Source organism: Trichoderma aggressivum, assembly GCF_033847375.1.
Source record: "Trichoderma aggressivum f. europaeum strain CBS 100526 chromosome Unknown scaffold_011, whole genome shotgun sequence".
In the NCBI taxonomy this organism is placed as follows: Eukaryota; Fungi; Ascomycota; class Sordariomycetes; order Hypocreales; family Hypocreaceae; genus Trichoderma; species Trichoderma aggressivum.
This window is the reverse complement of record NW_026946377.1, coordinates 761,164-828,648: the sequence shown is the minus strand read 5'-3', so window position 1 is coordinate 828,648 and position 67,485 is coordinate 761,164. Positions and strand designations below refer to the sequence as shown.

The 67,485-nt window shown below is 53.1% G+C and overlaps 18 protein-coding genes across 18 annotated transcripts in view; 10 read left to right on the top strand and 8 right to left on the bottom strand.

Moving 5' to 3' along the window:
- Positions 1 to 2,894, bottom strand: part of Triagg1_3867 (CAZyme family GT39) — a gene marked incomplete at both ends in the record, with an annotated part of 3,221 nt that extends 327 nt beyond the window's left edge. Inside the window, 5 exons of the mRNA XM_062898206.1 lie at positions 1 to 198; positions 321 to 1,787; positions 1,870 to 2,153; positions 2,256 to 2,545; positions 2,635 to 2,894. The exon at positions 1 to 198 is cut by the window's left edge and continues 327 nt beyond it. Coding sequence (XP_062757370.1) covers positions 1 to 198; positions 321 to 1,787; positions 1,870 to 2,153; positions 2,256 to 2,545; positions 2,635 to 2,894 — 2,499 coding nt within the window. The remainder of the gene's footprint in view (positions 199 to 320; positions 1,788 to 1,869; positions 2,154 to 2,255; positions 2,546 to 2,634) is intronic.
- A 1,411-nt stretch (positions 2,895 to 4,305) lies between these two features.
- Positions 4,306 to 6,235, top strand: Triagg1_3866 (uncharacterized protein; the record flags this gene model as incomplete). Its single annotated transcript, XM_062898205.1, has 2 exons — positions 4,306 to 5,860; positions 5,925 to 6,235. 2 exons carry the CDS (start codon positions 4,306 to 4,308, stop codon positions 6,233 to 6,235), a joined length of 1,866 nt encoding a protein of 621 aa, XP_062757369.1.
- A 1,384-nt stretch (positions 6,236 to 7,619) lies between these two features.
- On the top strand, positions 7,620 to 8,359 carry Triagg1_3865 (uncharacterized protein; the record flags this gene model as incomplete). The annotated part of the gene is made up of 3 exons (XM_062898204.1): positions 7,620 to 7,697; positions 7,937 to 8,258; positions 8,331 to 8,359. The coding sequence occupies 3 exons, from the start codon at positions 7,620 to 7,622 to the stop codon at positions 8,357 to 8,359; spliced, it is 429 nt and encodes a 142-aa protein (XP_062757368.1).
- A 2,463-nt stretch (positions 8,360 to 10,822) lies between these two features.
- On the top strand, positions 10,823 to 12,498 carry Triagg1_3864 (uncharacterized protein; the record flags this gene model as incomplete). The annotated part of the gene is made up of 2 exons (XM_062898203.1): positions 10,823 to 12,193; positions 12,256 to 12,498. 2 exons carry the CDS (start codon positions 10,823 to 10,825, stop codon positions 12,496 to 12,498), a joined length of 1,614 nt encoding a protein of 537 aa, XP_062757367.1.
- Positions 12,499 to 13,110: 612 nt separating this feature from the next.
- Triagg1_3863 (uncharacterized protein) lies at positions 13,111 to 14,489 on the bottom strand (the record flags this gene model as incomplete). Its single annotated transcript, XM_062898202.1, has 2 exons — positions 13,111 to 13,434; positions 13,503 to 14,489. 2 exons carry the CDS (start codon positions 14,487 to 14,489, stop codon positions 13,111 to 13,113), a joined length of 1,311 nt encoding a protein of 436 aa, XP_062757366.1.
- Positions 14,490 to 15,983: 1,494 nt separating this feature from the next.
- On the bottom strand, positions 15,984 to 17,138 carry Triagg1_3862 (uncharacterized protein; the record flags this gene model as incomplete). Its single annotated transcript, XM_062898201.1, has 4 exons — positions 15,984 to 16,525; positions 16,611 to 16,676; positions 16,813 to 17,035; positions 17,109 to 17,138. 4 exons carry the CDS (start codon positions 17,136 to 17,138, stop codon positions 15,984 to 15,986), a joined length of 861 nt encoding a protein of 286 aa, XP_062757365.1.
- A 385-nt stretch (positions 17,139 to 17,523) lies between these two features.
- Positions 17,524 to 20,479, top strand: Triagg1_3861 (uncharacterized protein; the record flags this gene model as incomplete). The annotated part of the gene is made up of 3 exons (XM_062898200.1): positions 17,524 to 18,697; positions 18,758 to 19,038; positions 19,091 to 20,479. 3 exons carry the CDS (start codon positions 17,524 to 17,526, stop codon positions 20,477 to 20,479), a joined length of 2,844 nt encoding a protein of 947 aa, XP_062757364.1.
- An 842-nt stretch (positions 20,480 to 21,321) lies between these two features.
- Triagg1_3860 (translation elongation factor EF-1 alpha) lies at positions 21,322 to 23,292 on the bottom strand (the record flags this gene model as incomplete). The annotated part of the gene is made up of 6 exons (XM_062898199.1): positions 21,322 to 22,430; positions 22,493 to 22,631; positions 22,915 to 22,977; positions 23,076 to 23,103; positions 23,168 to 23,169; positions 23,251 to 23,292. 6 exons carry the CDS (start codon positions 23,290 to 23,292, stop codon positions 21,322 to 21,324), a joined length of 1,383 nt encoding a protein of 460 aa, XP_062757363.1.
- A 4,258-nt stretch (positions 23,293 to 27,550) lies between these two features.
- On the bottom strand, positions 27,551 to 29,090 carry Triagg1_3859 (uncharacterized protein; the record flags this gene model as incomplete). Its single annotated transcript, XM_062898198.1, has 3 exons — positions 27,551 to 28,622; positions 28,721 to 28,959; positions 29,019 to 29,090. The coding sequence occupies 3 exons, from the start codon at positions 29,088 to 29,090 to the stop codon at positions 27,551 to 27,553; spliced, it is 1,383 nt and encodes a 460-aa protein (XP_062757362.1).
- A 5,828-nt stretch (positions 29,091 to 34,918) lies between these two features.
- Positions 34,919 to 35,635, top strand: Triagg1_3858 (uncharacterized protein; the record flags this gene model as incomplete). The annotated part of the gene is made up of 1 exon (XM_062898196.1): positions 34,919 to 35,635. The coding sequence occupies one exon, from the start codon at positions 34,919 to 34,921 to the stop codon at positions 35,633 to 35,635; it is 717 nt and encodes a 238-aa protein (XP_062757361.1).
- Positions 35,636 to 37,107: 1,472 nt separating this feature from the next.
- Positions 37,108 to 38,280, top strand: Triagg1_3857 (uncharacterized protein; the record flags this gene model as incomplete). Its single annotated transcript, XM_062898195.1, has 4 exons — positions 37,108 to 37,414; positions 37,475 to 37,569; positions 37,667 to 37,848; positions 37,902 to 38,280. The coding sequence occupies 4 exons, from the start codon at positions 37,108 to 37,110 to the stop codon at positions 38,278 to 38,280; spliced, it is 963 nt and encodes a 320-aa protein (XP_062757360.1).
- A 5,612-nt stretch (positions 38,281 to 43,892) lies between these two features.
- Triagg1_3856 (uncharacterized protein) lies at positions 43,893 to 44,657 on the top strand (the record flags this gene model as incomplete). Its single annotated transcript, XM_062898194.1, has 1 exon — positions 43,893 to 44,657. The coding sequence occupies one exon, from the start codon at positions 43,893 to 43,895 to the stop codon at positions 44,655 to 44,657; it is 765 nt and encodes a 254-aa protein (XP_062757359.1).
- Positions 44,658 to 47,451: 2,794 nt separating this feature from the next.
- Positions 47,452 to 48,501, top strand: Triagg1_3855 (uncharacterized protein; the record flags this gene model as incomplete). The annotated part of the gene is made up of 1 exon (XM_062898193.1): positions 47,452 to 48,501. One exon carries the CDS (start codon positions 47,452 to 47,454, stop codon positions 48,499 to 48,501), a length of 1,050 nt encoding a protein of 349 aa, XP_062757358.1.
- Positions 48,502 to 49,062: 561 nt separating this feature from the next.
- On the bottom strand, positions 49,063 to 50,259 carry Triagg1_3854 (uncharacterized protein; the record flags this gene model as incomplete). The annotated part of the gene is made up of 1 exon (XM_062898192.1): positions 49,063 to 50,259. One exon carries the CDS (start codon positions 50,257 to 50,259, stop codon positions 49,063 to 49,065), a length of 1,197 nt encoding a protein of 398 aa, XP_062757357.1.
- Positions 50,260 to 51,419: 1,160 nt separating this feature from the next.
- On the top strand, positions 51,420 to 53,224 carry Triagg1_3853 (uncharacterized protein; the record flags this gene model as incomplete). Its single annotated transcript, XM_062898191.1, has 2 exons — positions 51,420 to 52,798; positions 52,888 to 53,224. The coding sequence occupies 2 exons, from the start codon at positions 51,420 to 51,422 to the stop codon at positions 53,222 to 53,224; spliced, it is 1,716 nt and encodes a 571-aa protein (XP_062757356.1).
- An 893-nt stretch (positions 53,225 to 54,117) lies between these two features.
- On the top strand, positions 54,118 to 55,363 carry Triagg1_3852 (uncharacterized protein; the record flags this gene model as incomplete). The annotated part of the gene is made up of 2 exons (XM_062898190.1): positions 54,118 to 54,312; positions 54,431 to 55,363. 2 exons carry the CDS (start codon positions 54,118 to 54,120, stop codon positions 55,361 to 55,363), a joined length of 1,128 nt encoding a protein of 375 aa, XP_062757355.1.
- Positions 55,364 to 58,965: 3,602 nt separating this feature from the next.
- Positions 58,966 to 59,981, bottom strand: Triagg1_3851 (uncharacterized protein; the record flags this gene model as incomplete). Its single annotated transcript, XM_062898189.1, has 2 exons — positions 58,966 to 59,792; positions 59,909 to 59,981. 2 exons carry the CDS (start codon positions 59,979 to 59,981, stop codon positions 58,966 to 58,968), a joined length of 900 nt encoding a protein of 299 aa, XP_062757354.1.
- Positions 59,982 to 60,611: 630 nt separating this feature from the next.
- On the bottom strand, positions 60,612 to 61,673 carry Triagg1_3850 (CAZyme family CE3; the record flags this gene model as incomplete). Its single annotated transcript, XM_062898188.1, has 3 exons — positions 60,612 to 61,184; positions 61,249 to 61,313; positions 61,379 to 61,673. The coding sequence occupies 3 exons, from the start codon at positions 61,671 to 61,673 to the stop codon at positions 60,612 to 60,614; spliced, it is 933 nt and encodes a 310-aa protein (XP_062757353.1).
- Between the last annotated feature and the right edge of the window lie 5,812 nt (positions 61,674 to 67,485).

Sequence of the window (67,485 nt, the reverse complement as noted above, 5' to 3'; positions counted from 1 at the left end):
CTCGTCATTCAGCAGGTTTCCGTCCTGGTCCCGGTACTCAATCTTCTCCTCTTTGGAGAGAATCTTGGGCTCCGGGGGAACGGCTGCTTCGGAGATAACGGGCGGTGCCAGAGGCTTCTGGTCTTGGTTGACGTCGGCAACAGGCACTGAAGGAGCAGCGCTTGAGGGGGGAAGTGATGTCAAGGTATAGCCCTGGTACTAAACATCAAGAAACGTTAGTCATGGCTTTTCAGAATCGACCCTTTTTTTCAATCACTTGATTCATCCCCTTACCCACGCGTGGGGAGTCTATGTTTGGGGATTGTTTAGGAAAGACTTACATCATCAAGGAAACTGTTGCAGTCAAAGTCCCATTTGTCAAAGAGCTTGACGCGCATGCACTCCGCCTTGGTCCAAGGAGTGCCATAGGCCAACGGGGCGAACAGGGTGAACACTGCTGCGCTAAGGACGAGGAAGGACACAGTGGCGACGCGGTTAATGAGAGTGCCACGGTAACCAAGAGCGGCCGGGATTCTTGCCGTCACAAAGTCGAACATCTGGCAGAGCGCGATGATGGCGAAGTAGAGAGCCGGGAAATAGTGGTGCAAGAAAAGCTGGCGCTCCATCAGGAAGAAGGGGAAGTAATGCAGGGCCCAGCCCAGGACGGAGGTACCAATCTCATAATCGAAACGCTTGAATGTGCTGCTAGCGTAGTCATTGCATCCGCGCTGCCATCGGAGAATGGCAACACCCTTGAAGATGGCCCAAATCGCAACGACGGCCGTGCTAGACCACCAGATGAGAGGGTTGCCAAGGAGGTAGACTTGCATGTGGTGCTTGCCCCAGAAGTTGATGCCACGACGGAGGATAGGCCACGAGGGGGGTCGAGAGTCCCAGGCGTGAGAGTCGGTCAGGCCAGCGTTGGTCCTCCACATGACCTTGTGGAGCTCCCAGAATTTACCAAAGAAGCCAGGGTTGGCGTAGTTGACCTTTTCGACGTCGTCACCGAGGAGAGGGTGCTCGTTGTGCTCGACATACCAGACGCTGTTGGGCACGCTGCCTCCGCGAGCGCAAGTAACTTCCTGCTGCTCGGAAGCCCACTCGGGGAGCTTGACCTTGTGGGAGAACAAAGCACAGCCAGTCATGACGTGGACCAATCGGAACTTGGTCTCGATGGTTCGGAGGCGTTCCTTGGCCAGGGCTCCCTTGGACTGCTTCTTGACAATCTCAACGCGGAACAGATCGTTGGCATCGCCTTCAAAGCCTTCGTAGCCGTAGGCAGAGACCTCGTTTTGCCAGTCGGCTTCGGTGACCGGGGGTCGCACGTCGTGCGAGTGAAGGCGCCGGAAGGTAGGCTGGTGGTAGAGACGGAGGACAGAGCCATCAACAATGTGGTGCACCTCGGGCAGAGCGTCCCATGCCAGAGTTCCGTTGAGCGGTTGGCCATCAATACCCAGGGGCTGAGTCTGGTTCTCCAGGATCCAAACGTTGTTGTCGTCCTTGTGGGGATACAGAGTGATTTGCTGCTGCAAGCTACCGGTAGGGTACATGAGGGGGTGAGAGTGGAGGTAGCCACCCTGAGTATTGACATGGCGGATGGTAACTCGGCTTCCCATGACGACGTCGGCGGCAACGTCCTTCATACCCTTGCTGTTCAGCGTAGCCTGGAATTCAGAGCTCATGAATCCATCACCCTCGCCAGGGTTGGTCAGGCAAAGGAAGTGAATGGCGAACATGGCGAGATAGAAGGTAACGGGGATGATGATGAGGCAGAAAACTCTAGCCATGAAGTGCTTGAACCAGAGACGCTGCATTCAAAAAGCTGGGTTAGCGCCAATGCTCAATGGCAACGAGAGAAGAGGAGAATGGAATGGAATGTCTTTTACGTACAACAGAGACGTTGTTGCTATCGCCGAGGAGAATCCACAGCTGCAAAAGAGTCAAGGATCCCACCCAGGCAATGGTGAAAAGGCCAACCCATTTGATGCTGGAGGTAATGCCGAGACCAAGACCAGTCATGGCAAGCCAGAACCACCAGCTCAGTTGAAACGCCTTTTCCGGCCCCTGCTCATGTTGATTGGTGAAGCAGGTGAAGGACATGGCAGTGAAAGCCGTAGCAGCAACCAGGGGGGAATCCAGAAGAATCAGACGGGCCTGAGTAAGAAGACCGTTTTCTGCAGAAAGCTTGGTTAGAACCGGGCTTTACCCAACATCACAATATGGTTTCGCAGCAAAGCAGTGAAAGAGCATCTAAAACAAGGGCGGTGTGAATTTACCAAAAATGATGAAGCCAGCACCGAGCACGGCGGTCGTCGTTCGGCAGCCAACCGCCTTTAGCGTCAAGAACATGAAGGGGGCGAGGAAGATGCCGCAGATGGCAGGGAACAGACGCATGGCGACATAGGGAACGCCAGGCTCCAGATAATCTTTGCCAATATCCTTGAAATCGAAGTTGCCGTCGAAGCCCGCAAGCCATCCAGTGAGGGCAATGAGCATCTTGGCCAAGGGAGGGTGTACGTCCATGAAGAACCTGCCCTTGATGTACTTGGAAGCGAAACCACCGAAGCTGAAAGGGACGGAAACAGTTAGCACAGTGGCACGGATGGATACGGAGCTTGGAATATAGAACTGCATGGGAAAAGAGGCCACACTCACTGGACTTCATCAAATACGACGCTGGTGGGCAGGTAGATTTTGAAGAGGCGCACAATGGTGGCCAGGACAGTCACCCCGAGGGCCGCCACATAGTCGGGCCCAGGGAGCAGGAAGACATCGTTGTCGGCAACGCCGTCAGACTTGTACGATGTGCTCTTCTTGGGCTTGGGCTTGGTGGATGCGACTGGTGCAGCCAAGGGCTGCTTCTCTGCGACGAGGGGAGGTTGAGGGCTGCGGCCCCGCGCCGTCGCTTTCGCCATGGCGAAGAGTTTGGCGGGGATTGTTGGTTAAAAAAGCGTAGACGACGGAGTAGGAGTAATATGCGGTCGAATCGTGCGACTAGAGAATAGAGGACCGAGCTCTCGGGGGGTGGAAAATGTCCAGATCGGACCGGTAAATGAGTGTATCGAACGAAGGAGACGAGCCGTGGGGAAATTAATAAAGATGCCTCATGGAAGAAGGCGACAAAAGGAACAATGGACAAGAGACAAGCCCAATTCGGCCGGGCAAGAATAAGAAACGACAGCCGCGAGTCGAGAGTCGCAGCGCGCAAGCGGAGAGGAAGAGAAAATAAAGGGAGAAGGGGAGAAGAAGCCGGAAATGGTTGTCGTGATGGGCAAACCAAGCCAGTCAGGGGTGGGAGGAGGAGCTGCGCAACCGTTTTCTCAGCTTCGCGTCCGCTTCCAGCATTGTAGCTACAGTGGCCTTAACAGGGAGGACTTTCAGCCTTGGCGCCACTGTGCCGGTGCACAGCCATAGCAGGTACCGAGGGCAGGTACAGGTACGAGCTGCCGCGGCTGTGGCGCCATACAAAGCGCGAGTAGCCAGCTGGTAACTCGGGCGATGGCCTCGACTTGCAGAAAAGGCCCCGTTGTAGCCTCGTGTTGGAGAGGGCCCCCTTGCCTTTGGGATGTACTATTGGCTACTAGCACTAAAAGGATGATCCAATTAGCAATGGGCAATGCTACTCCAAAAGAAGCTTGGGAGTCAATCTTGTCCGATTTACCTTAGTATATGTGTAGTACCTAGAAACGATTCAAAAATTTTAGGTACTTGGAAACCTATAGCGCCTTTTCTACGAAGAGGTAAGGTACCTCTCCATACAGATTAAGCGAATATAGCACCTACACGTACTACCAAGTACAAGCAGTACCTGTACTACCAGTACGTGCAGCAGCTCAATCTCATTGCACGGCCCGCATCAATTCCGTTCGTCACAAAAGCCCTCGATGAAGACGGCTTCAGCCGCACTAAGATGAACTGGGAGCCAATTCGGTTCGTAGCGAGGTCGAGGCTCCCAGTAAGAGCGCTCAAGTTCGTTCTGGGCCAATTGACATGTGCTCCCCAGAAAGTGACTAGTGGTATCGGTACCTGAAACTTGGGCAAGGTGGCTGCAAATAGAATTGAATACACAGCAGATACATTAACCAGGCTGCCATATTTGCTGTCCAATTTTGCTTCTCGTGAAGGAAAAAGGTACCTAATGATAAAAACTACACGTTTAAAAGTCTCGACGTTGTTAAATTGGATGTCAGATCCCTTTATGCCATGATGTTATACGACAGGAAGCACAAGGTAGAGAGGTAAGTATCTTCCGAGCTTCTCGCAACCACGGAAGGGTCCAGGTCCAGGGTACTTGTACTCTGCACCCCACACGGAGTACATGCGACCATGGACGTGGCGCGACATCGACAACGGGTCGGATTAACATGGCTCCGGCTTCCGACTCAATTCGAATGCTGGAGTGCTTGGTGCAAGGCAACCGAGAAATTTCCAGCCAAGCTGCATCGCCATCGCATCGCCGTCCATCTCTTCGGGCCCTTCTCCTTCAACTCCTCCAAAAGGCAGAAGCAGAAGCAGCAGAAGCAGCAGAAGCAGAATCACATCTTCTTCCGGGATTATTCTTCATCGATCGCGGACATGGCTGCGGAAGTGGCGAATGGAAGTGCGTCAAACGCGCTTGACGACATCAAAGCTCCTGCCGGTGTGGTTCTGCCGCCACGCGAAATTCGAAACATCCTCGAAAAGACGGCTGGATATGTCGCGCGAAACGGCTCGGTATTCGAGGATCGCATCCGGGAAAAGGAACGGCAGAACCCCAAGTTCAGCTTTCTGAGCGTCGACGATGCCTACCACGCCTACTACCAGTGGCGGCTGAGCGAGATCAGATCTGGTCGCGGCACCGACATTGCGGCCGGTCGAGTGGGAGAAACCATCGCCCCGGTTCCCGAGAAGCCCAAGGGGCCGCCGAAGCCTCCCGACTTTCAGTTTTGCGCTCGAATGCCTCACATCAACCAGAAGGACTTGGACGTGATTCGGTTGACGGCGCTTTTCGTGGCCAAGAACGGACGGCAGTTCATGACGCAGCTGGCGCAGCGCGAGGCCGGCAACCCCCAGTTCCAATTCCTGATCCCCAACCACACGTTCCACAACTTTTTCCAGCACATTGTCGACCAGTACACGTTGCTTTTGCGGGCGAGCGGACTCGATGGTGAAGGCGGCAAGCTGCAGGAGGAGCGGACAGCAGAGCTGCAGCTAAACGTAAAGGACAAATTCCACGTCCTGAAGCGAGCAAAAGAGAGGGCGGAGTATGCCAAATATCAGGAGGCTGAGAGGAAGAAGAGGGAGGCCGAGGAAGAAGACGAAAAGGCCGAGTTTGCTCGAATCGATTGGGGTGACTTTGTCATCGTCGAGACCATTACATTCTCCGACGCCGACGAAAGTGCCAATCTGCCGCCTCCCACTACCCTGGGCGAGCTGCAATACGCTTCCTTGGAAGACAGAAACAAGGCATCCATCAGTGCCAACCTGCGAATCGAAGAGGCCATGCCAGGCGAAGAGGACGAGCTGCACAACGGAGCCGCAGAAGCAGCTCTTCCAGCCTCCTTTCCCCTCCCTGTGCATACAGGATACGCACCACAGCAGCAGCAGCAGCAGCCACAATTGCCGTCTCCTGTGCCCGTCTACGGCGCCGAGGTGCATCAGCCACAGCCATCCGCTCAGGAGGAAGAGGAGTTGCGGAGAATACAAGAGAGATCCGAAGCACAGGCTCGTGTGCAGGCGGCGCATTCAGAGGCGAGGGGTGGCCTTGGTCCTATGAAGATTCGGGAGAATTACGTGCCACGGGCAGCACAGAAGGCGGCAACCAAGCAAGGAACGCAGATGGCGCTGTGCCCCAACTGCAAGCAGCAGATTCCCCTCAACGAACTCGAAGCGCACATGCGAAGTAAGTTGCCAACCTCATGACGATGCTAAACTTTGAACACTGGCTAACCTTTTTCGCTACTCAGTCGAACTCCTGGATCCAAGCTGGAAGGAACAAAAGGCCAAGGCCGAGTCACGTTATGCTACGTCCAACATTGCTCATGTTGATGTGGCCAACAATCTGAAGCGACTTGCTAGCCAGAGGAGCGATGTCTTTGATCCTGCGACAGGAAACGCCCTCTCGGAGGATGAACAAGCCAGGCGAAAGAAGGCGGCCATCCAAAGCTTCGACGGACATTTAGAGGGGAAGAGCCAAGCTCATCTCAACCACCTCCAGAATGTCAATGTCGATGAGCAGATTCGCGCAATCCATCAGAAGTTTGCAACTAAGAAGTGATGGGCAACGAATATTGAGCTTTAGCTAGCAGGTATTATCCGTGAGAGGAGGATACCTTGAGAAGATTCAAGGCCTCAAACAGCTCTCGGCACTTCCAGCAACTCCACCCACCGGGGCATTGGCAATCATGCATCATCTAGATGAAGCCGATGCCCTTATTTTTATTATTTATTTTCAGAGTCTTTGGATATACATGGAAGTTGACTTGTTGTGGAGTTTGGGAGCTCAAGGTGAGGCGACCTTTTTTTTTTTTCCTTTGATGTTGTTATCAGGGGCTCATTTACCATTAGCGGTTTTATGATGAACGCTGTGAACAAGTTGCACAACATGAGATTGAATGAAGACGGCATGTGCCAAGGTAGCACGGACACTGCATGAAGCCCCAGATGGTGAAAAGGGCCGGTATTCGTTCTTTTAGTCCTGGCTCTACAACCAATCTGTCGAGGGGAGCCGTGGTACGATGGCATCAGCATTGCGTTTCGACAAGGGCTGCATCTGATAGCATAGCCTGGGTCATATTGCCGGGGCAGTGAATAATCGGAATGAGTACTCCGTAGAAGGGAATTAATGATATACGCCCCCTGTTATCGGGGGGCACATTGGGTTCAAGTTGGGGATACTATCGCCGCCTGTGATACTCTGATAATCCCATGCTATATCCATAGCACCAGTGACATGCTACGATAACAAGAGGCCTTTGCTTTGACTTGGACTTGGACTTGGACTTGGACTTGGATTTTTGGCCACATCGGAGACGCATTGATAAACAAACTCAAGGCTCATGTAGAGTTTGCGATACACTGATTTCCTGATGCAGCAAGCGGTTGACCCCAATCAATCATGCAGCGTCATCGTGACAAGCTCTGAATTAGAGTCGCTCGTCAAGTTGATGCTTCATCACATGGAAGGCAAATGAGAGACAATCTGCACGGCAAACATAGAACTGGTGGGGAAGCTCAGTTTCCCCCCCACGTGAACAGCAGCAACTGCAAACCCCACCTTGTTCAGCTTCCCGCGATTGTGCAAAGCAGGCATTATTTATCTCGTCACTCTCCACCTTTTGGCCCAAGGCTGGTCATCACACGATCGAGCGCATTTCCCGACTCGACTCCAACTCCAACTCCAAGCAGCTTTGCCAAGGTGCTGTGCGGCCCGGCGATACGGAGCAGCATCGCTTGTCGTTCCTCTTCTTCTCTTGCTCGGATCCAAATATCGAAGCTCGAGCTCGCTCTTGATCAACAGCGCGATCTCTCTCTCTCCATCTCTCGCGTGCGCGCGCAACACCTCGAGCCATAGCCATCGCCCTTGTACCACCGCCAAACTGTCGGACAATCAGGACGCCGCGCAGGCGGCCCGCAAGTCGCCGGATCTGCATCGGCCCATCATGCAGTCCATGCCGGACACGCGGCAGCAGAGCTTTGACGAGATCTACGGTCCGCCAGAGAACTTTCTCGAGATTGAGGTGAGGAAAATTGGACAGCAGTATAGCACAGCATTATAGCTGAATGGCACGGATTCGACACAACAAAAGGGGGGGCTGAGAAAGAAAAAAAAAAGACGGACAGGTTTCAGGGGTGGCAACAGGACAAGGGCAAGAGGACAGGCCTCTGTCTGGATGCATCATCACTGTCATCGTCATCATCATCGTCATCGTCATCATCACACGGCATTGCTAATGCTCCTCTGTGCTGCGACCAACAGGTGCGGAATCCTCGAACCCACGGCATGGGCCGGTCCATGTACACCGACTACGAGATCCTCTGCCGCACCAACATCCCCGCCTTCAAGCTGCGCCAGAGCAGCGTGCGCAGGCGGTACTCCGACTTTGAATACTTCCGCGACATCCTCGAGCGCGAGAGCGCCCGTGTGACGATCCCGCCGCTGCCCGGCAAGGTCTTCACCAACCGCTTCAGCGACGATGTCATCGAGAACCGACGAGCCGGCCTGGAGAAGTTCCTCAAGATTGTCGTGGGCCATCCGCTGCTGCAGACCGGTAGCAAGGTGCTGGCCGCGTTTGTTCAGGGTATGTCAAGCTGTTTGTTCTTGTTCGCTGAGAGTGCGTTGAGGCTGACTTGGGGACAATGAATATTTCTAGACCCCAACTGGGATCGCAACGCCTGGTGATGGCACTGCTGTTGTTTGGTTTGTTGTGGGACGCCTCTGAGAGAATATAGCAATGGGGCTACCACCCATAACTCCTGACGATGAGCGGAACCCGCAAGGTTCTCTCTATTACATACATCCACCATTTCAAGCGAATGACAGATTTAGTTGGTATGGCACATCCAAGAAGTCAGCAAGCATGTGAAACGGACCTATGTTACCATATTCCTTTTCCATGTGAGCTTGCTTTTCCCCGCCGTCCGTCATGTCATCTGTCGTGTCTGCCTCTTTTTCTTATCCTGCTGGATTTTCCTTCTTCTGTCTTTGCGATTTGACTCTCCTTATCAAACCCTTTGATGCACATCATCTTTGTCCGAGCTCGCTAGATATAGCCAGCATATGATTTGCATCACGAGAAATGATACAAACGACACGGCGTCTTCAGGCTAGCAGCGTTCAACGTACATAATGATCAATATGGAAACATGTAACCATTCCTTTTACACTGCTTGACTTTTTGAATATTGTCTATTTATGCTTTATTAATTTATTAATTCATTTCGTTCCCCTTTATTTTTTCTTCCTTCTTTACATGAAATTACCAGCCCGGTATAGGGTATAGGGTAGGTACTAGTCTTGTATGATTCTCGAGGCGATCAAACTGTTCCAGTGCTAACCGAGCATCATTCTCGATGGTTCGTTTCGCCGAGCCATTGATAAGAGTTGCCCTATCACATCCAGCACTGAAAAGAAAAAGAAGAAGAAAAGTCCCATTTGCCCATCTCAGGGCTGAACGGTGAACCCAGCCGGTCCCGATATTCGGTTCCGGCGGATTTGTGGATCTTGGTCCGAGACAGCGATTCTTGGTGTAGATCCACAACGATGTCATAATCTTGGCGCGGGTTTACTGAGTAGGAAAAAAACATTGGACCTGCGAAACCTGAAGATTTTTTTTTTTTTTTGTTTTTACGAAATAGTCAAGCCAATGACGGTTGTTTTATTCCATCATGAGCGGCAAAAACAAATACTGAAGATTTTTTAAAAATTCTAAACGTGGCTTTCTGTCTTGCTTGCTTGGAGTGATGTGGGTTGTGGGGTGGGTACGTCTGTTTTGAAATCAGTGTCTGCCAAGAATGAGGCTCGTTGAGCTGCATATTAGAGTCAAGTTTGAGTGATGTAAAGTCAGACATTGATGTTATTGAGTGTATAGACGATTCAGTGAATTCAACCTCTCACAATCTCGTTCCTAGTGCATCGTTACTGTAATTGGGCATCTTGACGAGAGTCAGTCTCTTTCCCCGTCTTCGTACTACTACTACCAGACCCCATGGGCTCCTCCATATAATACAAGCCCGGGAACCATCTCCAGGAAAACCCTTATTCTGGCCACAGCCATGTGCTACTCGTACAAACTCTCCATCCCAGCGGATACAGTACCTACCATACGGGCTGTCGAAATTTTGCAGCCTCGCAGACCCTCGTCTCTCGGGTTTGCGGCCCCGATTTGCATGTGCTGATCGACACTCGGCATCCCCTTTCCCAGCAGTCGCACGAATCAAAGCAGGTGGAAGATCCCAGTATGCATATCGCATCCCGTCGCAAAATGACTCGCTTTAACTGGGCCACTCAAGTGCTGACTTGACTTGAGGGGGGAGCCAAGCACCAAGCAGCCCAAAAACTGGAACCGTTCTTCGCATGTGCCGGTGAGGTTCCGGTAGTCGAGAGCCGGGTACGTGTATCTGTCACGGGCTCGAGGCTATTCCTATCCAGCTAATGTGTTTGTACGCCACGTCTTGTGTGTTATATCGACGGTTTGAGTTGAATATACCATGAATGCTAATAGTGATTTGAAATCTTATTTGAGCAAGACTTTGTTAACAAGACGGCGAAAACTGACTTAGATCTGTAAAAGTGAATCTGAAAGTGGCACGGGTGTAAGGCCTCAACTCAGCTAGATAAAAACCACTCAACGGGGCCTCTGGAGTCAACCACCCCCATCTGCCCGCATATTGCGTGAAACAATCATGAAGATCCTGCGCTGGAAAAGAGAAAACAGCACATCTCGTTGGCCGCTGCAACTCACACAACCTCAGTCTGCGGCTCCGCTCGATCGTCACTCCGACCCACCCTCGTGAATTCTCGTGCCTCGGACTAGGACTCTTTGCAATCTGCTTCGATACGACGATCCAGCTGTTTCGGACGATTATGATGTCATGTGGATAACTCGCCGTTTTGAACAGATCAGGAATCTTGACCGACTCTCGCGACTCTCAGAGGGCTCAAACCAAGTATTCTCCCATATATCAAATCATATGGTAGGTAGGTAGGTATACATGGGTATATATATCACCATGCTCAACCCCATGTTTCCTCCGGTGTTTCGATTCCCCATTATTCAAGTCGAGCACAAACGCCTGCTCTGTATTACATCGTACCCAAGGCATAGCACACATATGTTGTGTGTCTTGAGATAGGTAATCCATCATGGCGCCTCCTACGTTTGCTGGCCTTTCGGGGCGGCCTCTCTCCCTGGCCGTCTCAACCATCGCCACCACTGCTTTCCTCCTCTTTGGCTATGACCAGGGCGTTATGAGCGGCATCATTTCCTCCCCGGTGTTCAACGACTACTTCCCCGCCACTAGAGATTCTACCATGCAGGGCCTGGTAACAGCCATCTACGAGATTGGCTGTTTGATAGGTGCTGTCTTCATCCTCGCTGTTGGAGACCTGCTCGGCCGCCGACGTGCCATCATCCTCGGCGGCATCATCATGATTCTCGGAACCATTATTCAAGTCACACCCATGCGCGGCCATGCCCAGCTGGCGCAGTTCATCGTTGGCCGCATCGTCACGGGCGTTGGAAACGGCATCAACACCTCAACCGTCCCGACGTACCAAGCCGAGTGCAGCAAGACGTCCAACCGTGGTCTTCTCATCTGTATCGAAGGAGGCATCATTGCCTTTGGATCGCTGATTGCGTACTGGATCGACTACGGCGCATCGTACGGGCCTGACGACCTGGTTTGGCGATTCCCCATTGCTTTCCAAATCACCTTTGCCCTGCTCTTCAGCACGGCAATGATCTGGCTCCCCGACAGCCCTCGCTGGCTTCTCACACACGAGAGATATGAGGAGGCTGAGCGAACCATTGCCGCCCTCCGCGGATATGAAATCGACAGCCAAGAGACCAAGACGGAGCGGGACATCATTCTCGATTCCATCAGGGCCTCGGGTTTCGCCGGTCAAAAGAGCACACCCGTCAAGGCTCTCTTCACCAACGGCAAGACGCAGCACTTCCGACGCATGTTGCTCGGCGCCTCGTCCCAGTTCATGCAGCAAGTCGGCGGCTGCAACGCCGTCATCTACTACTTCCCCATCCTGTTCCAAAACTCCATCGGCGAGTCTCACAACATGGCCATGCTGCTCGGCGGCGTCAACATGATTGTCTACTCTGCCTTTGCCACCGTGTCCTGGTTCATCATCGAGCGGGTTGGGCGCCGGAAGCTTTTCCTCTGGGGAACGGCCGGCCAGATGCTCTCCATGGTCCTGACTTTCGCGTGCCTGATCCCGGGAAATCCCAACGCGGCCAAGGGAGCTGCCGTCGGTCTCTTCACTTACATCGCCTCGTTTGGAGCTACCTGGCTCCCTCTTCCTTGGCTCTACCCTGCCGAGATCAGCCCCATCAAGACTCGCGCAAAGGCAAACGCCGTTTCGACATGTACCAACTGGCTCTTCAACTTCTTCATCGTCATGATCACCCCAATCATGATTAACCGAATCGGCTGGGGAACGTATTTGTTCTTTGCCGTGGTAAATGCATGCTTCTTCCCCGTTCTCTATTTCTTCTACCCAGAGGTATGTGGCTCTTTGTATCCCAAGTACATGCATTGTTTCGCCCTCGCTAACAACCAGTATAGACCGCAAACAGATCGCTGGAAGAGATTGACATCATCTTCGCCAAGGGCCATGTCGAGAACATGTCGTACGTCAAGGCTGCCAAGGAGCTGCCATATCTTTCTCACCAAGAGGTGGAAGAATACGCCATTCGATATGGACTGGTCGATTCCGCAAGCGAGGGGGCTGCGGGTAAAGAGGAGGATAGATCGAGCGAAAAGGGAAGCTCCAGTGAAAAGGGAAGCAGTCGAGAGACTGAGAACTGAATGATGTGATGAGAGAACAAAATAAAAATTAGACGTGTAGATATAGGGGCTTACTAGAAAGCTATGTCTATAACAGCCACGATATAATAGAGAAAGTTGGCATTCACTCGTCACGTATTGATTGTGTATCCATTGGTCCGTTCGAAACAATAAATAATGCCCTTCTCTGAAATCAACTGCTCGTAGGTAGAAGAAACATTGCAAAATACAAAAAAAAAAAAAAAAAAAAGACAAAGATTGAAAAAAAATTTCAAAATAACGGGTTAGGTTCTAGGGGGAGTCGAACCCTCGCTGCCGGAATCAAAATCCGGAGTCATAACCGTTAGACCATAGAACCCGTTGCGAACCACGCTAATTAGAGTGGCTTATATACTATAGCAGCCTTGCATTGCATTGCACAAATGAGACAACATGGACAAACCTCCTAGTAATGCCTTTTGTATAGAATAACGCAGCCGTTTCGTTTATTTGTCCGAGTTGTATGCCATAAAAAAAAAAAGGAAACAAGGTATATTGATAGATAACCTTTAGCTACCAGATATCTCATCACGATAATCATTATATACTATTACACTTGCAATATACAAAAAAAGGAACGCCGCCGCCGTCCCATCACATCAACACCATCTTTATCCCTGGATTCTCTCGACTGAGGATCGACTCGATCTCGTGGGACAACGAACTCACCCAACTGGAAGCTGCCTCCGCCTCTATCTTGGTCTCGTGTTCCTCGTGTTGGTGTCTGGCAATGTTTTCAGACGCACAGCGTTCTGAGCAGAACAGTGTCAGCCGTTTCAGGCCCACGCAGTCTTTGCAGGCAAACGCGTCAAGTGCAGCCTCATCCTCCATGACGACGTCTTCTTCTGGTCCGTTATCGCGGTTCTGCACGCAGTGGTCTCCGGCATGGCAGCGATGCATCTCATCAACATGCTTGGCCTAGGCGGAAAGAGAGTTAGCAGGTTACTCGCACAGTTGATGCCGACGGGGGTTGGGGAAGCACATACGTGTCCAGCGTCATAGCACTCCTCGGAGCAGTAAACCGTAAGTCCCTGGTTGCCTCCAATCTGCACAGTGGCCTGACATACGGTGCAAGAGAAGACGTCGTTTGTGTCCACGACCTTTCCGCACACCGAACATGGAGGTAGGTTGTAGAGCTCATCACCCGATATCCGCTCCTGGGCTGCTTGAGCCTCGATTGTAGCCTGCTGCGTCTTTTCCAGATCATCGGCCATCTTGGCCCTTCGAAGGTCATTCAGCCGATTCACGAAGAATTCCCGCTGGGGTATCATAATCTTGATCTCGTGCGCTTCCTTGCTGAACTTGCCAAACGCCTCTTCGATGTTCATGTTTTCGTTGGAGGTGTATTCATCCAGAAACGGCTTCGAATGTTGCAGCGGCTCGCCCGTCTCATGATCCATGAAGAACTCCTTCACGTAGAGTCTCTTCAGGGCGGCCGGATTGCCCCCAGCAGCAGCAACCTCTACCGCAAACGCATCCACATGCTCAGCCCAGTCGGGGGGCTTCCCGATTCCTCGCCACACCATGCCCACCACCTCGTCGCGTGACCGATCCGGGTCGTCCAGCATGGCTCTCAACTCCTCGTGGACATGCTGAACATCGCAGGTGACGATGTACTCGGGGTGTTTCCTCAGGACCCATCGATACCACGCTTCCTTTTCCGAATCTATCCGCGCCTCAATCTGCCTGACGCTTATCTTGCGCTGCTTCGCGTCTGCAAACAGGCTTTGCAGCTCCTGGTAAAACGCTTTCCTATACGTGAACCATTCGCGGTCTTGGCCCTCGCTGTACCTCTGGCGCATCCTCTCGAGGACTAGAGACCAGCACTTTGCGCACTCGGAGACGTGTCTTTTCCCGCATTCGCCTGCGCAAGAGCGCTTCAACGCTTCCACGTGTTCCGAACAAAGCCGCCTCTGCCTCCTGGCGGCAATGAGCTCTGTCCAATGTTCTGGGGTGGTGAGTGGTTGAGCCATGGCTGTGGATTGTTCCCTTCACGGGTAAGAGAGGAGAATGCCAGCTTCTCAAATTATTTCAACGTCCTGAAACAATGAAAGCAAATAAAAATGAAGAGGGAAAATAAATAAATAAAAAATAGCATAAAAATAAAAATCAAGAACCGTGGCGAATGAGAGTTGGTTGTATCCCAGATTAGAAATGCCCTCTGTTTTCGTCGAGAGACGCGCTTGGTCTCACTCTTGATCCCCGATGCTGTCAAGTAAAAGGCAATGCTACTTCTGAGTAAGCCGGAAAAGAGAAACCTGGCTAGCCCGGTTAGAGGCTAGATATGCCCCGAATAACGAAGTCGTCCAAGGTAGACAAAGAAAAGAAGATTGAGGCTCAAGTTGCCTTTTTCTCGATAGCAGATGAATAACAAGGTTTGTCGATAAGGATTGAATTTGGAATTGAAAATGTTCATGTACCGCACCGAGTATGCAGTTTACATAGATACGGCAAGTACATGTACAGATGCAGAACCGCATGCCGCTCGAAATGGCATGTGTCAACACGGCCGGCGCTGACCTCATCTTGCAGAAATAAATCGCCCCGACATTCTGCCCTTATTCAGCCGAGCTTGATCCGGTCGCCAATTCGTCCAAGCTCAACACAGCTCCGGCTGAACCCCAGTTGCGCCTTTGGTTCTAAGCAGTTTCTTGTTCAATTTCCGTCTCTCTTTAATCTAAAACGCTGATTGAGAAAAATTACGCGCCGTTTAGCACATTTCGTTGCTGCATCTGAATCGTCGCCATGGTAAGTGGCCATGCCTGCAATCTCGTCCGCGCAATTCTCAATCGCGTATCCTTGCTAATTCTGCTGTCCTCGACACTAGGCCGACAAGCTTCGCAACCAGCAGGAACTCGAACGTCTCCAGGCCAAATATATCGGCACTGGCCATCCGGATACCTCTAGCTGGGAGTGGAGGACGAACATCCAGCGAGATACCTTTGCCTCCATCGTCGGCCACCGACCGCTTCTCACATACATTTCGTTGGCTGAAAACGAGCCATTGACGAAGACGCGGGCTCAAATGATTAGGGTATGTAAATCCGGCTTCTTTTGCGCGTATGGGGCCGGGATTGGCCCAAAAACTCTCTCTTGCTGACGCTTCGATTTTATTCGGCGCACAGAAAATGATCCAGCCATGCGGACCTCCACCACCACGCGAAGATTGAATTGATATCCGACATCGAAGCGCGCTATGAGAAATGCTTGGCCTAGATATGGCAAGATTTGGTTTATTGAAAGATGTGTATGTATATATATGTGTGTGTGTGTGCTTTGTGTATTGTTTGCACATGAGAATGGCGTCATGGAACGGCAAATTCGTACGGCAAGATACCCCTATAATCAAGCAACGACTACAAGCATCCCAAAGGTTGGTAACAGGAATTTGAAGAGAGAAATTATCAAGAAGAAGCCAACTCTGAGTTGTATAAATCACAAACGCCGCCATGGTATCATCGCCTATGCTACGCCCCGTTTGTCATGCCAGCATCGTTATAATCCTCCCCTCCTTCGGCGAGTGGTCTACTTTTAATACCCAAACTCGATCGAAGCTTCTTGTCAAAGGTCTCATCCTCAGGGTGGCCGTAGACCTCTTGCACCAACCCAATGACACCATCCAGTCCAATTTCTTCCTTCGCTCGGGGACCGACATGCCAAGTGATGGTCTGGTCGCCCTCGTAACCGACTGGCGGCCGATCTACTTTTTTGATCACATATCCCTGTCTCTCTATGCGCTTCATCGCCAGTTCTGTTCTCTCGCTTGCCAGCATCCGATCGGCATTGAGCCGCATGAGATATCTCTGAAGCTTCTGCTCGCTGAGCTCCCCCCCGTTCAGCCATATCAACGAAACAATCATTGTGTAGAATGCAGAATAGGTTGCTTCCTGCTCCGCACTTGGGACCTTGGATGGCTTTAGGATCGATGCGCTTCGGTATACCTCTGGCAATGTTGAAGACAGGATATAGGCACCCGAACCGGTCTTGGGCTGTGCGTTGGACTTCATAGCTGCCATTCGTGTACAGTCAGAGTCAGTTACTAGTGTTCCGGAAAGTAATGGATAGGCCGATGCTTTGCGCCACAGCCAACGTACCTTGTCTCTTTTCATGAAGTGTCATTTTCTCACGGACGGGTAACTCGCGCAGCTCCATGCCCCAGGCTGTTCTCAGTTGTATTTGCGCCAACTCGAATACCCTTCTGAACGAACGACCTTGTTTCCCGAGTACTATACCGCAGCTTGGTTAGCAGACCATTTCATCCCGTTCCTTTGGCATCTATCAGTCCGGCCCCAATACCTCGCTCCTTAATTCCATCTCTCTTTATCGGTGTTCTCGAATACTCGCATGAGATTGCGTATCGAACTAGCTTCTTGGCCATTTGGTCGTCGGCACCCGAGGCGGCACCGTTCATCTCCGTATCTTCATCGGACATATCCTCGTCTTGTTCAGCCTCCGAGGCCTCGATGTGTTGGCGCTGTCGAGGACGAGCATCCTCTTCTGCGTCTCCGTCCTCGTCCACCTGATTGAGTCTGCGTGTCAGAACAACAAAGAGAGACAGCCAAATGTCCATCTACCGCTGAGCTTGCACCTACCTGACGACGTCTTCTTTGCGAGGGCGGCATGAGGCTGTTTGTATGCGCAATTGGCCGTAACTACGAGGCCAAAAGAAAGACAAATGACAAATGAATGCTCACTGAATGTTATTGGCAACAAGTCCAGCTGCAATGAATCGGCAAACGAGGGGCTCTGTGAAACCTTTTGGAGGGGAGACGCGCCGCAACGGCCGAAGCGCGTCTGATTAGTTATCGGGTAAATGGCTTCGGTGACGCTCATTATCGGTTTATCGATAAGCCTTATCACACAAACTTCAAGGTGCTCAACCGGTTCGTCGCATCGCATCGTTCAAAGCGAAGAGCTCTCTTTCTCTACTACATCTTTTGCTTGGGACGATATCGAGCTGTGCCCATTTCATGTTGCCGTTTATGTAACATTCAATCCACTGCCTCAATGCTTTCCAGAGCGGTGAATGTGCCGCGCGCCTGTTTTGCCAACCGCCTCTCCTCGTCGATTCCATCAGCCAGAGCTACGCTAAGCAATCGCAGCTTACACAGTCACAGTCGTGGAGAATGGATCCAGCAGCGATGCTACAGCTCCGATCCCGTCATTCATAGCAAAGAGAAGATAGAGGCGCTGATATCGGGCAAGATCAGTCAACGCGAGTTTAAGAAATCGATCAAGGAGACATCCAAGAGGCCGTTCAGGAAGCCATACAGTCGTAAGCCATGGCGCCGTCGAAGAGAGGAAGGGATACCCGATCGGGGGCTGGCACCCTTGGAAATCGAGTCCAATCCTACGACGCAGGCGGCTATAGAGCGACACTTGGGAGAAGAGTTTGAAGGCGAGCTTTCAGAAGAGCTTGTGAAAATGCTTGCCGAAGAGGTGCTTCTCAAAGAGGAGTCTGCTGCAGAAGAACTCGACGCGGACGAATCAAATCAACTAGGGCAATCTACTTCTCAAGAGGAGGCTATCGTCACGGAGGCCGATGCAGCTGCACCTAGCCAAACCAGGCCCAAGCGGGAGTTCAAAGCTAAGAGAGACATCCATGATGAACTCGTGCAGTCCAAGAGCGTCTCCGTTGCGGCTCTTGGAGAGCAGATCGATGCCATCATGTTAAAGAATCCCAACGAAATGAAGAGACCCAAGAGGGCCGTGCGAAGAGTTCAAGAAGATGCGGTGGAAGCTACGGTTGAGCTCGATACGGAAAGGGATAATATGGTGGATGTGAAAGAGGAGAGTGATGAGGAGGCAATGGCAGCGGCGATGAAGAATATCGATGACCTGCGGCCCGTCGACAAGACGATTCTACGAATGAAGGATTTCGATTCTCTGGCAAATACTCTGCTGGACGGTTTCACATTCAATCAACTTGCCAAATACTTCAACCAGAAGCGCCTGGCCTTGCCCAAGAGAGATCAAGGAACGCCGTTGCGCTATCCCTGGATCGTCAAACAGGACCCATGGGTTGCTGCAAAACCTGACCACTGGGGGCCGCTTAGGCCGAAGCAACGACAGGTGATTATGATTATGCAAATCATATGGCATCTGGAGGTTCAAGAGCAGGTTGAAGGCTTGGGCAGAACTCTTGTCTGGCTACAACCTCGCATCTTTGAGTTGATCGCTTGTAAGTCTTGCTGACAACCGCTCGATCAAGAGCGAATCCGAGCTTACATCCTCGTTCTAGCCCCTAATAGTGCCGTACTTGAGCTACTCTCCAGAGACTTTTTGTATCAGTCTAACAAGGAGAAAATCACGACAAGTTTTGACGATCACCGGATCAATATCTACGCCCAGAAATCCACCATTCCCGCCATCCTCTCCCACCTTGACGAAACGGTCAAATCAATTCGGTGCCAGAAAATCTCCTCGAGTTTTATTCAAGGGCACGACGACCTAGACGAGAAACTTCTCCGAGAGCTAGAACGAATCACCAAGACGCATATTGCTTACGATGAGAACAATCAAGTATGCTTCAATTGCCATGCTGCTAGGTTGTCCTAGGCTAACGAATAATTAGGAGCTTGAAATATCTTGGCTGCAGAAGCAGCACCCTGCTGCCACCAGTACAGAATCCCCGGCTGATATCGCCTTGCGACTTTTATTGGAGCAGACCACCGAGGATATCCAGACCAGTGTCCATATTATCACACCCTCAGACAGCAGCAATCCCAAAGACGGAGCTTTTGTTAGCCATCAGAGGGAAAACAGGAGTATGTCTTGGAAAGATAAGCTCGGGCAGTGGTCAAGATTCGTCACACCAGTTGGCCAAGCCAGCGCCTCAGGGGATGACGTTTCAACGCAATTCCTCAATGTCATTTCCGATCTCAAGGTAACAAAAGGAACCGAACCGGTCCACCAAGTCACAGCTTCTTTCGGACATGTGCTTCATGGGAAGCATTCACAGACAGTGGCTGCAATGGCGAAGCATCGCCGACTGCTTTCACCCGTCCTTCCTCATCCGGCGTCGTTTACATCCATCGTGGAAGAAGACAAGCCTACAACGCAGCGCGCGATGATTGTTCTCAACTTTTCTCCAGACCTCAATCATTCCTCCTCAAGATATGACTCCGCGCCCCCCACGATACAACTTCAACTACCAGTCAATCCCGACAGCGACCTTGCCGGCATCTCTCTCCCGCCTGGCTCAGCCCTCTTTGGGGTTGCAGCACAGCATATCAGTGACGTGCTTATGCCCAGCGAAAGCGTCGATGTTCGCCTGACGCAAAGCCATCTTCTTCCGCTTGATGCAAGCCAAGAGTCCGTCAAGCAATTTTTATCGCAAAGCGAATTCAATCTCCCCCAGGGTGTTCTGAAAACACCCAGCAAAGCCAAGTTCTCCATCCCCAAAGCATGGATAACCAAGGCTAAAACAACCCGCAAACCTTCCAAGGCCACCATCAATGTACCATACATATTCATGGGGTTGGAAATTCATCAAACCGTCCAAATCGAGCTCCATGGCCACACGCTGTGCTACAGCAGCATTGATGCAGGCCGACATGGAGGCCACCGGCAAGAGCTTTCTCTTCAAGCCGGCCCTCCACAAACCAAAGACGAACCATCGTTTATGCTTGACAAGGCTGAGGTGTCACGCTTCCTATCTCTAGTCGAAGGGGTAGCTACTGGCAAGTACTTTTCATGGCACAACGGGTCTCAACTTATGCGAGAAATACCAGACGTAGGTACGCTCGAGGACGAAGCCACGGAGGATCAACTGCCATCATTAGAGGCTGAAACCGAGGACTACGAGCATGTTCAGAGCACTGAATCTGAAGCGTTGCAAACTACTGAGCATCAAGATGGTCGTTCTTCGACCGAGACAGCCCCCGACATCACTATAGCTGAACCATCCGAGGGCATTCAATCTCCTAATCCTGACAAGGCGAAGGAGCCAGAGCGTGAATAAATAATAGCATGAAAAGAACAACAAGATGTATTTTGGTTTGGTTACTAGGAGTGCATCGGCGATGTCAAGGGCAAGGACATTCCAACGGCGTTTTTTTTTTTTTTTTTTTTTTTTTTTGCTCTTTCCCAAGATGAAGCAACGATTCCACTCTCACGATGCCCTGTACATAAAAGCACAATGATAGGTACACATATATAGATCTATAGTCCTCGCAGAAATTTGTACGACTAATTTTGGAGCTGGAAATCGGCTGTGGCTTTTTTGTAAAGAGCTGACGATTGATTACTTCAAAGTGGTGATAGTATCATGAATGCCAATTGAAGAGTGCCTCCATGTGTCCTTCCTTTGACTTCTTCAGCGGGCTATGGTGCTGTGCTTCCAGCTTCTGTAGCGGTGACCTACAGCGAGCCTAATTGGAGCCTGTAGACAAGTGCCGTTAGCACCTCTAGTCCACTAAGCGCCCCTAGACTACAGCGCGCAAAAAAAAAAAAAACCCCGCCTCAAACTGACATCCAAGGGTCAACACAACAAACATCACAATGACAAGACAAGAATTTTACACAGCTTCATACATCAGCACGGAGCGAGACACAGAAATTGGTTGTCGAAGTTGTCAATTAACTTCTATCTAATTTTTTTTTCGTTCCCTTTTGTTTTGCATTCCCGGAGAAGTTCTGATGGAACCCTTATTCCCAGCCTCTCAATTAACGTGCCTCGATACATAGTCGAGTGCTCATGCATAGCAACATTGATCGTTTCGTCGTAGAAGTGAGCGCACGGTGCCCCACTGGAGAAACCTCACGAGGGACCCCAGAACATCAGGTGGTGATGATGGGTATCGCTTATTTCTTGGTGGCCTTGGCAGCGGACTTGGTGACCTTGCCAGCGGTGGCAGCGGACTTGTCGACGGCCTTGATGACACCGACAGCGACGGTCTGTCGCATGTCACGGACGGCGAAACGACCCAGGGGAGGGTAGTCGGTGAAAGCCTCAACGCACATGGGCTTGGAGGGAATCATCTTGACGATGGCAGAGTCACCGGACTTGATGAACTTGGGGGCAGTCTCGGTAGCCTTACCGGTACGGCGGTCGATCTTCTCCTGGAGCTCGGCGAACTTGCAGGCAATGTGGGCAGTGTGGCAGTCAAGAACGGGGGCGTAGCCGGCACCGACCTGGCCAGGGTGGTTCATGACGATGACCTGGGCGGTGAAAGAAGCGGCACCCATGGGGGGGTCGTTCTTGGAGTCACCGGCAACGTTACCACGGCGAATTTCCTTAACGGAAACGTTCTTGACGTTGAAACCAACGTTGTCACCGGGCTGGCCCGCGACGAGCTGCTCGTGGTGCATCTCGACGGACTTGACTTCAGTGGTGACGTTGGAGGGAGCAAAGGTGACGACCATGCCGGGCTTGAGGACACCAGTCTCGATACGGCCGACGGGAACCGTTCCGATACCACCAATCTTGTAGACATCCTGGAGGGGAAGACGGAGGGGCTTGTCCGTGGGACGCTTGGGGGGCTCGATGGAGTCGATGGCCTCAAGGAGGGTCTTGCCGGTGGACTTGCCAGCCTTGGTCTCCTTCTCCCAGCCCTTGTACCAGGGGCAGTTGGTGGAGGCCTGGAGCATGTTGTCTCCGTTGAAGCCGGAGATGGGGACGAAAGCAACAGCCTTGGGGTTGAAGCCGACCTTCTTGATGAAGTTGGAAGTCTCCTTGATGATCTCGGTGTAACGAGCCTCGGCCCAGTTGGCAGTGTCCATCTTGTTGATGGCCACGATGAGCTGCTTGACACCCAGGGTGTAGGCGAGCAGAGCGTGCTCACGAGTCTGGCCATCCTTGGAGATACCAGCCTCGAACTCACCAGTACCGGCGGCAATGATGAGGATAGCGCAATCGGCCTGGGAAGTACCAGTGATCATGTTCTTGATAAAATCACGGTGGCCGGGAGCGTCTGTGAATTGCCTGTTAGCACTGGCTTGTAATTGCTGCATCGGGGTGATGAAGGAGACATACCAATGACGGTGACATAGTACTTGGGAGTCTCGAACTTCCAGAGGGCAATGTCGATGGTGATACCACGCTCACGCTCGGCCTTGAGCTTGTCAAGAACCCAAGCGTACTTGAAGGAACCCTTGCCGAGTTCGGCGGCTTCCTATTGATGGAAAAAGTGGTTAGCATCACTGGATGACGAGAGACAGAGCACGTTGAACGACGGCTGGGTAGTGATAGTGAAGCACAAAAAAAAAGCAGTGAGCTAGTGGGGGTGCACAAGGAACCCCACTAAAACCAAACGACAGCAAAAAAAATCTTGTGTCGCTGCAAAGGAGGGGTAATGGAAAGCGGGGTGATGAAAAATTGTCGACAATTCTCTTCAGAATGATCGAGCACAATTGGATGTGGAGGGAGAATCGAGGCGAAAGTCAGTTGGCGCTTACCTTCTCGAACTTCTCGATGGTACGCTTGTCGATACCACCGCACTGGTAGATCAAGTGACCAGTCTGTATGATGGATGGTTAGCCTAGAGTTCAGATAGTACATGTCCGGCATCAAACGACAGCGTTTGGTGTCGGAGCAAGAGGAAGAGGGTGTAACTCACGGTGGTCGACTTGCCGGAGTCGACGTGGCTGTTGTAGCAAGTCAGTGTTGTGTTCGACCGATCTCATTCAAGACGATTGATGGAATACGCACCCCTAGAAGAGGGTTGTTAGCACAAGTGTTTGAGAATCAGAGCGGCGAATGATGCCGACGCGAGGGAAAAGGATTGTACGTACGATAACGACCACGTTGATGTGAGTCTTGTCCTCCTTACCCATTTTTGCGGTTTGTGAAATTTAGCGTGAGAGCTGTGTAGTCCTTGACTAAAGAGTACTGGAAGCAAGCAGAGTCAGCTGGAGATATTCCTCAGACGACGACGACGACGATGATGATGACGATGATGTTGCAGGTGTTGCAAGATGCAATCACCGAGGCGAGGGCAAAGGGAGAGAGCAGCACATACAAATTCGCAGATCGGATGCTTGAACCGGGTATGCGAGACGAAGAGCAGAAGAGAAGAAAATTTCGAAAGCAGATGGTGGGAGGAGGAGATTTAAAAGGCGGCCGGAGGGGTGGAGGGGTGCAACGCTATTGCTCTGTGCTTTTTTTTTTCTACCACGCGCGGGGCAGCAAACGGGGCTTGTGAAAAAAAGCCTTGAGGAGGGGCAAAATAAGCGGCATGGTCTAGCCCTAACGAGCGAGCCCCAACGAATAATATTTTTCTCTGCCCTCCCGCCTCCCACTCAAAGCAACCGCAAATCCGCAAGAAATTTTTTTCTCGCCTGAGCGCCTTAGTGGCTGTGGGCGATGTGGCCAATGGGATGCCGCGATTGGAGCTCGCCCTTGTTAAGTGCCCGCCACGATACGATCTGGTATGATGGTGGAACATACAGTACGGACGAAGCTGAGGTGTACATGCAAGCAAAACAAGAGTCAGACCGATGGAAGCCTTGGAATCCCTTGCAAGTTGTGAGGCGATTACGTAGAGTTCTGCCGTGGTTCAATTCAGTGATGGACTCGTTTCGAGGGCCGAGATGTGAAGCGCCAGCCTGGTGCCTAAAATGATGGTGGTTATCACTTGCAGCACTTTTAGTTTCCAGCGAACCTATCCTTTCCGCAGTACGGGGTGCCGGTACATACTCGTACACACTCCCACCGCTACCTGTATGCACCGCTCTGTTCGCCGTGTGTACCCAGTACCCAGTACGTGCTGCTCCATCTCAATACCAAGGTGATGTGGTCTATACCTGCACTCGTATTTGATACCTCCAGATGGCTGCTCGCGCTCCTACCCAGTACCTTAGTAGTAGTATACGCATCCCAGGCGGATCTTGAAGAGTCATCGGCCACTTTACATGCCTTCACAAAAGCTTCACATTCAACAACTCGGTGTGACGCAAACAAAAAGTAAAACGGGAGACAAAGGACACATACTAGTACGAGTAAACAAAACAAAAACACATAGTATGGGGGCCATGCTCTGATAGCAAAGTGAATCTGTACGATTTGACCTGCTGCTACTACTAAGGTACTACCTTAGTACTAAGTGTGCATCCCCCCCCCCCCCCAATTGTCTTTTTTCTTCCTCTTTTTTCTTCTCACTGCCCAATCCACCCACACTCCAGCTGCTGGCGCGCGCCAGTTTTTGCCCAACTCGCTCCTCTTCGCTTGGGCTTCACCCAGGATGAAAGTACCGGTACCTCCCATCTCCTTATCTCCCACATCGCGAGTCTGTTACACCACACGAACGAGTGAGTCAAAGGCGGTGTGTGAAGCCGTCGTGATGGGCATGTTATGATGTCTTCGACTCGCTGTGTTTCGATTATCTGGGTGGAAAAGCCCGTGGCGAAAAACTCCCTACCGGGCTGATTGATGTGCTCTTCTTGTCGGCCATCTTCAGAACCCATTCGACTACCATCTCCATCTCCATCTCCATCTCCCCTACATGAAACTCGGTGTCTCTAGCTCCGCCATCATCACTTGCAGCTACTGCAGTAGGACTAGTAATTCGACTCCCCTGTAAAATGTACGAGCATGATATCGCCAGAGCCATTTTTCCCGCTCTCGATGGGTTCTTTTCTTCCCACTCCCACTCACATGTTACCCCTCCATCAGCCCCTCCACTCATGCTCACTCTTTTTCCAAGCCCACACTGAAACGTCAACACTCCCCCCCACTTCATGCATTCTATCCCATTTGCCCATCGCCTGGGCATTGCCACCGCCTGCAGGTTTTTTTTCTTTCTTTTCGCTGCCAAGTTCTGATCTATCCATTTATCTACCCATGTACAGTACTTGTCCTCGGTTCCTTTTGGAAAACGCCGAATGAGAGATGCAGCCACAGACATAGTATGGAGCTCATGATGTATCAGAAATAGTGCCTGAAAAGTATGTTGGGAGTGAGGGGAAGGTCTCGTGCGTATCAGTATTTGAAGCTGCTGCAGCCCCGTCCAAAAGGCTTCGACCACGTTGACGATGCATCCGCGCGTCTGAAGCAGCAGTGCCCAGCGCTTCACTTTGCCGAACTAGACACGGATCAATTTGCCGTCGGGGCTTGCAAGCGCCATGGTATTTATTGTTGGTCGAAGCCCAGCTTCTCTAGCTAGCGTGGGCCCATCCGTCCCGTTATCGATGGCATAGCTGAAGCTTAACCTCATCTACCAACAAGCCTCGGTGTGACTCTTCAGGATATACAAGGCAAAGTTTCCGTCCCTCGTGAGTTTGAGTTCTCTCATCCATATCCAACTCAGTGGGTTGTTTGAGCAGGAGGCAAGCCGGGTCTTTGATCATCGGATCTAGGGTGGCTCCCTGCTACGTATGATGTAGTCGCCGTTGATTCACAAAAGCCTTCAATCTCTGCTCAATTGCTAAGCCATCAAGCTCCAGGAAAGAGGAATCATCTCGAGCCTTATCGTGAGGCTATCCAGTCTCTAAAGCAGAGCCACGGATCTTTACTTTGCTTCTATTCTGCCGGCGAGCAGTTTGTTTCCATCCCCGAGCAAACGCCCCATGCCTTGGGCGATGACATACTGTATAGCTTGCTTCACATCGGCTTCCACTCCACAGCCTGAGGATGGTCATACATTGACGTGTTGCAGTAAAGAATACCTACACTGTGCATCTGAATACCCGCCTGTGCCATTCATCTGCACCACCAGTTTCCACTTCTCATCTGCAGAGATGTGCTGCCTATTCGGAGATTTTTTGAGATACTCCGCAACGATCTGGGCAATTGCAGGGTTCTTATCGACAAGCAGTACTCTTGCAGTTGCCTTGCTCCTTGCTGGGTAGCTCAAAAATCATCGGATATGAAGCACAATTCGTCAGATGAGAAGTGGAAGATGGTGGGCTTGCTCCATCGCCCCAATGCCAGCCTTTGTGTGCGGAACGACTACAGCAGACGCAATCTATAGTTGCGTCCGCTGTAGTCCTTCGGTATGCCGAGACAAGCAGATGGGATACGAGCCATCATCGGTGCCTGGCCATGGCAAAAGCTACCAGGTAGAAATCATGGTAAGGAGTTCAATTCAATCCACACGTCGGTCGACGCCTAGTTAACAATGAAGCTGGCAGGATTGCTATCTCCCGAAGAAAGAGAAGAGTGCTCATAGAATCCCTCTCCCTTAATGCTACTCATTGTTCCTACATAAGCCACCCGGTAGACAGCCTTTATGTCGTCTCTCCGTTTGCCGTCGTCCTAGAGCCCCGAGATTTGCTTGTGTGCTCCAGCCCCCATCACGTACCACCTCGGCGTCCAGACAGCTGCCAGCACTCCCGTCCCTTTACGGCCTTGCTGTCCCTTATAAGCCCCGATATGTATTCCTTGTCCCAACACAACCGCCGTTCCGTATGGTCGAGTGGTTCAAGCTGGCGCCCGTATAGAGTAAGAGCAACTCGTTGGACTCCTATTCTCTCTGCGTAGGTGATAGCCAAGGATCCTGGTGCAAATCCGGGTGCGGGCATACGATGGTTCGATTTCGCATCGGCCCTCTCTTTTTTTTTTTTTTTTTGCCTTGTTTTTTCTTTCTTCCGGCAATCTCTTACTGTTTCTTTTTTGCCTTGCTATGTGAAATTGCCTCTGCGATTATAGAGCCAAGATTTTCTGAGCATACATGGGTATAGTACTTATCATCCTGTTAAGATGTGATGCCCTCTTTTGACGTAGACACTCGACAGTACTTCCCCTGGCGTCTGGATGCCTGGGGCATTCATTCACCTTGCCCGGTTCTTTCCTCACAACATTGCAAAGCGATGGATGACACGTTATTTAGAGGTACCTACTACCTGGTACCTCACCTACGATATGATAAATCTAAAATAACAAAGACGTTGAATTCCTCTCGTTGAATGACCATCAGTTCAACCCTGCATCTACCTGTTCGATTTGCTTGCATCTGTTACTGTACAATCGCTCGCTTCTATCAATGTATGTATGCTTCGGCATTTCTACCGGCTTGTCTCTCCATTCCTCTTGTGCTGCATCACAGTGAGCCTCCATCGCCAGGCGGAGGACCGGATCCTCCCACGTACGCTGATCCTACTGACTCTTCTTTGCAGTCGCCTTTGGTCCAGTCAATCCTTTGGGAGCCTTCAACCCCATAAACGCGACCGTGACAACGACAAGGGCACCCATGGAACCCATGGTGTACGCAGATTCTCTTCCTGCCCACCAGTATACGCTTGTGAATACGATCGGTCCCAATCCACGACCCAGCTGGCCCCAGCTCCGCATGATGCCCAGCTTGCTTCCGCGTTCGTGCTCGTTGGCTTCGAAGCTGCTGAGAGCGTTGAGGCCCGTCACGACTGTCGCTGATGTGATGGCGAGACAGGTCGCTGCGGCATATAGGCCTCCAAGGGTGGAAAGACGGCTGAGGAGAATAAAGGCTGTGAGGCAGGCGACGGTGCCGATGCGTACGGACAAAAGGGGGGTCAGTCGGCGAGTGATGCCTCCCTGGAACACAGAGGCTACCAGGCCAATGTATCCAAGCAACCTGCCATTCTTCCCAGACGTGAACTGGAACAAATCGTACGTCATAAAGGAAAGGGACGTCTCCATTCCTGAGAAGAACAGCAGAAACACAAAATGAGTTGCGTAAAGCAGGAAGCGTGAGTTTGTCCGCGTCACCTGCCTGGCCTCTCCATCCTTCTCGCTGGGCGCATTTGCCTTGGCCGCCGCACCGCCGGCCAAAGACGGCAGAGTTTCTGGCAGGCAAAAGTACAGGTACAGCGTCTCGACGGCGACCAAGACCAGACTGAATCCTGCTGCCACCGCAAAGGGGTTTGCCCACGCAGTGGCAACCGTGCTCAACCACGCCCCCAGGCCCGGCCCAAAGGTAAAGGCGACCGAGAAGCATGCGCCAATGATTGCCATGGTGGATCCTCGTGTGCTTTCGTCGGAGATATCGCTAGCCATGGCGGTAGCAAGCTGAACATTGCCTTCGGAAAGACCACCCACAACACGGCTGGCCACAAAGGTGCGGAAGTCGACTGCCACGACCCATAGGAGCACAGACACCATGTTTCCACACATGGATGCGAGCAGCGCATAGCGACGGCCGTGGCGGTCAGAAAAGTGGCCGATCATGGGAGACGCGATGGCTTGCAGGAGGCTGTAACCGTATCTTGTTAGTAGCTGAAACGACAAGTCGCAGGCTCCCCCTCAAGGAAAGAAGTGATGTCCAGTGGTGTTACCGGACTGGATACTTACGAAAACAAGGACCCCAGCGCTCCACCGAGGAGGACAATGTCATAGCGGGAGTCGATGGGTCGGGAGAAGGACGCCTTGTATGCATTCAGCCCTCCGAGCACCTGCTGGAGGAGAGTGGCATGGGATGCGTCGTGGTGGATCAGGTTGGGAGCCTCGCGATCCCGATAAAACTCCAAAAGCTTTGGGAACAGTGGGAGGATGAAGGTGAAAGATATCTGGGTGCCTCCCAAATCAGCCATCTATCCTACAGGTATGATTGATGCTCTCACGATGCCTCCTCCTAGTTGCTGCGGCTTACCAAGTCCAGAAGAAGGGACACGATGATGACCCGAAGCACACGCTTCCGCGTAGCAGGCTCGACGGCCACCATGTTGCCGACACGGGATGGCCAACCAACAGATTGGCTAATCTGTACGACAGTAAACACGACAAAGGAGGGGAAAGACGGACAACCAGCCCCCCAGACGATGAGATGCTGCTGCTGCTCGTGCTCAGTACCAAGCAAGACGTCGCGCGATGATGGAGAAGCTCTCCGAGACAGACAGACAGACAGACAGACAGGACCCACTGGCAATGGAAAAGACGATCCGCCAAGCAGAACCAAGGAGAAGGGAATGAATTAAGGCAAAAGCCTAGCGCTGTCCAATATCGGCAGTTTAGCAGGTACTAGTACTCCATGCTTCCCGTGCTTGCATGCGGAAAAGGCGATGAAGAGGCCAGCAAGTCCGTTATGATCCCCACACTGAATCCAACCCTGATGGCGAGGCTTACTCGTACCGTGAGGCCGTGCGACTCGGGTGGAGCCCCAGCTAAAACAGAGCTGGAGGTGAATTGGACCGTCTGGTGCTGACGCTGAAGCTCACTTTGGCATCCACGCTGTGCGTATTGCGTGGAGCGGTACCTTGCACTAAGCAAAGTGCGGCGACTTGGATCGCGCCGCCTGGAATGAATTGCCCCGAATTGCTGGATTACCCCGGATTAGAAAGCTGCAACAACTACATACGAGCACCCATGGATGCTCTGGAATGCATGCGAATGGCAGCCTGGAAGCAAGCGTCTTCTTGTCATGACGCTGTACTTGGGTAGTACTACCCAGTACTACTATAGGTACTACCTTAGTACGGTCAGTAGACGTTTCTTTCGACGCCTTGACATATGCGGCTCGTTCGTGTCGGTGACAGTACGGAGACGGAGCCATCAGCCGTCCAACAAACGTCGTATTCACTCTTCGGACGTACGAGGCCATGCGATACGCTCGAGATAAGGCACACACGGACTCTCGGACCGGAAACCTGCATTTCTGTACTACCACCGCTGGCCAACCTACGCCCAGCCCGTTTCCTTTGCTCTCACTCTCGCCAATCACCCCCAGACAGCGACGTCTCGGCGTGCCTATTTGAGTGAATGAGGCTTGCCTTGTGTTACCAGGCTCCAATCCTCGCGCGGACAGAGACCGCTGCTCAATCTCTTCTCTGCAAGATCGCGCTTCATGGTAACTCCAATCATCTGCGGGTAGAGGACAAGACGGCAGGCGAAGCCGCATCTATGCGCCATCCCTATCATTTATGCAAACCTCATCACACAGCAAGGCGGAGCTTTGTGCCACACTCATGCCGCGATGCCGTCCCAGCTCGCTACTTCTTTGTCGTTATCCTAGGTGATTTTCCTGTCCACTCTTGGAAGAAATGGACTGGAAGTGCGGCTTCAAGGATCCAGTTGTGCCATAAGGTGGCTTGATACTGAATATCCGCGTATGCCCCCGCGTTCTGTACGTGTACCTCTTGTGTCGAATACTACCTAGTACTCCGCTCAACATCTTCGATCAGGGAAGGCCATGGTCACGAGTGACGGAGTCATCTCCGAAGGGGGCATGCTTAGCCGGATGACGCAGTAAAGGCTTGACGACTGTGCCGTGCTTGTCCGGTCACTTTTTTTTTTTTTTTTTTTGGCTATCTGCACAGCTTGCTGCGTCGGCGACTTTTAACAGCACAACTTTCTATTCACCGTCTCATTCTGACTCCAGTACGGATGTCTCAACATTCTACATCTTGGTTGATTAATCCACAATCTGGACGAATGGCGGTCATGCCATGGTTTCCGTCAACAAACTCTATCTGTACCCTTTCAGCTTGACATGGACCAGGTGCCCGCATCGGAATCAAGCACAAGCACAACCTCTGTGCCGCCCCATGCAACTCGCAGGAGGGCCCATCGGAGAGCGACGGCCAGTGGAACGCAAGGGAAGATTAAGCACCAGGAGGCATCTGGGGAAGATGTGCCACAATCTCGCCACTTGCCAAGATTACCAGCCCTCATCCGCGGTAAAGTCATCGGCCTTCTATGACCCCCGGTGATTGAAACCTGGCACCTTGTCTGCTTTGAAGGTTTCCGAGTTCCAGCAGTTGCTCTAGACCCGTCCTTATCGCCGGGGCGTGTCGCCCACGTCTAGCACTCGCAAGTATCCGTGTGGCTTAATCTCGAGGACGTCGGGATTTCAGTACACTGATGAAGCCATCGGACTACCACAATGGAGAGACTACGTTGCCTCTCTCGATTCTGTCTTGGTAAGTGATGCTTGGATGAACATTCATCACGAACACAGTTTACGGAAACTAGGCTAAGGCAGTTGTAGAGATAGTGAATTCTCGGGAAATAGAAACGACGGCGAGAAGGAAACCCCCTTCTTTGTCGCCGAAAGACAGGCCTAGAGATTAATCAAACTTTCCCACGTCAGTACTGCTTTTCAGCATTGACCGATATACGATGTTGCCCATAGACATTGTTCCACGACGACAAATAGCGGACAGCGCCACTGCATCAAATTGCCCACTACGCCGACCCCACGAAGCTTAGCGATGCAAACAGGCATCAGAATGCAGCCACCCACCCGTATCCCAAAATATACGGCATGTGCTCGGTTCCAGGGAAAGGGTCGTTGCATTCAGCTCCTAGCAAACACTCGATGCCACACGCGGCAAGCATCGAAGCACGAGCACCCCGACACTCGTCATTATCCCTGTTTGGAGAGGAGAAAGTAGTCCAAGGCTGCTCGACCAAGTTGAGACACAGTTGCCGAGGGCATCAGGTAGCCCGTGCTTGTCTGTTCCCAATCTCCAGGTGCAGAGGAATCATGCAGGCCGCTGCAGGAGGGGAGAGGAGTGCGTGCCGTCCTTCGCCCAAATTAGGGTGATACATTGTAAGTTCTCTGGCATCGGTGCGAGTTGATCAGCTTCCAACCCTTGCCAAATCATGAGACGTCCTTTTCTGTGGATCTCGGAGAGCCGTGGCAGCATTGAAGCCTCGTCACAGGGCGAATATTGATGAGATGAACATGTCCGAACTCTACTGGCTTACAAGGCGGAATGCTGAGAACGAGGCCCACGACACCAGCACGAAATACTAACCACGGGTGGAACTCATCCATCCTAGAACAAGCCGCATAAACTTGTCCGAGCCGTGATATCGTGCGAACTGCCTAGAGCTCGTCTGCATAGACGCAGAGCCATGTCAAGGGTCCACTCGAACCGACAAATAGTTGCTCTCATGGGCAACAATGGGACCCTTGTGACTTCATCCCTCTCCTCGCGATCTGCAGCCACGCAGCATCAGACCACCTTTCCATAGGCTGTAACCGGGGCCGATGGGAGCAGCTGCCTGATAAGCGCCGTTTGATCCTGGTTCCGATGGACGGGACGTGCAGCATCCAGCCGAATCGAAGGGACAAACGGGAAAAGGCACCTGAAGCCCAGATGTTTGCTTTATCCCTGGCCAGATGTGGCCAGAAAGGCATTAGCGCACGCCTCGGCAGCTGGCTAGTCCCCTGGATCTCCAAACGGGATTCACACGCATCCCCGCACAATTTATTCCGGCTCCTTGTCCCTGGCCATATGGGTAGTAGTTGGAGCCCTATGGGGTTTGTGCCGGAGAAACCAAAGAAAGGAGAGGTCAAGGCAAGCATCCCGAAATCCAGCTTTGGTGTGGTGACGGTGGTGGTGACGGTGGTGGTGGTCAGATTGGCATGACGGCATGTCAAATGAACTCAACTTGGCAAATGAGAGCCAATCAACCCCTCTGCAAGCGACTCACCGAGTCTGCATGATGCTAGACGATACCTGAGCCCCTTGGGGGGGGGGGGTTGCGTGGAATCGCCAGCCACTCACACGAGCCCAACTCCAAGCTTATTGGACACAGTTAAGGCGTTCCGTCGTTGCGGGTCAGTCACGGAGACACAAACAGATCAGGACGGCTCACACCAGGTAGCACTCATCTGGTGCCTCAGCATGAACTGCCTGCCTAACGGAAGATTCGAGCATGGACCAAGCGTGCTCATTTCGCTGAGGCCTGCCGCCACCATCAGCCTGGAGACCCCGTCATTGGCAGTCGACAAACCTGGCACACCGGTGCTGACCCGGCCCCTCCAATCGGCCCCACCCCGTTATTTCCCACTCACGATGGAGTACCACCTAATCGCATAATACTAGCAGCAAGAGGAAGTTGAGAGGCTGGCGGGCCCTTGATCTTCCCCCTACGTCTACACATGGTGGCCATGGTCTACAAGCTATCACGGCCGTACAGCGAGGATCTCGACAGTGGCCTCGGAAGGGTACCAAGGCTCATCAGCTCCAGACGGAAACCCCAAGGAGAGCTTTCGCCAAGAAACGAGGCAGCAGAAGCATGTAATGCATCATGAAGTTTGCCTCATCCAGCCCCAGGCGAGGCCTAGAACCAGCAGGAACGCCTAGGAAACCCACCTCCACTCGAGTGGCTTGCCAATAGTCGCCGTTGGGTAGTTTGCCCAGGTCGCCGACTTGCATCCCCCTCTAAAGCACATTCTTGCGTGAATGACTTGGCCACGCACTTCATCTCTAGCCCTCTTGACATGCTGTGATACATGAATGTATGGCCGAGATCAGGCTTCGCAGAGTTGCTAGCTAGAGCACGAAGATGCAGCCGTGCTGCGAATGTCACCCAAGCTTTGCCTCGGATGCTTATTCAGACTCTGGAAAAACAAAGTCGTAGAATCTCAGCAGCAGTTAACCAAGTTGATTTGCTACGGAATGGGCCTACTGTCTCCTGGCAGATCGCAGCTGGGGGAAGCGGTCTGGTCTTTCGTGTGCCTGACCCCCATCATGCACATGGCTAATCCTGCCGCGCCTGCACGAGTGGGTGGTGGAAACAGAGCCATATTCAGAAGTTTTTACCGATCAAAGAGGCTTGGTACCCATTCAATATTTCTGGTGGCGCAGGGGATCCCGTCAAGTAAGAGTGCGTGAATCTGTTCCCCGAGAGGTCGTCACATACAACTTGTACGACGCCGAGGAGAGGTTGAAAGTCCAAATACTAGTATCATTCGCCTCCTCTCATCGCCCATTGTAATTTCAATCCTCCCAAAGTGGAGAGTGAAACCCTTTAGTCGTTGTCGTGTTGATGGCACTGCATAAGTCGGACGGATAGGCCAAGTCAAAGTCTCCTACGTCACGCCAGCTCCGGTCTACTCTCATCCATGGACTGTTGAAATGTATTTGTGGATCCAGTACGGCTGAAGTGCCAACGGACCATGGACGCAGGCCGCTCTGGAGGAGTCCGATGCATGCAGCTACTGTACTGTTGCTCGGGCGCCTTCAGGACGAATGGCCGGCCTGGCTTGCCTGCTTCACTTGATGACCGACTGCCGCGCAACAGTACAAGCATACATGCTGTACCGAGATTTACTTTGCGCGGGATTAGACGTGCCTGAATATGAGCAAGGTCTGTCGTGTGAATGGCTAGATGGAAGCCGCAAGACAGGGCACTTCAGACTAGCCTCCCCTGTACCGTATATGTTGGACAAGGGAAGCTTGCTGGTGACACAAACCTAATAATCGTATGAGACTTGTGGGTGCACAGCATATATGAGAACCCGACGACTCGAATGCCGTCCAGGGGTGGAGTTTTCATGCTGTTGGCGAGGGTCGAGTTGGTCGTGCGGCCCGCCTCGACATGCATTATGTCGGCCACCGGTTTGCAAGCATCCTGGAAAAGACAGAGGCCAGGAAGCATTGTGAAAGATAGAGAGCTCCCCAAGGCCACCGAGGGCACGGCCAGGTTCCAGAGAATATAAAATTCCTTTTGCCCGTTCCTTCAACTAGACCCCTTGGGCATCGGCATACACAACGCGCTCTTCCATTTGGAATCGACTCGTTTCGTCCACCTCCTTCAATGTATTCCAGAAGCAGCATGGGCATCATTCCCCAAGACTCGGCTGCCGGACCAGCCAAACCTCTCATATTCGTGCTCACCCTGGGTGATGATCAGACGCAGCTCACTTTTCAGGAATCCCACGCCAGCTTCCTGAACGAGCTCTTCGAGAGAGCAACCATATGGCACGCAAAGACGACGGAGAAGGCATTTACTCTGTTCACCCAATGTTCAGAGCCACACGCTATATTTGTGGCCGACGGAGGCATTGCTCACGCTAGGTGCGAAGTCATATCGCAGAGGCTCGTGCAATATGCTGCGGGTGGTGGCATCGTCGTTTTTGGCGGCGTTTTTGCTACCTCCAGCCTAGAAAGCTTGAAAAAGATCATGAAGCAGACGTGGGATCTTCCATGGGGAATCGGAACCTACCAACAATCCACGCTATCCCTGAATTCTCAAGCAGTCAGCTCGACCCTTCAGAGCAGACTCCCGGCTGCGTATAGCCAAACAGCCCTCTCTATTTACGGAATGCAGCAGCGTGAGGCGTGGTACCTCTCAACTGAACAGACTGCTGTCGAGCATCGTGTACCAAGTCCCAAATCAATCGTCGGCTTCAATGAGTCGCCTGTTGTTTTCGCTCGATATGGAGCCGGACACGTTGGATACATTGGAGATGCCAAGCCTGAGAATGGCACAATGCTTGCGATGCTTGCGATGTTGGGCTTGTTGATGGAATGAATGCTTGAAGAGTTCATAGAACCGCATCATGTCTCAAGATAATGCATTGTATGGTTCCAGGCATGTTGGAGAGCTTTTTTTTTTCGGCCAGAGGGGGGAAATCGAATCAAGAAGAAAAAAAAAGAACCCTCCAGAAAGGGGGCGAAAAGGGCAAGAAGCATATCCATCTTGTTTATACGTCGTGGCCGACGACATTTCGAGACAGCCTCCTCCGGTATTAGGTACCAACAAGGGGCTTGTCCATAGTAATTCAAAGATACTGTAGCATCATGCGCTCTTGCTTTCGTGTCGTGATAACACACTCTGCATTGTGAATATATCCGGGAGCAAGCTTTGTACAGTATATTCGCAGCTTTCAGCAGATTGATCTTTTGCTCGCGACGTCCCAGTCCATCCTCATGGCCCAGGCCTGGCCGAGTGTACAAAGCCTCCTGCGTTTGAGAGCTGGCCCAAAGCGGCCCAGATACGGCCCTACCGCGTTATGGGTGTGAGGACGATGGTACACTGGATGTGTGTCATTTCTATTCGTTGACGCAGCGGAGTACCACCATCCGGCTGGTAGCGCATTTTCCCAAGCGGCTATTCATCGCCCACATTTGGAACGAGCTGCGTCAAGACAGGGGGCTGGCGGCCGTCGTGGCTTGATAGGGAGGGTGAATTGAGAGAGAAGCAAGGTTCAACGAAGAGACCGGGCAGGATGCAGAGCCTGTTTGGAACAAGCACGAGCACGACGAGTACGAGTATTGGGCGCAAACAGCCCGGCGGCTATGTACGAGTATGTACTCGTGCCAGTCGTCCAACCAACGTGGTGCCGAGCATCATGTTCCCATCAGCCTCCATGCCAACATGGAACACATGGAACACGCCATCAGCAGCATCGTGCCCTGATCCGAGGCTTCCAGAGACGGGTCGCAATTTTTTTTCTGCAGCAAACGCCACCAAAAGTGACGGGCAAATCAGGCGATGTTGCGAGCCTTGGGCCTGTCGATGAATGAGGAGGCGTGGCCACGCGCAAAGTGACGTGGGCGGCATTTTGGACCGCAATGCAGGTACCGGGGATTGTCTGCAGAGAATGGCAACAGGGATTAAAGTCGAGCGTTGGATCGTCACTCCCGTCGAGAAGAAAAAAAAAGAACGTTCCCCATCGCCTAGCCCTCTTGATGCTTAAAATGCAGCCAGCGAAAGGGGGGAGGGGAACAACAGCCTGTAAGACGAGACGAAACGATGACGAGACGAAACGATGACGAATCGGAGAGAAAAATAGAGGGAGGGAGAGGGAAAGAAGTGAAAGGCAAAGGGAAATCGCAAAAGTAAACGGAGACTTTTTCCCCCTTCATCCTTCCCTCACAAGAAGCGAGAGGACGCGCAACAAGCGAGACAGGTCGAGAAGAGAAAGAAGGCGCCGGCGCAGACACAGGCGCAGAAAAACAGAGGCTATTGCCATCCGCATCCCATCCGATGCTCTTGGCGGCATGCATGGCATGGGAAACAACAACTGCATGAAGATGCACCTTCTCCCAACCCCGCCCCCACCACCTTCGTATGACGATTTCCAATGGATTTCCAATGAATACTACCGATTCGGCCACAAACCCCACCATCATCTGCCATCTGCTCGCGACCAACAAAGCTTCACGGATCAGGAAAAGTCACCTTTGCATTGGCCCAAGTCATGCCGGCTTTTGCGAGCCATCACAATCGCAGCCCAAGACAGAAGGGTCGCGGGACACCAAGGACCAAGGGAGGGGGGTCAGAGGAAACGGCCGTCTTCATGGCAAGGTATAAAAGGACGCATCATCCACCTGCGTCGCCGAGACTGAAACTGAACCCGAACCCCAGGCCTGCCATGGCATAACACACGGCCGTTTGGCTTCTCTTCTTTCTCGGCTTGCCCTGCCGCCCTCCCAGTTTTCAACGGTGCGCCGGACGGGACGGTACGGGCACAGGCTAAGCCGCCATCATGGCCACACAGTCTACCATTGCTGTTACCCTACCTTGCCGACCAAGACACGCATACACACACACGCACAGCCGACATGCAGGGGAGCAGACACGCACCCAGATGGCCACGCGGATGATGGGCCTCCTGTACAGACGGGCGCACACGTGGGCGCACAGATGAACGCGTGGATGGGCTCGACCACATGGCTGGCCTCTGACAGAACCACCGCCGCTGCCACACCAAACCCAATCTCGTCCCGGCATCCCATCTAGTGCGTGTGTCCGAGATGCAAAAGGTGCACCGTCCCGCATCCCGCACTCATAGCATTGGCGCATCAAAGTCCACAAACATCCACAGACATCCACCTGCCCATGCTGGAGATGCAGTAGCCGGCCGGGGCATCGAGATCAGCGATTCGAGCCAGCCAGCCGGGTGGCAGCGAGATCCAGAAGCCATGCAAGAGGATGGCAGCCCTGCGCTTGCAGCCCCCCAGCCTCTCCATCCTCTCCCCATGTACCACCCTGCCGCAGGGCCCATGCGTCCCCATACGGCATCATGGTGGAACGGGTCATGGGCAGCAATCACCGCATTTCCCAGGGCCCAACCGTCGTACGCCGGTGCCCTACTAGGGAGGCCCCGACGCCGTGCCGGCCATATCAAGTCCCACTTCGCCGGTTGGCGCGTTCTCCACCCACGGCGCTGACGACGTCTCCGTTTCGTTAGCCTCTCACACATGATCCAACTCAGGCTTCCCCTTCTCTTCATACGCGGACCCTTGGTGTCCCAAAAGTCCGCCACAAGGTCAACACAGTCAGTTGCTTTTCGAGACTGACCAATCTGCTTGCCAAGACTCATCGGGTCACACAAAGACAGTGAGGAGCTCGTTTGAACACACAGACACATAAAAAAAACTTTTCCAGACAGGTATGGTTCAACTCTCTGCTTTCTGTTTCATCATATTCTAACAAAAGAATCTTCAATAAGATAGACATTAATTTGCGTTTGGCGGCGGCGGCGCCCAGTATGCAACAAAAGAAACATTACCCAGATCATGGGGGCTCATGTGGATGATTATATCTCTATATCACGGCATCGCCTTTTCGTCCGTGGGGTCCAAGACGGATAGCTCCTGACCCAATTTTCCCAGTCTATTTTCCCTCTCTTGCTCCCAAAACCGATTCATTATCCGAAACCCAAAAGTATTATCAACAGTCGAAAAAAAAGATGGCCGCAATTACCAAGAAACGCCCGAGTCGTTTGAAACCCGATCGTCATCGAGAGCTTGGTTCGATCGACGTATTACTATTAAAAGACACCTGCAAGGAAGGCCGCCGTCAGCAATGCTCCCGAAAACGTGACACAAAGGGTGTGCGAGTAAAAGGGGTAGGGGGCTTACCTGACTGGTACAGCGTGTCACAAAGTGAAGAATAAGGGAAAGCAAGCGAAAGATGAAGAGGCCAACCCAGGAACAAAGGAATTCATTATTTGGGCTTTGGTGGCTGAGGAGAGTTGGGCTTGATGATGCCAGTGGTGTCATATGGTCCGCGCATTTTGGCTTGTGGAGAAGAAGAAGAGAGAGAGAGAGAGAGAGAGAAAAAGAAGAAAAGAGAGTTGGATAGTGGTTGCAGTGGTGCTGGCGGCAGTAATGCGGCGAGGCGAGACTGGACAGAGACGTCCGGAAGCTCGGGAAACGGAAGGAGAGGTCGGATTAAGATGGATTGCTCAAAGGGCACCGTTTTTTTGTCTTGTTGGATGAAGGAACGAAAAAGTGGACGGAGTTGCGGGAACGGTCTGATATTTTAAACTGTTTCCACACCGACTCGGTGAGAGCCTTCTTTTGAGAGCTCGCCGCCTGTTCGCTGGGTTCTCGCGTGGCCTTTTGCTGGTCGGGCTTATTTTTTGCTATGATTGCGGCACCCGATATTGCGGTCTACCCTTGGCGGTCAGTCAAACCCCTGATGCACTTCTGTTGGCCCCTGCAGGAATTTTTTTACCCTTGTGTGATCGACAGGGGTGTCCTTTTTTTTTCCTTTTTTTCTTTCTTTTTTTCTTAGTGTTTGCCTTGTATCGGCGAGAGGCGGGCGACGGAATGGGTGTGAGACCGGGAGGCCTTTCGGAGGGCGCTAACAAGCGGTACGCGGGACGAGGAGGAAGAGATAACGGAGGCGTCGAGACGAGAGCTGATGGGTATGGCAAGGCTTGTCGGAAAAGGGCAAGGTCTCTGCTTTCCGAACCCGGGCGGACGTGACTACGAGTACGAGAGTACCAAGGAGATGAGTACGACGAGAAAGGCGTGGTTGCTTGGTGTTGAGCGAACCTAATGGTTTTAGGGTTGGCCCAACGCTCTACAACTTGGGCGTCGTGGCTACAGTGGGGGTGGGAAGCTTTGGGAATTAGGCGGGAAGGGTCTTGTGCAAGGGTAGGGGATGAGCCGGGGGCATGGATGCAGGACAGCCCAGTCTTTCTAGAAGCCGCTGCTAGACCTCGCGCGTTGGGTTGCGGGAAGACACGTTGGGCCGGGACAGCAATGACCAAAGGGCTGTGGAGCAAAAAAATCAATCGGCATGGCGGTTGTCGCAAACCGGAGGGCAGCAGCGTTACTCGCAAACACACATCACTGCCCGGCACGGCATTCCAGAATCGACACACTTGGCCTTCGAACCACATTCGCAGCTTCTCAAGAAGGAATCCGACAGTTCACACGCGCATATCCCACAGACACACGCACATGGAACCCACATATGGGGGCAATATATGGAGTACGAGTACTTGTACGGAGCATACACACCACCCTCGCCCATAGCGCGCATTGGAAACCATGGGCTGGCCTTCCCTTGCCTCGTTTGAAACCCGTTGAGTGACGAGACCAGAGAGAGAGGAAAAGGCGAGTTGATGACGTGCACGGCCCGGATCCCGAGAAGCCTCAACCCCTGTTGGCCGCTTCCCCGCCCCCTTTTCGGTAGTTAGCCGGTTGAGAAAAGAGGCAGCGAAACGCGACGTTTCATCAACATTCTGGAACCCTCGTTGTGCCAGCGGGCAATGACAGCTGGGTGGGGAGGGGGGCGTCGAATCCTACTCGACCCTTTCTAGCTCAGGAACGGGCGACCCCGAGGAATGGGGTGTCTCGCAAGAACGGCATTCCGGGGGTTGTTCGACGCGGGCTTCCAACGTCCCCAACTAAAGCACCGTACAAAGTACAGGCGCAGTATCATATCATACAGCACAGTCAAGTCCCGCCCTATGCCTGCTCCGTGCTCTCTGCTCCGTGCCGCGGTAGGCAGGCGATGTCTGCGTCGCCACTACGACATACTTCGTACAGGACCCCCGTCCCTCGTCCCCCCCGTCCCCTCCCCTGTCTGGCAACCAAGAGAATTCGCTACTGCTGCCCTTGTGGGCCGCGTTTTGGCTTTCGAAAAATGGCACTAACGATTAACGCACTGGCGTGAATCCGGGAGAACGAAAGAAAATTCCCCGAGCCTCACCCTCTCTATCTGTGACGGTGGCTGCAGCTTTCACATCGAGACTTTCTTCCCCCTTTCACGCTGTTCTCTCAATATACTACCTCATGGTGAAATTCGACGGCTCGAGGACTCGAGAACTCGGTGAGTCTGAACCTAGCCACAGACAGGGAGATGTCATGGGGTAGGGGGGTGCGAGGGGAGGCCGCTGATAAGCTAACACTAGTACTCCGTAGTTGGAGAAAGCATCGCCGGCCCATCACTCTGGTGGCAAGATGAGCGGGCCTTGACGGAGAGAGAGCGCCTTGCTTACCTTAGACGTTGAACAACGCACTCTTCTCTAACAAGTGGTTCGTCGTGGATGGGGCAGGAAAACGAGACAATGGCATTCAAGCGATCTCCGGAGCCCACTCTTGGATGAGCGTACGGCTTCCTGGTTCGACGCTCAGCTGGAGCTTGGCAGAGGCACAGGAACAGCACAACACGACATGGCATGGCAAATGCAAGCTGTAAAGGCATCCATGCCCGGATGGCTCCCTTGCCTGACGTTGAACGGGGCCCGGGGGGACGACTCAGCTGCTGGCACGTTTTCTCGAATGGGCACAGGCGACCACTCTTGGGTATCCGTTGGCCCTCTTCGAGAGACCGCGCGCCAGAGATGAGATCACGAGGGAGCTTACGGAGTCCTCATACATACACCTACATGATACAGTAAGAAAAGCCACATGGAGCGCCGTCGTCCCGCTTCATGGGCAGTAGGTGGGGCCGATCCGATCCTCCCATAGCTCCGGTACGATGGGGTCCGTGATAGGCTTGATTCAAGGTCTCAGCCGCTCGGGCAGATATCCCCTCTACGACATACTGTTGGGTTTTACCATTTCTGACCCAGGATGGGGATGTGAGAGAAACTCGGCAAGCTTTGTTTGGTCTGGCCACATGAGACAACTCATCAGGGACTGCATGATTGCTTCTTTCTCACCGCAAGGCGGACGAAACTATTGGTGTGCCGCGACCTGCTGGTGGGCGAGGGTGTTGTTGTTGCTGTTGTCGTGGCGCTGCATCTATCCATGTCTTTTTCCGGAGAGCGATCCTTCCATGTGATGGAAGTCTTTAACCGTTCAAGCAGAAAGACGGAGTCGGACTGGAGCAGGCACGGTGTTTGGCTGGTATGTTGGTGAAGGTGGTGGTGGTGTTGTTGTAGTAGCGGTGGTGGACGACGATGACAACAACAACGACGACGACGACGACTGGATGGGGACCGGCTGGACACCCCAGACCAGGCACGCAGGCGGCAGCCAGGGCGGGAAAAAAAAAAAAGCAAACAAGCAGAAAGCAAGGCGGCAGGGCAGGCAGGACGAGCAGGACGAGCAAGCATTGACCCGACATTGGCCTCTTCTCACATCCTCTGACCGCCTTGGGATGAAGTTGACGCCATGCGCCATAAACAGCTCATGCATGGACGATTTGCTGCGGAGCCCAGTTGTTGACCGCCACAAGGGCAGATGATTAATGGAAACGGTGAAAGCCGGAGGGTAGGGAATACGTGGCATGATTTGAATTCAAGTTTTGCCCTACTATTTGTTCAGCAGGGAGGGCCGTCTGCGTGCGCGCGTGCGTGCGTGCGTGCGTGCGTGCGTGCGTGCGTGTGTTGTTGCCGGCATCGTGTCGTGTCGTGTCGTGTCGTGTCGCAACGACAAGGGAGAGACAGGATGACCACCATCAAGTTCTAGGCAAAAGAGCCTCACTCACCATGCATACCAAGAGGCGGCCCAGGAACAGACGCTGCCGTTAAAGGGGTGGGAAGACACCGAGATAACAGCAACCTATTCTTGGAAAAGAATTTCTGATATGACAGCACATACATACAGCAAGTGTGTCAGGTACGGATTGTATCAAAAGGTGCAATATTGGAGAAGTCGGCACGACTACGTCAAGGTGGCATCATTTCTTGGGCTTTTTTTTTCCCCTTCGCCTTTTTTCCCCCTGGATTCAAAGGCTAAAGGGCTTCTCTAAGAAAGAAAATCATGACGAGAAAAGAAGCGTGGAGATAGAAAGACAGAGAGCAGGAATCGTGGGCGAGAAACCTGTCTCTTCGAGAGGCGGTGTCGATTTTACGCCAGGGATTTCCTTTTTTTTCCCCCCCTAGTTTGTGTCACCGACAACTCGAAAGCTTTATCCTCCAAAGCAAGGGAGGGTGAGTTTGCAGGGCAACCTCTTTTTTTTCCCGGCTTTCACTATTTTTGGAGCTAGTATAGCGAGAGTGTATTCGCACTGTCTCTGCTAGAAGGCTCTTTGTATCAAGAGCGCTGGTTGCTTCAACTTCTGTGCAGCCAGCACAGTGTCTCTGAGAGTTGCGTTGCAAGCCACACAGTAAGGCACACCACCCTATTGTGTCGTAGTTCAGCCGAAAATATTGGCACGACTAGGCATATTGTGACTAATGAAGCAGGGGGCAGCCATGGCTGGATTTCAAATGCTAGCTCGGAATAATACAACCTAGTTCGAAAAAAGGCACGAAAGGCTGCGGCAGCGAGAATTTCGGCGCGCGTTCTACCATCAGCGGTAGAGATCGAACCGATCGAGGCTCAGCTTCTCCCCCTGCTGCCTAGAAATCGGAAATCCACTCGATCCTGGGACTCAGAGAGTGAGAGAGACAGGGAGAGAGACAGAGAGAGGACGACATACGTAACTACTGCCTACTGAGGTACGGAGTGCCTGTCCGGAGCCAACGAAGCGCTTGCTGCCTGCTTCTTCTCTGTACCTAATGTGCCTGCCACTGTATCTCTTTTTCGTAGGCTGATATTTTCAAAAGGGAAAAAAAAAAAAAAACATGCATTTTCGCCCGGTCGAGCAGTCGATGGATGACGAGTACCTCGCGCAGGGCGGCGGCGGCGGCGATGCTGGCCAGAGAGCCGCGCTGGAAGACGGCTCTGGCTCCGGCGGCGTGTATTTTTCCCTCGATGATGTCTTTGGGCCCGAGTCTGAATCAGGGCTGGCATCTGGCGAGGATTCTACCGCCTTGGTTACGTCTCTGGATGGACCCGAAAACCCTCATCACCCATCTGATATGTGGCGGTTGGAGACGGAACACACAACTGCAGGCTATCGAGAAGGCATCTCGGCGGCAAAAGAGCGGACCATCCAGGCTGGGTTCGACGAGGGTTTCAGCCTTGGCGCTACGATAGGACTCGCGGCAGGGCAGTTACTCGGCACCCTGGAAGGCATCGAGGAAGCTCTGAGAAAGTTCAACGGCGTGGCCGGTAACGAGGAAAAGGAAGCCGCGGATGCTTCCAAGCTGTTGGCAGAAGCTAGAGAGGAGCTCAGTGTTGTCAAGATATTCAGCTCTCACTACTGGGCCCCGGACGGAAACTGGACCTACGACGTCAACGAAGCCAATGGAAGCGACCAAGTGCTCTTCCCTGATGTGGCAAAGGCTCACCCCCTGATAAGGAAGTGGACCGACATCGTTGACGAGCGAGTCAAACTGTGGAAGATTGACCGATCCCTGCTCGACGGCGAAGATGGCGATGGCCGGATGGAAACTGCAGCAGACGACGCCACCGGCAATGCCAGCACGATCACGCTTCCTCCTGCTACATCGAGACAGCGCCTGGAGTGGTGAGAGGGACGAGACATGGGCGCCGCGCAAGCCAGAGCCATGCCGACCCAACGACCCTGCTCTTATATGGAGTTTGCAACCATGGCTCGCATCTCAAGGGGCTACCCGACAGTGCTGCATTACTCCATACTTTTTTTTGCCTCTGTGTGCACAAAAAACATGTGATACCCTGCTTCTTTGTCTGCCTATGGAAATTGAAGAGTTTCAAGAAAGGTGAAGATTCAAGAAGAACGAAGAGGAAGTCCCACTGGGCTTGTTGAAAGAAGTGGTTTCAGTCGCACATTGCAGAGAGGGGGGGAAAGGGGGCGAGGGCGGCAAATCATGAAGAATTGTGCTATTTATACGAGTGCCATGCTGGAACAATAACCGAAATTCCGATCATCGGGGTGGAGATGGGAATATTACAGACGAGCACAGGAAACATGCGATGGGAGTGCTAACAAGCCACGCTTGACGATTCTATTACGATCGAGATCGCAATTCCCCTGAACAGAAACGTTTGCCATGGGCAATTCAAGCTTTTGTAGCGACACTCCAGGGGAGATTCCGAGGCGAGAGAGCGCCTTTACATGGCATACGAGCTGTCGATGCCGCCGAACAAGATGAATTGTGGGATGATGCATCATTATTGCTCCGTTTATACAAATTATCTGGTATGATCACCCGGTATCTTCCAACGATGTCTGGTGCACAGCACAGCTCATCGCAATTCAATTCTCAATTCACGTAGGTGAACGCAGTGTGCTTTCACAAAAAAAAACATTAACAAGGACCATTCGTGTGCATTTAATTGACACAAACGCTGCACTGCCGCACAATTTCCATGTCTGGCCCAACATCTGTACCGGCATTATTATACTTTTAAGCTTCTAACGTATGATACAGGCGCATTTGCTTGCGCTTCTTATATGCATAAATGCTTCAATCCAGCCAGGTTCTTCCTCTCCTTGGCTACCCTGTTGCGCCAAAGCAAAGGACTGTCCATACGATTTCAAGGCTGGCTCGTTCGAGAAGCGCGCTGTGACACGCTAGCAAAGGCACAGGCCCAATTTGCCCACAGGAAGTGGAGAGATTGGGAAGGTCTAGATGTTGATGTTGACGTTTCTTTTCCTTTTTTTCCGCCTCTTGGCTGTTTTCCCCGGACTGTACGATGCTATTTCCAGCACGGCCGGACAGGGCGACGACCGTCTTGCATGAGGAGCCAGCTCAGCATACAGGGAGCGTGCCGGCCGGGGTGCGGAAATTAAATGGCCTTTTGGGTGAAGGACCCGCCTATCCGCCATGACTTGTCATGAGGCGAATATTGCATGGACAAGATGTGATTGTCACTGATGAACAACGGTTTGGTATTGAAGTGAGAGCGCGGAAGGCTATGGCGTGTCAGTGTGTGTGTTGTGTTGAGCATAGAAGTTGACCACGCTGCTGGCGAAACTGCTGCTGCACGGCATCATGCCACGGAGTTCTGGTGGCCGTCATTGTCATTGCCACATTGAGCAAACTTATAGAACGAGGCTCGTGTCCAAGCCGCTCTCGGTGGCGGCCGGGAGCTGTGGTCAAAAGCCGACCAAATCTACCCGCATGCTACGGAAGAAGCTGGTGCGCGATGATCACCCACCGGGCCTCCACAATTAATCATATTCATTAGGGACTCCATCGACAGATGACCGGGGTTGACGGACATGGCGCTTGAGTGGGTCATGTAGGTATTTACAGAAGTGCCCTCACTCGTACACACGCTGTCTTGTGCTACATGGAGCTAAGGCTATTGAGACAAGATGTGGTTTACCAGGTTATTCTGGACACCTCGGTGTCTTTCCACCAGAGAGTTTTGACACAACGGACATGCAAAGAACGCCGGCGACAGTCCCACGTTTGGTCCTCAAGCAAGGAGAGAGAGTGCCCTCCTAAAAAGGGGGAGAGAAAGGCAAGGGAGGAGACGCTGATATCGCTAAAGCGAGTGCTAGAGAATGATGTGCGGTGCTTCCCAAGCGAGGCTCTCTCTCCTGTCGCTAGCGCAGGAACAGCGTCCGATCTGCCCCATGACTGCTTCATGCAAGGGCACAAGGCCGTTTCGTGGCTGGTGTCTTTGTTATTGTCTCCTCTTCGAGCCCTGTGCTCTGAGACTCGATGAGCACCTGGATGTATCGGTGCCAGAGGAAGGAGAGGGAGATGACAAGCTAGTGTCAGCTTGAGACTGCCATGCTCGCTCCAACAATCTAAAACCAGACACCACGCAACTGGCAAGACAAACGATGGGTGCCACCCAATGTTGTCACTGCCACCGTCGTGCTCCGCTGATGCACGGAGTCATGTGTCAGGATCGACCACAACTTGATGCTGTGTTATTACCTGCACTAAGGTAGGTACCTACTGCTATTATTACCAGCATGTATCTGATCTTCGGTTGCTAGGAGGCGCTCTCCCCCCTTGGGTGTAACTACGGCTGTCTCTGTTTCCAATTTCCTGATGAGCCGACCCCCCTCTTAAGCTTGCCCGCAATAACGGGGTTGTTCCATGACGACCCATGAGGGGGGGCTCTAGGGTTGAAGGCGAAGCGAAGGATGTGGAGGGCAGATGAAGATTGAACAAGAAAACAAGCTTTTGCCCATCCTAATGGACCAGACTCAGAGGGCTACTTAAGACCATCATCTCGCCTCCTGGATGCCGAGCTTTTTCTTGACTCTCTTCTCCTCAGCAAGCCTTGTTGTACCTTTTACTCGCCCCCTGCATTCTTTCAACTCACCCCTTTGGGATCTTTTGACCCGTCCACTCACTCAAACACATTCATTTCATCACCATGAAGTCCTTTATTCTTGCTGCCACGGCTGCCACGGCCATGGCCAGTCGTAGTCTCCTTGAGCTGGGTCTCAACGTCGACATGACCAAGGCTATTGACGTGGGCGTCGGCCTCAGCGTTCATCTGCCCCAGGGCATCGACGAGCAGGCCGTCACCGAGAACAAGCCCACTTCCGCTCCTCCTGCTGGCTATGTTAACATTTGGCATCCACCACATGGTTCAGTTGTGATGGACTCGTGTGACGACGAGGCCAACCATGACTGGCATTGGGTTCATCCTTGTGGCGATAACTGCAAGCCCGAGCAGGCCGATCATGTCTGGAGCGTCAGCACGGTCAGCGTGACCTCGATCCATACCGTCATTAGCTGTGCTCCCACCGTCACCAACTGCCCTGCCAATGGCCACCACACCACCACGATTGTCATCCCCGAGACCACCACCTTCTGCCCTGTCGAGGCTTCCAAGACCGCCCACCCTGGCGGCCCTTCCACCGGGGCGTATCCTCCGGCCGCTTCCTCGGCCGCTCCCTCCGCTCCCGTTGCGACCAACACCGGCGTCGTCACCCTGAGCACTCAGACTCTTCCGGCTCCCACCGGACCTGCCTCCAACCCGGCTCCGGGCAACGGTGGCAGCTCGGTTCCTCCCGTTGTCCCCTCGGCTCCCGCCTCGGCTCCTGTTTACCCCGTGCCCGGCAACAGCTCGGCCCCGGCTCTCAACACCGCTCCGTCCACCTCCGTCTATTCTCCTCCCACTCAGTCTTCTCCTGCCGGCTGCTCTGGCGACAACTGCTCTCCCTCTGCTCCCTCTGCTCCCTCTGCTCCCGCCGCTCCCCCCTCCTACTCTGCTCCTCCCAACGCTCCCTCTTTCCCTGCCGATGGCTGCAGCGGTGCCTACTGCGCCCCTCCTCCTGCCGGCACTGCTCCCGGTGCTGCGGCCCCTACCGGTACCGGAAACGGCACCACTCCCCTGCCAATCAACGGCGCTGTTAGCCGTGCCCAGGGCGTCAGCATGGCTCTCTTTGGAGGTGTCATTGCTGCTTTGTTCCTGTAAGGGTAAAAACCAACAGAGCGGACGAGTGAGGGAGGCTGTAATGGCAGTGTATCTAATGCTCCAGAGGGAGACATGTAAAATACTGCACATACCTTGATGAGTTATGGGACGTCTGGTGGGGAAACACAAGCCCACTGCCTCTTTTTTGTTTATTGAATTCAGTATTTAATTTTGAGTTTCTCATGAAGGGGGCTACGCTGGCGTGCAAAGAAGCTGGAGATACGCTCGACAGGCGATAGACAGGCGGAGTCGAGGTATGGGAAGCAGGGTTTCGATAGTTGGTTGTGATTGAATTGATTCTTTATAGAACTTTGCTTTTTTTTTTTTTTTCGTGTGACGCCGTGCCTATATGTTGCAGCTGACACTCCACAGATGTTTGAATGTGATGTTGCTTCCCTCCTCATCGAGTCTGTCTTTATAATGGATGAATCGAAATTGTAAATGACGCGCAGTGTTCCGTCCCCCATTGGGATGTTTATATCCTTGCTCCTCAGACCTGGACGCCGTGCTTGTATTGAATTCCCCTTGGACGCCTTGTTTTTTGAACATTGACAGAAAACATCATGATTCCCTCCCAGCCGCGTACTCTTCCAACATCTTGGCGACATCCTCGACCCGCCCCTGACTGTCCGTGAGCTGTTTTGTTGTCTCCCAGTCTCTCCCCTCTGCACCAAAGACCATGAACTTGACCACTTTACCATCGTCGTCCATGACCAGGCGGCCATTTCGCTCATCAGCCCAGGTCAACCGGATTTGCTTCGCTTCGGTGTCCGCAATGCTGACGTCGACAATGGTATTCGAAGGCAGCGATGACCCATCTGCCGCCGCCGCCCGGCTGTGGGCTCCTAGACTGCGCCGCAGGTCCGCTGAAACGCCCAGCCTGTTGTGGTATCTCATAATCTCTCTCCTCAGGGATTTTACAAATCCCTCAAGGTCCTGTTTGGGCGGGGCTATTGAGCTGTCCTTGTCCAACTGCTGCTTAGGCACAGGCAAGTGCCTCGCCGCCAGGCCCGGCAGCGGGATTGCCGGCGGAACGGTGTGGCGATGTACGCGCAGGGTCTTGCCACTGTTGGCATACGGGCGGTTCAGCATAACGTAGTAAGGCTGCAGGAACTGGCCGCGCGTCATGACCTCGAAGCGCAGGCCGAGCACGTGTCCGCCGTCGACGGCATTGGGGTCGGGATCGTGGACCTTGAAGGCGGTGACGGAGGCGGAGATGCGGTAGAGGCACTGCTGGTTGTAGGCCTCTTGCTGCTTGGAGCGGGCGAGGAGGAGCTGCTCGTCGCGGTCGACGGACTTTCGGGGCTTGCGAGGGCGGAGGGCGGCGGATTTGGGGGAGGGCTGGGGGTTTAGGGAGGAGACGAGGGCTTCTTTGATGGAGGGGGAGGAGAGGATGGTTGAGCATTCGATTTTGATGGTTTTGCGGAGGCGGGCGACTGTGTTGTTGTTGTCGTCGTTAGTAATGGTTAGCTTTGGGAGTGAGTGAGTGAATGAATGAATGCGAGTGTTGCGATGGGATGCGCAAAGCGATTTGACGCGATTTGCTTGCCTTGTTTTTGGAGAGACGCAATTTCCTCGTCGAGGGGATTGGACTGCAGTTCGTCCACGGCTGGATCCATCTCTGCTTTGAGCTGCTCTGCTCTGAGCCGGGCAGAAATGCTGCTGCTGCTGCTGCTGCTGCTGCTGCTGCAAAAGAGAATGGTCGCGTGTCTTTGTTGACTTTTGACTGGTGTTGATGTTGTTGATGCATTGCAGCATATGATGGCTCGATGATGCAGGCCCGCCGATAAGATAAGACAAGCCCGGCCAAGCCTGTCATGCGATGAGCCGAGCCGAACGGAAATTCCCAAAGCAGCAGCGACCCCTGACGGAACGGTTGGATCTTATTTGTTCCGCCTTTTCCCCACACAACTTCTCGCGCGCCCTGACGCTGCGTGCGGGTGGCCGCTGATTGGTGCTGAAACCCGCATCTTTTGCCTTTCATGTAACATTGATCTCGTATTGATTCATTCACTGACTGACTTGATGCTTGCGCGTCTGGATGTTGTACTACCTAAATATTAGAAAGGAGGTGTTTGTCACGGAGCTTTGTGGACACTGACTGACTGCCATCTTGACGTGATGAGACCAAGGCTGTATTCCGTACCTGTGTGTACTGTACATGTTGTAATCTTTTTGTAAGAGAAGGCATATACAGGTCTAGTAGGTACTTTCTAGGTACTATAGTATCCAACCAACTGCATGGCCATGACACGCTAGTCCCCGTTCCTGGCGGCCAAAAACTCTCGTTTTCCATTCAACGCTTGCTGCTTCGAGCTGGAGTCGGTGGCAAGGCTCGCCTCCGTTCTTTTGTAAGCCGCGCCGGGCAAAAAAAGACCCTTGAAAGTTGTGGCCACGGTAGCTTCCAGTTTGCGCAAAACACACCAGCCCAGGCCGCCAAAAAGACTCCAATCATTCCCACGACTCCTCTCGACGAACTGCTGCCTGGATGCACTAGACGGGCTGCTCTATTTTTTTTTCTTCTTTTTTCTTTTCAAACTGCGGCCGGTTCTTGGCTGGTGCGCTTGTGTTCTCCTCCTTCTCTACGGTTTTCGTTTTCGTTTTTGTCGCCGTCTGTCGGTCTGCACGCTACCCGCGCTACACGGTTGGTCCCGACTGTTTTCAAACACCATTCTTTTCATCACCAAAGCCTCGACTGCTCTGCTGTTGCGATTGCCGTCTTTCCTGCCTATCTGCGACCTTGGGCAGAAGAAAACAGTGCATTTAGACTAGCAAGCGTCCTCCCTTACCGCCCTTTTTGTGCCCCCTCACACCGGCCGACGATCCGAGACGCGCAAACGCAACCAGCGCACCGCACCCGCACACTGCCTTTTGAATTGTTTGCGCTGCCGACTCGAAGCGAGTTCACACCGTCCTATATGGGTCTCCGTACAAGACGACCTCAGTCGCCCGCGTCAAAGCCACTCCCCTCCCTCTCGCTCAAGCGGGAGGAGAACGGCAACGGCAAGATGAGCAACGGCGTGGAGATGCGGCGCAAAACCGCCACGCACCAGGATCCGGACAGCATCGCGGCGAACCACATTTCCCGCGAGGGCTTCTCCCTAGACCACCCCGTGCCCAAGACGCCGACCTCGACCGACGTGGGCTTCTTCCAGCTGCCCGCGCAGGACCAGAGGAGCTTTCTGCTGCTGGTCTTGCTCTACTTCTTGCAGGGTATCCCCATGGGGCTCGCCATGGGCTCCGTGCCCTTCCTGCTCAAGAACCACATGTCGTATGGCGAAATCGGCACCTTTAGCCTGGCGTCGTATCCCTACTCGCTCAAGCTGTTTTGGAGCCCGTTTGTCGACGCGGTATGGAGCTCCAAGATTGGCCGGCGGAAGACTTGGATCGTGCCCATCCAGTTCCTGTCCGGCTTCGGCATGCTCTGGCTGGGGTCCAACGTCGAGGACATGATGGAAAAGATTGGCAAGGCCGAGGGCCCCACCGTCTGGTCCTTTATGCTCTGGTGGTTCTTCTTGGTGCTCATGTGCGCGACGCAGGATATTGCCGTCGACGGCTGGGCCCTCACGCTGCTGACTCCGGGAAACGTGTCGTATGCTTCCACGGCGCAGACCGTGGGCCTGACGGCGGGCCACTTCATGTCCTACACAGTCTTCCTCGCTCTCAACGCCTCCGACTTTGCCAACAAGTGGTTCCGAAACACGCCCTCCGACGATGGTCTCGTCTCGCTCGGCGGCTACCTCACCTTTTGGGGATGGGTCTACATCGTCGTCACCATTGGACTGGGCCTGCTCAAGCGCGAAGAAAAGTCGCAGAACGAGGACGGCGTTTGGGACGTGTACCGCATCATGTGGGGGATCCTCAAGCTCCGCAACGTGCAGACCATCATCATCGTGCACCTGATTGCCAAGATTGGCTTCCAGGCCAACGACGGCGTCACCAACCTCAAGCTCCTCGACAAGGGCTTCGGCAAGGACAACATGGCCCTCACCGTCCTCATCGACTTTCCCTTTGAGATTGGCGTTGGATACTACGCCGGCATGTGGTCGCAAAAGTACACGCCCATGCGGCTGTGGTGCTGGGGCTTCGCGGGCCGCCTGTTGGCCGCACTGATTGCTCAAGTCACCGTGGCCATTTTCCCGGCGGAGGGAGTGACGACGTGGTATCTCCTCGTCGTCATTGGCGAGCACGTGTTTTCGACATTTACAAACACCATCATGTTTGTCGCCATCTCGGCATTCCATGCCAAGGTATCTGATCCGGTCATTGGAGGCACTTATATGACGCTCCTCGCAACGTGAGTTTTCATCTTGTCATGACTTGACATGTATATGCCTAGTACGTATGTGTGTGTATGCACGTTTTGCTGACGATCATGGTTTCTAGCGTTTCTAACCTTGGAGGCACATTTCCTCGGTATTTCGTCTTGAAGCTTGTAGACGCCTTTACTGTTGCGACTTGCCATCCCGGCTCCAAGAGCACGAGCAACTTGAAGGGCCCTCTTGTCACGGAATCCTTCTCGTGCGCCATTCAGGGGGAGAAGGAACGGTGCCTAAACGGCGGCGGAAGCTGCGAGATGATGCGCGACGGATATTACACTGTCAACGTCCTCTGCGTCGTGTTCGGCGTGGCGACATTCATGTGGTATATCAAGCCAAAGGTGCTGCACTTGCAGAGCCTGCCGCTGAGGGCGTGGAGGTTGGCCGGCGGCGGTAACAAATAGAGAAAAGGCTAGATGAAGGGCGCAATAAATACTACATGTCCGTATGTATATAGATTCGTACTTTTGATATCACTTGCCATGGTTTGTCATGTATAACATGCGAACTTGAAAGCCTGGTAGAGACAGAAACATTGTGTTGGGACGGAATCCGTGCGGAGCCGAGGCCCCCCCCTCCCCCGGTGACCGGCGCCGGTTCGGAGTGTTCGGGCCTTGGGAAACTTGATGCCGGAGCCGGCGGAAGTTTGTCGGTCAAAAGAGGTAGGTAATAAACAGCTGTCAGTAGGCACCGATATCCATGTCCCGCATACTGTACAGCATGTATTATCTAGCCGTGGCTGGGCAGGAGTTGTTAGTTGAAGGGCATATGATGGTGCAGATAATGTGTCACGATGGAAATGTATCATGACGAATGGTATGACAGAGCAGACTTCCATTGCTCCGTGCCCAGCACATGGGCCGGTTGGTCGGTGATATCATGATGGGAGCTGCTTCGTAGTTGTGAGCACAGCTTAGATATATTAGTCGCGGCGAGGAGGGTTGTTATTCGTCTTGGTCTTTTTTCCCTTTCCACGTCATCATCACAATTAATGTACTTGATACAAGGTATTCTTTAGATGTAAGTACTACTAGGTACTACCTACTAAGGTAACAAACCGAGCTGGTCGTTTAAACAAAGGCGCAACCAGCTCTTGTCTGCTACGGTACGAACTTTTGACATTGATCTATCTTATCAGATAAACCCCGCCATCCCTACTAGGCACTACTAAAGTACCTGCATCTTGAAGCATACCAACCTACTGGAAGGTACCTATTAGCTCGGCAACCGGCCCATTTCATCCATTCGTCTTCCTGCAACTCCACCGAGACGCAGACAAAAGGCCAGAATCGCAACAATGTCTGCGACAGAGTCTCTCCAGGCCGAGGACGCCTACTTCGCCAGCAATCCTCCTCCCAAGCAGCTTGCCGCCCACACTGCGCTGGCCGAGACCTTCATCACGCAACATGCCGCGGCAAACCGGCGAGTCGTGCTCGTCACGTCGGGAGGAACGACGGTTCCGCTGGAGAAGAACACTGTGAGGTTCATTGACGTATGTGGTCCGTTTGTTCTCGTGCTCGCTTGTTCTTTTCTCTTTCTCCCCTTGGTATCAGAATGAATGCAATCAATTTCTACAAGAGCTGTGCTAAAATCGAACCGAGCTCGGCTAGAACTTCTCTGCCGGTACCCGTGGTGCCACCAGTGCCGAGTACTTCCTCTCTGCTGGATACGCCGTCATCTTCCTCCATCGCCAGTTCAGCCTGCTGCCCTACTCGCGCCATTACTCCCACTCCACCGACTGTCTTCTTGACCTCCTCCACGAGGATTCCGACGGCCACGTCGCTGTGCGACCCGACGACTCTGTCAGGATCCTCGACGTCCTGCGCAAGTACCAGAGCGCCCGCCGCGACAATATGCTCCTGCTGCTGCCCTTTGTCACCATTGGCGATTACTTGCACGAGCTTCGCGCCGTGGCTCGGCTTATGGCGCCGTTGGGATCGTCCGGTCTGCTCTATCTTGCCGCGGCCGTGTCCGACTTCTTCGTCCCGCCGGAGCGTCTTTCGGAGCACAAGATCCAGTCGACCAACATAGTTGAAAAGCTCTACCCGAAGAACGCATCGTCGCCGTCGCCGTCGCCGCAAATCGAAGACGAAGAGACGTTTGACAACTTTGACGCCTCCCCCCGCGTGCCGCGTTCCAAGCGCCTCATTATCGATCTCGATCCCGTACCCAAGTTCCTCAAGAGCCTCGTCGAGGGCTGGGCTCCCTTGGGCATGATTGTCAGCTTCAAGCTCGAGACAGATCCCCGCATCCTCGTCCACAAGGCGCGTTACAGCCTCGAGCGCTACCAGCACCACCTCGTCGTGGGAAACCTCCTCTCGACGCGCAAATGGGAGGTTGTCTTTGTTGCTCCAGGCCGCGAGGACCGCTGGCTCCGTGTGGCCCGACTCGGCGGCTGGGGCGATGCCGAGGGGAGGCCGCTACGACCGGACGAGGCGCCCGAGGGAGATCCAGAAGAGGAGATTGAAGCTTTGATCATACCAGCTGTAGCAGAACTTCACGATGCGCATATTGCAAAGTCAAACAATGCCGAAAAGAAATAGACCAGACAAGAGCCAATTCTTCTCACGCGACGAATTGGATCGCCGAATTGGATTTAGAGGAGCAGACCAAAAATACTGACAGGAGCAGCAGAAAACAAAACCCAAAAACTTGAATATAAGAGATCCAACGCAAGGGCAGCATACGCATCATGATACCACCCAGCACCGCGGACAAGGAAGTCAAGCAAACTTCAAGTTAATTTTCATTTCTTTGTTCGCTTTCATATATCTTTTCATCTCTCTATGCAACTTAGATAACCTTGCATAACTCTCTGCTACAAAAAAAAAAATCTTAAAAATGCGATGAGAACATGGACTGTTCCTTGATTGTGTGCAAATACTTTTTTCCCCCCTAACCAACCGAAACACCAACGCCGAACCATTTGGATATCTATCGATGAAATGAATCATTTTAACAGCTGCCGGTCCTCCAAAAAGGAAATCACTAGAAGAGGAACACAGGCAGATGAATGTGCTTATAAACCGTCTCTGTGGGAAGGGAGACGAATGACGCCTTGTCTCAATACGCAGCAAGCCAATTCTTCCAGCCTAGCTGCCAGGTCTTGGCAAGCATGAGGAGGATTGCCGAGCCCACGTAGATGCAGCCGGTGAAGATGATGAGCCCCGTGTAGGAGCCGCCATCGGCCTGAACGATGCTGCCGGCAATGGGGATGCCAATCAGGCAGGCAAAGGACACGATGGTGTAGGTGGTGGCATAGTATCGGCCGTACTCTTGCGTCTTGCACATCCGACCAATGCAAACCGGCGCGATGGCAATGCTGTTACCACTTCCGAAGCCGAAGAGCAATGAGAAGACGATGATGCCCGCCTTTGTGTGTCCCAGGGGCAGCCACACACACAGGCACGACACCAACGAGAGCACCACTGAAAACATGCACACGTTGAAGGCTCCAACGACGTCGGCGTAGTATCCTGGAAGCGCCCGGCCTATCACGGAGCCGGCATTCATGATTGGCAAGAGGTGGTAGGCGAATGCATCGCCGAAGCCCTGGTCCTGTGCGTAGGTAGCGATGTAAGCCAGGGGGATGAAGAGGGAAAACTCCAACAGGAAGATGGCCAGAGTCGTCAGGAGGAAGGGAATCTGCCGAAAGATGCGGAAGTCGGGATGAGCTGTTGCGTTCTTGGCCGGTGGCAGACGGGATCGGACGAGGCAGATGCCTGTGAGCCCGCACACGAGGCATATCAAGGCGAGCACTCGAGTGGCCCAACCGAAGCCGATACGCGCAAACAGGTCGGTGAGCATGAGGGGGAAGACGATGCCCCCGATGCCTCCCGCCGTTGACGCAAGCCCGGTGGCAAAGCCTCGTCTTGCCTTGAACCAATGGCCTACCGCGGCAATGCACGGGGTGAAGGTGAGTGACGTTCCCATGCCGCCTAGGATGCCAAAGGATAGGATGAACTGCCAGAGCTCTGAAGTTTTCAGGTCAGTCCATGAAGTTTGGGACGGAACGGGGGAAGACAAAGAGAAGAGGCAGAATTCGTGACATGAAGATTATAAAACAAGAAGAAAAAAAAAAGACTTGCCTGTGCAGAAGCTCATGCCGATCAAGGCCCCCACGGTACACGCACATCCGGCGACGACAAGCCACCTCGGTCCATACTTGTCGAAGACGGGACCGATATAGACGCCACCGAAGAAGGCCAGCCAGGTGTAGATGGAAAAGATCCAGCCGACGGTGCCCTCGCTGTGGTCCTTGAGCTGGTGGCTGAGCGTGTAGGCCTGGAAGACGGCGATGCTGTTCATCAGGCCCATGGAGGCGATCATGGCGAACCACGAGCCCGCCACGACGAGCCATGCCTGAAGGCCGCCTTCGGGATAAGTCTCTTGGTACGATGCCGTTGACCTCATCGTGTGTTGTCGCTCCAGGTCATCGTCGTTGACTTGTCGTTGTTGTTGTTGTTGTGACAGTTCCTTTTCGTTTTCGCCCGTCGTGGCGCCCTTTTCGCCGGCATCTGCTGCTGCTGATGAGGCCTTGTCGTCTGACGACTCGGCATTGTTGAACTCGGGCATAGGGTCGTCTTCATCGTGGATCGCTCTCGAGTTGACCTGTTGGGCGTCCATGATTTCTGTTGTTGCTGGTTTAACACCCCCCTCTCTCTCCGTTTGCTCGTCTAGAAAAGTTTCTCCTTGTCCCCAAGTCAACTTGTTTCCCTAGTTTCCCGACTCTTTTTTATACGCCGACACACAAGACACGGAAACACCGCCAAAGTATCAAGCATCAAGTGGTTGACAGTTGAGCAACCATGAACCAAAAAGGAACTCAACACAGTTGCAGCAACTCAATGAGAGGAGAAATTGGAACAAGGAAGAGGGCAGTCCTTTGGACGTCGTGCTCGGGCAAAATGTCAAAACAGGCGCCCTACAAGTACTAATACCGACAGTAGCAGCAGCTACTCTTTTTTTTTCCCCATTGGACTCTTATATCCGCGGTCGGCGTGGGGCGACACCCGTTCGCTCGTCGTCGGAGTGGAACCGCTTCCCCCCAGCTTGAGAGCTCGCTGTGCCGAGATCGTGGGAGAAGAGGGCCGAGTTGTAGGTAATGGAAACTCGCCATTTGCTGCTTTGCCAGTTCCACAACTCGGCCCTGACAGGAGATCCTCTTTTTCCCTCTTGGTGTGTGTGTGTGTCTCTCTCTCTCTCTGCCATTGTCGGCTGTCCTTACCGGCAACAGGGTATGGCTGTTGATTGTGTGATTCCAATCAATGCCCTGCTCGTCGATTTGATAAGCCGGCAACTGCTATTAGATCAGCCGTCTTGGAAATGGCGTTTTCAACCTCTCTCTCGCTCTTTCTCGGCGTCTCTCACTCACTCTACCCCCAGCCCGGCTTGCCCACACCACCAAGACAACCCCCGTCACTGAGCAAATCTCTCCGAATAATAAAGATTTGACTAATTGAGATCCGCCCGCCCAGCCGTCTGCCGAGAGTGACCGAAAGACTCCATCGTTGAGTTTAGCGGCGTGTCGTGTGTTTTTCCAACAACGGGAGACGGAGCACTCCGGGCTTCTCCACCTATCGGAAGTCTCCATTGTGGAGGATGGATGGGGGCGAAGAAGGAAAAAAAAAACAATAATAATCTGGAGAAATCTCGTATAATGTCGAAAAGCATTACGAATGGTAACTGTCATTGCCAAGGAACGAGAAGATGACATGGGAGAAGAAGGAAGAGTTTAGGTGTCATGTCTGTTCAGGGGTTGTTGTCCTGGTCTGAGAAGAGGAAAATTTTCTTTTATGCACGACCGGAATTTCTTTTGAAGATGCGAGACATCAATTGGGAATATCAACCGACATGCCGGTCCGACCAAGTTGACCTAATCTCGGGAGTGCTGCATCTATTCATCACGATTGCAGAAGGCCTCAAAAATTCAGGAGATCATGATGGGCTTCTGCCGTCCTAAAAGTTGGGGATTGGACTACACAATTGGACATGTCTTGTTAAACCCGCCTCCCGCCATGAGGCTCAACTCGTGAGCTTGATGTGTCTCAAGAAAAAGGACCAAAAATAACGCCGTGAACCATAAGAACCAGAGCGCGCCAAACCAATGCAAGAAAAGACGAGGCGGCAAGCAGGATGACGCCTTTTATGCATCCTCGTCTTCCACCTCCTCCATCACGACATGCCGAGAGGGCGCTGCTGCGGCTTCGGCGTCGGCTTCATCTTCCCCTTCTTCCTCATCTCGACCACCACCTCCAGAAGCCGCCTTGAGGTATCCCTCCTTCTCCAGCCGATCGGCCTCCTCGGGCTCCATCAGTCCGCCCTGTCCCTTGCCCTTGCTCATCTTCATCTGCACCGACGTGGGCACAAACGCCGCCACGGCCTCCTTGCGCAGATCTCGCACCACCGGCTTTGCCTCGTAGACGGTCCTCGACTCCACCACCGGCGCCGCATTCCTTTGCCCCCTGTCCCTGTCCCTGCCTTTGCCTTTGCCTCTGTCGTTGTCCTCGCCGTCTTGGGCTTCGTCGTCGCCCGCATCGCGTCGTCGGGCTGCGTTGTCGGCATTGCGCTTCGCCCTCCGCTTCGCGTACCACTTGTCCATTTCGGCCTTTGGTATCGGCGGCGGCGTGTCTCTCGGCATGGGGATGCTCCTCACGTCGTCTGCAACATCGTCATCGCTACTCGACCCGTCGCCGTCGCCGCGCCGCCGCTTTCCCAGCGCCCCGGACCTCGAACCGTCGTCGTCTCTCCTCCAGCCGCGCCCGAAGCTCGGCGCCTTGTCGCCCAGCGTGTCTCTGGCCTTGCGCACCGACAGGAGCTCCTTCTCCAGGCCCTCGAGCACCTGCTCTTCATGACGCGTCAGCTTGCCGCCGCCCGCGGTCACGGCCTTGAGGTCGTCGATTTGCTTCTGGATTCGGTCTGGGTTCTTGCGCGCGAGCTTTTCATTCCGCCGGCCTTGCGCTTCGGCCTTTCCTGCAGACGAGGCGCAAATTGCTCTTGTTAGATGGCTTCGTTCCTCTCTTCTTTTTCTTCTCTTTGTTTTGCTCTTCTCTCATTCTCCGGGGGTATGAAATAGGTGAGTTGCTTACCTTTTCGGACTTCGCGAGCCTTGTCGGCCTTGCGCTGGGCTTGCACCGGGTTGTAGTTTTTCTCTTTTGGCATGCTCGGCGAAGTTGCAAGCTTGCTCACTCCTCTTCCTTGTCGCAAAAGTTGTGTGATGCTGATACTTGTTGGGATGTAGCTGGATGACTCTTTTGAAGCTTCCTTTTAGCTGGCTGTGTATGCAATGGCGACGATTGGGGCTGATGCCACGAATTTGTTGAACAAGACGTCGTTGTTTTCACGGGTCTGTAAATGCAGGTGGTTTGTAGGTACCTATCTTTCCAAGTTAGGGGACGTCAAACTACTTTTTTCGGGGAGGTTCATGGCGGGGCCGAGGGAGCTTGCTGATGACTAACGGCCCGCTCCTGGCGATAGGTACCAAAGTTACAAGCAACATCTCGAGCTTCAACATACTCGTACAACAAATACCCAGGAGTGGAAAAAAGAAGAAAAGAAGGAAAAAGAATCCAATACACTTCGGGATTCTACATCATCCGTCATAAACGAGATTTGATTTATGGATAACTTTCGATGTTAGCGGATTGTTGATGCTCATTGTCCGAATATCAATATATAGGCCCGTGATAGCAGCCTCTATCTCAAGTCTATACGATCGTCTATATCCAAAGGCTTTTGGACAAAAGAAAAAGGGAAACAATACCAAGACCAAGGCCAAGGTATAAATCGCCTCTAGGCATATATCAGCACAAATGACAGCGCCAAACCTCCTAGTACAACAAGTGTACTCGCTCGCAATCGCAAAGACAAACTCTCTTCTCTCTTGGGATCCTTCCCTACCGGCGTCGCGATCCAACCTTGCGGAATCTGTGCAATAAAGTCATACCAATAGTACCCGACCAGCCAATATCCTTGATTGGTCGGGTGTATGCAGTCCCTCAGGCTGCCGAGCCCAAACGTCGAAAAGTCCACCGCCAACACATGTTTGCCGGCCTGGACCCTGGGCGCCACCACTTTGGGCACCAGCGACTGAAACACCTTTGTCTGCGGAGATTGCTCGGCGTTGCAGGTCCCGATAATCACGGCGACGAGGACGACCGCGTCGGGGCATGCCGCAGTCATCTTGTCGATCAGGCTCCCGAGCCGCTCAGACGCGGCTACCGGATCGTGGCCTTCGGTGGAAATGGCGCCGTTGGGATTCATGTCGTTTGTCCCGGCATGGAGCAGGATAATGTTTGGGCGCTGCTCGAGCGATGGACCAACGTGGTCTGCCATGTACTGGATTGTCTTGCCGTTCCAAGCAGCCTGGCGTTGATGCGAGGATCGATTAGCCAGTGGATTCGTCCACACATCAACCGTGCGTACATACAAAATAGCCATCCGTCATGTTACTGGTTGGCGATGTTTCTGTTCCTGCATACACAACCTCGTCTTCTGCACTCGGCGTATTAGCAATAAGATACGGACTATGGGGTTTCAGCTTTAGCTTCTTGTCTTACTCGAAAGGTACTGCCGAACCCGCAACCTATATCCGTTCCCATCGCCGCCGTCTTGGTCACTCAGAAACCCGTAGGTTATTGAGTCCCCCACAGCGAGTATACGGAGTTCCGTGCCGGGTTTGATTGGTTTCCCCGGCGCCGTGTTTGTCAATCGCAGTGGAATTGCCGGCGGCAGTGGAACATCTCTGCCGACCTGGTGACCCGGAAGCCGGTGTTGAAGCAATCGTGCAACAGCCCCATCAGCCGCCATTACCAGATGTAGCGTCGCTACTGCAATCCGCCAAAAGCCTCTCATCGAGAGAGAGATTTCCCAGTTGGATAAGAGGGAAGAGGCTTGAGTGGCGAGCAAGGCTGGGCGCCCCCATGGGTAATAAATAACCAGTGCATGTACTGGAAACTTGCCTTCTTCCCTTTCGTCTTCATCCAGGTGTCGTGCTTCCTGATTCCCTTCTCTCACAGATCCTTCTCCGGCCCTTGGGAGAGCATATCTGAAGCAACGCTCGGACGACAAAGGAATGCCGCCCGAGTTTGTTTGCTCATCGGCACAACAGAAGAAAATGCCATCTCCACCCACAGAAGCAGCAATGATCGACTCGACGTGGGTAAAGCCAGCGAATTGTCAAGTAACCACTTCAGGGTCCGTTATGGGCTGGGCGGGGAGCAGTGAACATTTGTTACGAGCGGTTGCCAATTGAAAAGTGTTGACTGACGGGTCGCGGGACAACGAGAGTATAAAAGTACAGATAGGTATTCACTCATTCACTCCAGAGAATCCGCCCCGAGCCTGTGGCCCATGATATCGAGATGAAACAGCATTGCTACAACATTACCTCCGCTCAGGCTTGCAAAGTACACAGGCTTTAGCACGGTCATTTATTCACAGGAAGCTCGAGCTTGAGGGAAACCAGCCGCATGCCTACAATCCGCTCTTCATGGAGCATCACCAAGGCATAGGCCTCGTCCAGGAGGAGTCTTGGAATCCTTCGGCCGAGAAGTAGGTCAACAGATGATATTAGTCGGTACAATAGTCGGGCGTACGCAAAACTGTTTCTCAACGGCGCCGAGCAAGCAGCCTCCCATACATGCGAAACCAATTCTAGCGAAGGGGGCTCAATGTAAATAGCCACGTCTCCAGTCAAGCCACTCGTTTGATAGAACGACGCGGTCTGGAACTGAATCTAGAACTCGTGCAACTTGGTAAAGACGCCAGGATCAGATAGACAAGGCGGGAAACCAGGGGCTTTCAGGCTTGTGCGACGGCCAGCGGCTAAATGTTGTGGCGGGCAACTGCCGGCAGCTTTTGACGCTTCCGCCTGTCAATCAACCGTTTTTGTTCAGAAATAAGACGGACCGTCTGCTTCCGTTGAATGCCTCGGCAGATCAGACCGAGTGCAACAATAGATTGAAATGCAATGCGGCAAAGCGAGGTTATCGATAGGCCCTACAGCCCACTCACGGGAGAAGAAGGAGAAGAAGAAAAAACTACATCAAGAGAAAAAGACAACTTGGGATTGTTTATCCCAAGCCTCAGTGCTGTGCTCATCCAACAAGTCTGGATCTTGCTGGTGGCGCTTGACTATGGCCCGGCTGACCAGATATTTGATCTAGTCGGTTCCCGTTGGCTCAGCTGCAAGCCAGAGGGCCACAAGACAGCCTTGAAGCATGTATTGTTTTTTTCTGTGGCGTCAATTGACAGCCGCGAAGCGTGCAATCCAGAAACCCGGGTTGCCGAGGCGGTTTTGGCTTGCGGGCTGGGAGGTATAATGGCAATAAATAATCAATGTACTATGTAGGACGAGGACACGAACGCGGACGCTAGGAGAAGGCTGAGACATTGACAGGCAATGTGCAAATTTTCCACAGCCGCACTCGTACCAACGGAGATGAAACATCTGGCCTCATCTGGTGCGATGCCGATATGCATGTAGGGTCCAATACTTGAGACAAGAGAGAGAGAGAGAGAGAGAGAGAGACATGTCGACGCCTGGAATTGGAGGGCTAGCCAGGATATATCGGCCCTAATATCCAACGATACAGTACGGACGGAGTTGCTTTAGCATGCATTATGTTGCGGCTGGGACGTGCATCGCCAAGAGCTGGCTGGCCAGGCCGGCGCCCGTCAATCGTTGCCAGCCCAGCTGGAGAATAGCCGGCCTCTGGGTGATGATGTTCGCTGCTATAACCAACACGACGAAGGGCCATTCATCAGGTGAGAGAGCGGTAGTGTGTAAGCATGAGCTGAGCGGCATCAGCTGCTGCTACTCGCATGTACTCATACATACTCGCACAAGCGGCGCTCATCTTGCCACGCGGACCTTGCCAAGGCTGTCCGACTCGAGCGGAGCGTTGTACTGTACTCGTACATACAGAAAATGGCGACAAGACCAAGACGTTACACAAGAGTAGGCCGGACATGATTTCAATGCAGCCTCCCAGATCGTACCTGTATCCGGTGGTGGCCGGGCCATCTATGTAGCGACGAGCTGGGTCTGGTGATGTTTATTGGCCATGTATTATGACGACTGCCATGCAACACGCAACATGCAACATGCAACTGGCCGGCCAATCGAGCAAAAATGCAGGCAGCCTTTTTGCGTCCTTGGCCCGGGTGGGGGTACTCCGGCAGGAACGCCACTCGCAGGATCCTTTAATGAGCCTAAATCGGTGAGCCGCCGTTCCAGCAGGGTAAAAATAGAGAGAGGCACGAGGGATCGCGGAAGAGCGAGCCGGGTAAGAATGGGTGTGTGTGTGTGGTCTTCGGGGTTAAGGTCCCGAGGCGAGAAGTGGTCCAGCATGTACAAGACGGTGCTTGGGTCCGGCAACCCTCGTCCTTGTTCGCGTACGGAGTACGGGGAACGGGCAAATGCACGAAATACAGCCTGTTGCGAGGCCCAGTATGTACCTACCGCAGAGGTGGGAGAGAGGCTCGTCGGTACGCGTACAGTAGACGAGCAGCAGTGCTTGGTTGGCAGCAGCAGCTTGGTCATCGTGTTTGGTGTTTTCCGGCCCTCTTCTCTTCCCGTCGTCTCCCTTGCTTGCTTGCTTGCTTGCTTGAGATTGGACCGCATGGCTAGAGCTAGAGTAAAGCCCGCCCGCCCGAGCACCCTGCTTGCTCTCACGGCTGGCTACCTAGATGGCTAGCTGCTCGATAGAACGTGGGAGCGCAGGGTAGCACTCAAGTCCAGCGTCATGTCTGCCTGTGGGTTCAATCAAGAAAATGACTTGTGTTTGCTGCGTCGGCGCCCGTGGTCCATGTACCGACGGCTTGCCTCTCTCAGCTAGCACCGGCCACGTTCCTCCAATGGCGGCGCCGTGAAGCCATGATTGGTGCCTCTGCAGCCTTTTTGCCGGACTGAGCGGCCCTGGTCGATGCACGAGAACGAACCGGCTCAAGCGCGTGGCCTGTTTTTTCTTGTTGCTTGCCAGCCACGAGTGGGGGCAGCCCGAACAATCAAGGCAGCGGAGAGACTTGGGGAAAAAAGAGGCTCGACGGTCGCGAAAAGAGCTGCAAGGGAGGGGGGAAAACGAGGCCGCATGGGTGATGAAGATGGAGGGGGAGGTTAAGGAGGGGGAGCTGGTTGGAGCTGTTTTAGGGCATTGACGAGAGAAAAAAGCAGCGTGTGTGAGTGACGCCAGAACGAGGGGGAGAAAAAGAGACCCTGGAGGCGGTTGAGTCGAGACGAGACGAGACGAGACGAGACGAGATCTGAGGGGCTGGAGGGGCTTGGAGACAGTCCCACAAGCACATGTCAGAGAAAGTGGTCAGCGAGATAAAGCTTGCCACTAGCAGATAAGAACAGCGGACCACGGCTGCGTCAAACGGCTCAAACAGACAGACAGACAGACAGACAGACGCAGACCGCGGCTGCTCGGCGGCTTTGCTGCTACAGCACGGCAACTCGCTCGTATGTAAATTCGCACTGCTACAGTACCTTTGGAGGGGCAGGGCAGGGCAGGGCAATACTTGCAGTTGTGGCAGAAGCCGCCTGGGAGGACCAGGGCAGGGCTCGATTCAGGCTTGGGCTGGGACTCTGCGTACGAGTACCTATGGTCGACCTGGCTTTCGTGCGGGAATGCGCCGGGACTGCGCGTACCGATACGAAAAGAGCGCGCGCGTGGTGGCCACAAGAGTAGCGCCACGGGCTGATGCTGATTGATGGCTGCTCCCATAATTGTCAATCCTTTGAATAATAGAGCAGTCATACTGCTACTAATAGCCATGACTGATGGCTCGCTGCCCTCGACCAAAATGCCTTCCCACGCTCGCCAAGGGAGACAGCTGGTACTTAGGTACGGAGTATTTCCGTATGAGGGCTCTCTCCCGTCAACGCAGTTCGTGCGTACAGTAAGCTACTGCGTGCTAGCTGAAGATATGATATTCCGTTGACAGTGGCTTTATTCCCGTTGAAACGATGGGTTAATTATTAGCAAGGCACTATCGAACAAGTATGGGTATCCAGCAATGGAGTACGAGTATTACTCCGAGTCTATAATCCGTCCGGCCGGTGTAAGTGTGAGTACATAGGTACTCTCGTACCTATGTGTCCATACCAGTACCTATCCCTCTCTTACGAGTACCTACCTACCTTAGTACTTAGCATTTCAGCTCGCTCGTATACCCTCCGTGCCTTGCTCTCGACGTTCTGTACTACTAATAACAGTAATTAATAGTATTGGTATTTCAATTTATTTTCTTTGCCTCCCCCACGCCCAGGCCCCCCACAAGGCAGCGTAGGGAACGGGCTAGGGTGCGGTCCCCGTTGCATGCCCGCCTCCATCGTGAGTGAAACCCTGTTTCGAATGGCACCCAATGCATCGTGGTGATGCTCTCGTCATGTAGCCCACGAGTAGCGAGTCGGAACGGGAGACACGGCCTTTATTGCGCATCGTGGGGCCGAGCGTCTGTTTCTGCAAATGGATGGGTATAGGTACTAAGGTTGCTGCAAAGCAGAAGCACATGCTAGCGTCACGGTACCATGCACGAGTGTGTAGGTACATTGACGATTCTTGGTTTCTTCGGCAGCTTGGCTGGCAGTTACAAGTACAGGCACGAGTACTGCGCCGTAGCAAGCACCAGCCTGCCTGCAATTGCCGACTACGGAGTACCAGGACGTCCGATCGACTGAAGCAAGGCAGGGAAACCTGTTCTTTCCCCCGCTCTGCAATACCTACTAAGGTACAGTAGCACCTCGGGCCAACCCTTGTTTTTGCACTCTTTGTCGTTGTTGGGCCGGGGCGCGATTTCCTGAGCTCTCCTGATGGCGCTGATCACGCCGTCATGGCCGCATCTAGCAGATCGCTGCCTCGACTGAGCTGTACCTTTAGAGGTACCTACCTAGAGGTAGTATTCGACAATGGAGCGAGCTGCTACCAGACAATCGTCTGCTGTGCAAGGTACAAGTACAAGTACAGGTACAAGTGCAAGTACCGTACAGCAACATCGCCGCCGTGCACTACCACGAACGAAATGTCTCAGGGTTCGGGATGGTGGGGCTGCGTGGTGGGGCCCATTTAGCAGCAAGCGCGACTCCGTTCTCGGTACAAGAGGCACTTGTCTGCAGTACCCTTGAGGGTTCTGCTTGGCAGGATTGCTAGCATTTGCAAGTACCTTTTTTTTTTTCCTCTTCTCTTCTTCGCGGTTGACTCTTTGCTGCGTACTATTGTTCGGGCCTGCTTGTAAGTGACATCTTTTTTTCTTTTCAAGTCATTATGAGTGAATGGGAAGCATCAGGGACAAAATGGTATTATTGCACAACAAGTTCAATATCAATATTTGCAAGCAGCCATCAGTAGTAGGTTATAAACAACAGCTCAAAGGTCTTACAATAGAGCAACCAAGAGGTTTAGGAGGTACCTTGCACTCAGTAAGTCTGGTACTTCCAAGTACGAGTTCCGTACTTTTGGTGGGACCCGACGGCTCTGAGCCACGAGGGTCCTTCCATGTCGATACCCGGTACTCCAGTGCCAAGTACGGATACTTGGCCACGCTCCACCCAAGCCATCATTCCTCCCCCCCCCGCGGAGCGTCGCGGCAGTACCTCTACCTCACCTCCAAGTAGACGGCGCTGCAGGCATTGGGTCTGTAATCATGAGAAAGCGCGGCAGGT